Source organism: Coptis chinensis, chromosome 9, assembly GCF_015680905.1.
Source record: "Coptis chinensis isolate HL-2020 chromosome 9, ASM1568090v1, whole genome shotgun sequence".
In the NCBI taxonomy this organism is placed as follows: Eukaryota; Viridiplantae; Streptophyta; class Magnoliopsida; order Ranunculales; family Ranunculaceae; genus Coptis; species Coptis chinensis.
Genome location: NC_141464.1, coordinates 64,861,525 through 64,933,613, shown reverse-complemented (window position 1 = coordinate 64,933,613; position 72,089 = coordinate 64,861,525). Strand labels below are relative to the sequence as shown.

Below are 72,089 nucleotides of genomic sequence, written 5' to 3'. Positions count from 1 at the left end.
AAATTTGTGGACACTAAGAAGATTATGTTTTATATTATGAACATGTAAAATATCATTCATATGGAGGAGATGTGAGGTATTAGAATTAGAACCAGTGTGTAGAATTGATAGACCTTGCCCATTGCCGACCACCACTTTGTCAGTTCCCTTGTAATTTGAGTGGAGAGGATAAATTGGATAGATCAGATGTTAAATGGTTAATTGGAAGCACCCGTATTAGAGCACCAGTAAGAGCTCCTTGGATTAGAGGCAGATGAGGAAGCATATTGAGAACTATTTGAATAAGAGCTTGTATCATTCATATTAGCTAACAAGGCAAGTTTGTTTGGTGGGATTTTACCTATGAAAGAGTGGTTCATGCAGTTGTGACAGTCGATAGCCACATGACCATATTTGCTACATATTTGGCATTGAGGCTTGGAGTTGTAGTTGCTGACTTCATTTAACTAAAAGAATTGGTGTTGGAACTAGAAGTACCATTGTGGAACAAAGGCTTAGAACCATTATTGAAACCACCATTGTTATAGGAATTGCCTTTGCCTCTGCCATAGTTATTGTATCCATTGGAACCACCATTGTTGTTGTAGTAACCTCTGCCATTACCCCTTCCATTAGAATTATAATTGTTGCATCCATTACCTCGACCATAGGAGCCTCTTCTGGAACCAGTATGTTGATTATGACTGTGAGTTTGATTGTTAAAGGCATCAAAAGCTTGAATATGATTAGTGGGTAAAATACCTCAAGCTTGTTCATCAATATTTAATTTTTCACTAAGAATTAAACCATGTAGTTCATCAAGAGAGACAGGATCATGAATGAAACGAGTTCTTATAAAGGTGGAGAAAGGACCAAATTCGGTAGGTAAGCCTCTTAAAATATGAAATATAATATCTGACTCTTCAACAGGAGCACGAGCAGTTGCTAGTTTATCAACGACACATTTAACAGATTAAAGATATTCAGCGATTGTAGAATTACTTTTTACAAGGACTTGAAGTTGAGATTTCAACTGGATGACATGAGATCTAGAGATGGAAGAAAAACGTCTTTCCAATGTGTTCCAAAGCTGCCTAGAGTTAGATATACCAACCACGTAAGGAAGAACATCTATAGATAGAGTGGCGTTCATCCATATGAAAAGCATCTGATCCTTCTTCCTTATGTGGGTAAAGACTCCGTAAAGCCAAGCTACATATTCAGGATTGATTTGAGAGGTAGAGACTCCATTTCAGTAGCAATAAAATGTTGGTGGACATATATTTGTGCCAGCAATAAGTCCTTCTACATCAAAGGTTATGAAAATAGGAAGAAAGAGTTGTTTCCACATTAAATAGTTTTCACGGTTCGGTTTAAGAGGAACCATATATATGAGCTATATTCTGAAAGGAGTAAGAAGTAATTGATAGTGGAATCGCCATTGGAGGAAAGAGTGGATTTAAAAGATTGGTGTTTTGATTTTGGGTTGAGAACTCTTGATCTGGGTTAGTAACCTCATCAGAAGTGGGAGGAACTATTTGATTGAGAGTTGAGGGTTGAGTTATTTGAGGTGTTCTCGTCATTTTGTATTATTTTCAGAATAATAGTTAATGAACTCGGTGACAGTGTAGATCTATTACTGTAGAAGAACTCGATTACTATAGATGAACTCGAAACTGTAGATCTGTTAATAGATGAACTCGGTTATTGATAATAATATTAATGTGTTGATGCTGTTAAAATAGTAGATAAAAGTGCGTGAACAGTACTTATCAAAATATAAAACTCTCTAAATCATGTGATAGAGGGAAGAGTAGCCGTGTTCATACCACCCTAGTCGTACGTACACTACTTGAATGCAAGTTTAGATTAGAATAATGATTAAGAGTAAAAATAGTAGATTTTAGGGTGAAAAACAGTAGATAATATGATAAGAGAAGATATTAGAAGGGGTTTAATCCACCACGTGATTCGATTGAATATTAGTTAGTATCGAATCGCTTGTTTAAATCCCTAGTGAACACCAAGTCGTCTCAGATCAAGGTTTCACTAGCTTGAGAGTTTAGCTCTACCACAAATCTCTTTGGTGGTGGTTCTAAACTCTAGTTCTCCATTACAAGCTCTATCTCTAGACACTCACAACGAAGAAGTTGACGTTCTTTATGCAAAACAATAATAACTAATGGTTACTCATTCTCATATGGCTTCATAAACCTCCTTTAATGGAGGTTTAGCCACGATTCATTGGAATCATACTAACTAAATTTTGAATAAAAGACATAATTGAAAAGACAATAATTAAAATTAATAATAAAGCTTTTTATGTATGGGAATTAATGGTGGCTTACAAACTAAAATTATTCTAACCCTAAACTAAACTAAAATTAATTATAACTATGGGGTTGATAGAAAAGAAGAGGATTGGAGTGTTCAGCCTTAAACCTCTTTATTTAGGAGAGGGTTAGGGTTATATTTTCGTGCATGGCCAAAAAGGGGGATTTTGGGCCTCTAATGTGAGCCCAAAGTTTATTAGGTTAAGTCTAAGAAGGCCACAGCTACTGGAAATTACTTCTGTGCTCTTTTCATCTATTTTTACAAGTCTGATTAGAGCAAGGCTAGATCCATTGGAAAGCTCGTTCCGAGCTGGTCGGTTTGACATAAAGTAGGCCCATTTTCGAGGCCCGAGTCTAAAGATATGGCCTGTTGAATTTCTGTTGACTTTCTATTCTCTTTCTACGCGGATTGACTTTAACTAGGCTTGAAAAAGGCTTTTCTTCATGATTATTGGTCTTTAAATGTAAAACTTCCTCAGCAATCATCTTGACTTATTTTCCATGTAAAAGTGGTGATTTTAGTCACCTAATCAACTTTAAGTCCTAAAATACACAAAAACACGTAAACAGTACTAAATCTCATTTATTATAAACATAATTGGCATAAGTATAATACTATTAAGGGTTTAAACTACACTTTTGGGTGCTTATCACACCACCCCCAACCAGTATTTTGCTTGTCCTCAAGCAAAGATGAGAAATAAAAATAGATAAGCGACCAAAAATATGGTCCTAACTAATCTCGTTCCGCAGAGTGCGATTGCATTGACCATATGCAATAAGGCCTTAAACTACTAGGAATTCCCTAGTGGATGAGTTATAGTCTCGTGAGAGTTTTCCAAAGAAGATACTCACAAACTTCATTTATGCTACAACGACTAAGAAATAAAAGTAATTGTCCCCTAATTTATCTCAGATATCTATACATCTCAATAACAATATAATAAGAATAATGCTGTTGAAACCTAAGCTAATACATATAATAATCCAATCATCTAAAGATACACATGTATGTTATGAACTATGTTATGAAATGCAATGGCAGGTCCGTTTCTGAAACTTTTGGAATAGCGTCCTTAAGTAGGTCCTCACAATTTGTCAAGACAAAAATACTCCGATTTTTCCACTCAAGTTTCACTCACTCCAATGTGCAGTGGGTACATATTTCCTCACAATCTCAATGACGTCCAAGGAGCCGAGGTCGATCAATCACATCTACCACTTACTATCACACCAAATTAATCTTAATTGAGTTAGAGGTCTTTATTAGGTGATACAAGGTTGAGATGATAGTTTAAAAGAAACAGGATTGATATTCAAATAAACAAGTCTGAGAAAATAGGGTCTTCAATTACATGTAACTAAAGAAAACCTTGTTCTTACTTTGCTTCTAGTTTCCATCCTTAGCCTTTTTGTTTTACCTTTTTGACTTATTTTATTCTATTTTTTTGGAGTTTTTACTTTACTTTTTATTTACTTTTTCTTTTCTTTTCTTTTTCTTTTCTGATGCAACTAACTAATTTTGGTTTTCCATAGGTCTTTATCTTTATTTTCCTTACTCATCCTATTTCTCAGACTCATTCAAGATGGGTAGGTTTATTTTTATTTTTATTGGTTTAAAAGATAGGTAAAGGATTTATGGTTGTGAAAAGGCTAATGAATGGCTCAATGGAGAATAAAATAATATGTTTAAGACTATGCCATAAATAAATAAATAAATAAAAGATATGACCTAAAAGATATGTAAATAAATAAAATAAAATAAAATAAAATAATAAAATAAAAGATGGGTAAAGGATTTATTTTTATTTTTATCTTTATCTACTTCTATTCCATTTTTAGAAAAAATATGACCTAAAACTATGCCTTTAGTGACCATAAAATAACATTTTTCCCAGTTTAAGACTAAGTTCTTTTCCTGACACCGTGTCAAAACTTTAGAAATATTTGAAAGACAATCTTCAAAGGAATGACCATGAATGGAAAAATAATCCATAAACACTTCCATGAATTTCTCCACCATGTCACTAAAAATATGTAGCATACAACGCTGGAAAGTACTAGGTGCATTACAAACTCCAAAGGGCATTCTTTTATATGCATACGTACCAAAGGGACATGTGAATGTCTTCTCCTGGTCATCAGGGTTAATAATAATCTGGAAATAGCCAGAGTAGCCATCTAAAAAATAGTAGTAAGCATGGCTGGCTAGACGTTCAAGCATTTCGTCGACAAAGGATAAGGAAAGTGATCCTTACGTGTCATAGCATTAAGCTTCCTATAATCAATGCAAATCCGCCACATTATAGGAACTCAGGTGGAAACTAACTCTCCATCGGCATTACGAATGACTGTAACACTTGATTTTTTAGGGACTAGATGAACTGGGCTCACCCATTCACTATCTGAGATGGGGTATATAATGCCAGCATCGAGTAATCTCAAAATTTCCGCTCTAACTACCATTTTCATGGTAGGGTTCAAATGATATTGTGGTTCACGAGAGGTTTTCGCATTATCCTCCAAATGTATACGATGTCTGCATACATTAGGGTGAATACCCTTGATGTTGTCTAAAGACTAACCAATTGCAGAACAATGTTCACAAACAACCCTAATCAAATTTGCTTCTTCAATAGAAGATAACTTAGATGAAATAATAATCGGATGAGTGCCATCCGGATCAAGATGAATATACTTTAACTCAGCGGGAAGAGGTTTAAGCTCAGGGGTGGGAGGAGTGGGAATGAGGGATTCAGGGGTGGTGGGTGTAAGTGGTGGGTGTGTGGTGATTGGTGAATTTCTAGATAGGTGATTATTTTTGCTTCTACAATAAACTAATATGGCAGGTTTATGTGTACCAGATCTTAGTATCATGCAAGTTTTAAGTCTAATAGGCAATTCCTAATGAGCATGCAAAAATAGCCTGATTATTACTAAGAATAGAATCCTCTGACAGTGAATTCGAGGATGTATAGAGGTGTTACCTAGAGCGTCCTTGCTACGCGTATAAATAGCGTCTTTAATAGCCTTGAAGCACGTCTATGTTACTTGAACAATTATACGAGTACTGGTCCAGGTACACGATGTGGATTGCGAAGTCCTGTAAAAAGTTTAACCTTATTAGTCTGAGAGTTTGAAGATTTAGTTTAAGGCTTTTTACTATGGGCTTTGTGTTGGGCCTTGATGTTAGGCCTATGAAATGGGCTTTGGTAATGGGTGGGCTTACTAACTAATATTAATTAATTATTTTGTATTGTTGTATCAAACAACCGGCCAGGCCACTTAAGAATTGAGAGAGGTTGTCCGTGCGTGCACATTCCTTAATTAGAGAACCCCAATTCTATAGGACGAATCTATATGACTAAAATGCAGCATAAACAAAGATAGGAAATTGAAAGAACAAGGTGGGGGAATTACCCTCCCCCAAACAAAATTTTGGAATAGGATGAAAAAGTTTATTGTGGTGAAAAAGAAGTTATGTGCATTTATGGCTCCTTTACCGAAGAAATTACCTCCATTCATGATATCTAAAGTCTCTTTATAATGTTGGGATATGCCTTCGAAGAAGGCACGAACTAGTGTGTCTTTACCTAGATTATGAAGGGGACATTCTACTTGAAGATCAGTGAAATGATTCTAAGTCCTCGAAAAGGATTCTTGAGGCTTTTGGCGAAAGAAATGAATATATGATAGCATCTCATCAGTCTTCTGTGGTGGGTAAAATTGTTCCATAAATAATTCAACTAGTTTTTCGCATGTGTCGAATAGAGTTCGGCTTTTGTGTTGTTAGCCAAGCAGCCGCTTTGCCAGCTAGGGTGAAAGGAAACACCCTGAGCTTTATTTGTTCAGATCTTACGTTAGGATGATGAAATGTAGTAAAAACTTGTTGTATCCTACGTAAGTGTTGATAAGGCTTCTTCAAGTCTAACCCATGGAAAACAGGTAGTATATTAAATATATTGGGGGTTATAAAATCTCCCGTAGTATCTGCAAGAATTATGCAGGACTCAGGTCCATCGTTTAAAGCCTTATAGAAATCAGAGAGGGGTCTCTCTGCTATTTCTTTACCCATTGCTACAAATGTAGTGGTGGTGGGTATAGGTGGTGTGTGTGTGGTGATTGGTGAATTTCTAGATAGGTGATTATTTCTGCGTCTACGATAAACTAATATGGCAGGTTTATGCGAACAAGATCTTAATCTCATGCAAGTTTTAAGTCTAATAGGCAAATCCTAATGAGCATGCAAAAATAGCCTGATTATTACTAAGAATAGAATCCTCTAACGGTGAATTCGAGGATGTATAGAGGTGTTACCTAGAGCGTCCTTGCTATGCGTATAAATAGCGTCTTTAATAGCCTTGAAGCACGTCTATGTTAGTTGAACAATTATACAAGTACTGGTCCAGGTACACGATGTGGATTGCGAAGTCCTGTAAAAAGTTTAACCTTATTAGTCAAAGAGTTTTAAGATTTAGGTTAAGGCTTTTTACTATGGCCTTCGTGTTGGGCCTTGATGTTAGGCCTATGAAACGGGCTTTGGTAATGGGTGGGCTTACTAACTAATATTAATTAATTTTTTTGTATTGTTGTATCAAACCAACGGCCAGGCCACTTAAGAATTGAGGGTGGTTGTCCATGCGTGCACGTTCCTTAATTAGAGAACCGTTTAGAATGAAAAAAATATTTTTTTAAAATTTTGGAGTTGATAACATACGAGTACTGTATTGTACTCGTGAGATAATATTGCAAATAATATTAAAAAAAGTATTTTAAGCTAATTAACCTAGGGCACGTGCGCGCTTATAATTAAGGCAAATTGGGTGCAGGTTGCGCCTAAGAGTAGAATGCGGATCGCGCTCAGTGAAGGCAAAAATGAGGCTTGCGGCGACGCTAACAAGTGAATAACTAGGGTTGAAAATTTTAGGGTTAGGTCACGGAACGGCAGGGAGTTGGTTGAACAAGTCATATGCTCTCGAACAGTAGCAGAAAAATTTGAAGAAATTGCAAACAGTATTTTCAGTGTTGTGTTTGTGAATAGTAATTAAAAACAGTGTTTTCTAATCTAAATACACGTAATGTAAATGAACTCGATGGCAAGCGGCACTATTGATAATAATATTAATGTGTTGATGCTATGAAAATAGTAGATAAAAGTGCATGAACAATACTTATCAAAATATAAAACTCTCTAAATCATGTGATAGAGAGAAGAGTAGTCGTGTTCATACCACTCTAGTCGTACACTACTTGAATGCAAGTCTAGATTACCATAATGCTTTACTAGTGAGAGTAAAAATAGTAAATTTGAGGGTGAAAAACAATAGATAATATGATGAGAGAAGATATTAGAAGGGGTTTAATCTATCACGCGATTCGATTGACTATTAGTTAGTATCGAATCGCTTATTTTAATCCCTAGTGAACACCAAGTTGTCTCATATCAAGGTTTCACTAGCTTGAAAGTTTAGCTCCACCACAAATCTCTTTGGTGGTGGTTCTAAACTCCAGTTCTCCATTATGAGCTCTATATCTATAGACACTCACAACGAAGAACTTGACGTTCTTTATGCAAAACAATAATAACTAATGACTATTCATTCTCAAGTGGCTTCATAAATCTCATCTAATGGAGGTTTAGCCACAATTCATTAGAATCATACTAACTAAAGATTAAATAAAAGACATAATTGAAAAGACAATAATTGAAATTAATACTAAAGCTTTTTATTGATGGGAATTAATGGTGGCTACAAACTAAAATTATTCTAACCCTAAACTAAAATAAAACTAATTATAACTAAGAGGTTGAGGGAAAATAAGAGGATTGGAGTGTTTAACCTTAACCCTCTTTATATAGGAGAGGGTTAGGGTTACATTTTCGTGCATGGGCAAAAAGGAGGACTTTAGGCCTCTAATATGAGCCCAAAATCCATTAGGTTAAGTCTAAGGAGGCCACAGTTGTTAGAAATTACTTATGTGCCCTTTCGTCTACTTTTACAACTCTGATTGGGACAAGGCTAGATCCGGCCTGTTGAATTTTTGTTTTTGTTGACTTTTATGTTCTCTTTCTACCCGGGTTGACTTTGACTTCCCAGCTTTGACTGGGCTTGAAAAAAGCTTTTCTTCATGATTCTTGGGCTTTAAATGTAGGACTTCCTCAGCAATCATCTTGACTCGTTTCCCATACAAAAGTAATGTCTTTAGTCACCTAATCAACTTCAAGTCCTGAAATATGCAAAAACATGTAAACAATACTAAATCTCATTTATTATAAACATAATTGGCCTAAGTAGAATACTATTAAGGGGTTTAAACTACACTTTTGAGTGCTTATCAGTTATTTTAAATGAACTTGGCTATTGTAGATGAACTCGGTGATGAATAAGATTTGAATAAAAAGATTATCAAAGGATCGTTTAACGCTTTGAGTGTGTTAATGGCTGTTGATACCATGAAGAGGTTTTAGAAGAAGAACATTTCTATTCTATTAAAGCTTACTGTGAGAATTCACTCATTACATATTTATATCCCATTATTGCAGGATGCTTTCAATGCCTTTATAGTTCTATCTTCAGATAATTCTGTGGCACACAGAATGTAGAAATATGCCTTCACTCCAAATCGGCAAAACCCAAAACCCCAACAAAAAGTCCATCATACAACCAAAAATCTAAAATTATCAATATGACACAATTTCAAGAAATTCTCACGAACCACACATACAATTGGCAAATTTTGTTGTTTTATAGCTTTTTTTCAACATTTTCTAACTAGCTTCATAACTCATTTCCTATTTTCTACCGCCTTACTACTACTTAATTAGTTATTTATTCCTTGTACGACTTCTGAATAATTGAACTTGGCCAACGGAAGCACAAACAACACTAGTAGTCTATTACCAGTTTTCAAATGGCTCGATTTTTTCTCATCTGTTTAATTTGTGTTGAGTTGTTTTTTGTTCTAGGAGTTGCATATGGACATGAAGGTTTTGTACAAAACACAACAATAGTTGGGTCCAAGGTCGAGCCCCATATATAGGGGTGCCACTATTTCCAGTGGTGGAGCTAGGAAATTTAGTGAGGGTGAGCCAACCCCGATAGTTGAGAAAAAAAAATGGTTTATGACTACAAAGAAAAATGGGGATTCTAATATTGATCAATATGACTGGTCCTTTAAAAAAAAGAAATCAATACTTCTCAAGACCAAAGCTTGATTTGCTATACACGGATAAACAAAATCCTAATTTCAAAAGTTAAGTTTTTAATACAGTTCATTGCATCTAAGTATCTAACATGTTGCAGCAAAAAAAAGTATCTAACATGCTTTACATGCGTACACAAACAATAGTAATGAAATTCAGTTTTGCTTCCACTTAAATGAAAACTGTTTTAGTTTTCAAGCTATATAGTAAGTACTTCGGAGGAATCTAAGTATCTAACTGGAAAGAATAAACTCACAGTAAGTAAGCTGGGACTAATATAAGCTGATCGAAGTTATGCCAAATTTGAGATCACTTGAGAATAACAACATGCATATCAACATATATGGATTTAAAGTTTTTACATTTGAAATGCCACGACCAACATATCAAAAAAAGATAGATTCTCATTAAAACATACTTTAAAACCTGAATCCGTTTTCACAAACATAGTATAGATGCTAATAGATTATGACCCTATTAGTTACTACGTGTTGTAATGACCCCTTCAGTAAGAAAATAATTCACACCAGAAAAATCTTGACTGAGATGAAAGAAAACTAAAAATAAAATTGTCCCTAGCAATATATTACATGGATTAGCTTTAGCACAGTTGGTCAAAAAAAAAAAAAAAAAAAACATGTACAAACTTCAGAATTCATGCATACCACAGGAAACCAGAGTAAGGATGATCAATCCTTGAGAACGCAGAAAATCTATTTAGCATGCATAGGATGAACAACATTCGGGTATCAGCATTTGTATTGTTTATACTATGTGAATCTTTTTGGCTTAGCAACGAGAACATCAATAATCATTAGAGAACTTCAAGATAGCTAGGAACAGTCAAGATACAAATTTTTCATTCTAATGACCCTTGCCAATTTTTTACTGCATTCATTATTCGAAATTGATATATGTATTGGCCTAGGAGATCAATACAACCAATGGGTTTCTATTTTTGGTTTGGTTTAGGTTTCCCCCCCTTTTTTTTTCTTTCCAGCTTGGGTTTTTTGGCTTTCGAGTAAAATATTTATTTTTTTTACATAGAAAGTATTTTTTACATTGAATTCATATAATCGAATACATTATAATTAGTTTGAAGCACTAGCATACAATCAATTAGGAAATCATATAATCGAATAATTAGAATGTATCCAGGTTTTTGTGACAGAATTAGGAAATATCACACTAGGAAATCTTTCTTGAGCTACCAATTTATGTTTGAGCCTGAATCAATAATGTTATGCAAGAAATATTAATGCATATATGGGCTAATTAATTATACTGGTCACATAGTTGTTCAAGATGGCAAAATGCTATGAGCATATGAAGAATTGACTTTGATCGGGTCTGGTCATTACATGCACCTCTACATTTGTCAGTGGTAACTAAATAATAGGTTCAAAAGAATGAATGTGTAACACTTAATTGATGCACTGTAGGTGTAAGTATGTACCTTATATTACAACCATCTAGAGGGAAGGAAACTTCACGGCAGATTTGTTTGCCAAACAGAGTGTAACTTTGAATGAAAATGAGGATTGTTAGTAGGCCAATCTGGTTGCACAAATGGGAAGCTCCGTTCCAAATCTTTTTCAGATTTGTACGAGGTTGTAATAAAGTATCATACAACCATGACTTGTAGAGAAAGAAATAGAGGGGCAACATGTTGCCCACCCTATACATCACTCCTTTTGTACTTTTGTTAAAGTTTTAATGAATTCAAACTTACCGAGCAAAAAAAAATAAATAATAAGTAACTTATATTCACTAGCTAACTAGCACATGTCTACGCCACGTGTGCGGTTAGTTGGTTTGGGCCGGGCAACACAAAAATAAAACTTTCCGTTAGTGGCAATTTCATAATTATTTGTAAAATTGAGGGCATTATGATAAATCAAGGGAGAAGCGCCTAAATTTTATTATAAAAATGGACGGTTTTACCCCTCCCTCACATATGTTATTACAAACCTCAGTTCTAACATAACCGTAATAATCGAAACCGAAAAGGGGTATAATTGGAAACAACTACTGTTCACCAAATCATTCTCTTTAAAGTAGTTAGATGACCAATGAATACAAGACACATTTACAACACTCAAATAGTCCACAACGATCTACAATCAAATTAGCATGCCAAGTCAAGTGTAATCCATTATAGACACCTGGATAGATCGACCATCACAGGACACTCCAAACAAACTATGTGCATTTATTATAAGACAACCATTATAGAATGGTGGAATAAGAGCAAAACAAGGCAACATGTGTGCAATGATTAATTATGCACATTGATCGAGGACAATAAAAGCATTCAATTCAGCATTTAGAGTGGAAGACAAAGAGAAGAGAAGAGGTTAAAAAGATGATTATAAGAAGGACATAGGAACTACGATTGGCTTGATTCAATTGTTGGAATTCCATTGAGGTATTCAAACTACTTATGAGTGTGCAAAATGAAGAAGAAGAACATTGAGTGTTCTCTTCATTTTTGTGCTTTGGTAATAGTCCCACATTGGTAAGCCACCAATAACCTTGTATGTATATCAAGATTTTCTCTAGCATAAGGGCGTGCCCTTAGGGTACAAAGACTTTTGTGTTAGGAGGGAGGACGACGCACACAAAGTCACACGCACTCCCCCTAGCACCGAGCCGCGTTATGACGGGTCGGATTCGAGTTCAGGTTTGGGTTCAGGCTCGGGCTTGGGCTTCTACTGTGTGGTAGGTTAGTGGGCTTGGCTAATTCCCTAAAGTGTTTTTTGCTTCTCGACCACGTTTATGTTTCCTAATTACAATAGTATTCTAATATTGTTTTAGAAACCGAACTATTGTTACATCTATATAAACCAGGACTTGCGTCTAGATCTAAATACTCTTTAATCAAACCCTTAAGCTTTCCTTTCTATTCTCCCTTAAGCCGTGATATCCACTTTTACTACGTTAGAGATTGTCTCTTCTAATTTTGACAAAAGTACAATTTCAAAGTTTCCTTACTCACAAAATTTCGTGTTCATATAGTTGGAGTAAAGATTCGATCTAACCTAAAGTCTAGGACAACTACAACTTCGTTTTTACTCTTAGGGAACTAGTGAGTAAGTTTAAATACTAATACTAGGTTTCTTTTCTACACAAACATAAAAAAAATTAAGTTTCAAGTGAATGCAACTAAACACAATACGATTTACTAAAAGAAAATATGGAGAGTTAATCCTCCTCATGTGAAGTTAACTTTTGTTGTTGATTTTAATAAGTTTATTTTATTCTTCCTAGAACTCATAGACAAGTCTAATAGAAGAAAACTTGATCCCTAACATGTATGGCTCATCTCTAAGCTCATACATGCTAACAAGTGGAATCAAAGCAATGACTTATCTCTAAGCTCATCACTTTGATCCCTAACTAGACACTACACCAACTATCATTTTGGGATAGGGTGTAGGTCTAGTTGTTCTTCCTAAACAACCCACCAAACCAACAACAAAGATTTTTCCCTCACATGAGTTTGATTAACTCCCCAAGGGGAAGTTAGCTCATGATCCTTGGGATGAAGGATTACAAGTTAGAAAGTATAAAAAGAGAGAGAGAAAAAGGAAAAAAAGAAGACTAATTATCTAACTCACTTGCTTTTGATTTATTTTCAACTAGAAGAAAACCAAAGTTTCCTCCATTAAAACTATACAAGCTTTTCTTACAAAACTAAAAACTAAATAATAAAAATGGTTAAGGAACTAAAATAATACAAGGTAAGGAAAAGAAGTCAAGGGAGTAAATGGAGTGTCCCTCCCCCCCCCTTTGTTTTGTTTTCTTCTCCATTTGAAAGACATCTCATTTCCTCCCATGTGAAATATCAAACCACATTTACTTCATTTTTATCCACCACATTAAAACAAAGTGACACCTTGCCTTTTTTTTTTCACTATTAACACCTAATCTAATTAATTACATGCAATGTGTCAACTTTGCACCAATAATTTGTCATTTTTGTCTTGACATACTCCATGATTGATGACTCATCCAATCTTGTGGGCCCGATAGTGGGTCTATGTGCATCCATCGATGGCGGTCCGTCTTTGGGCAATTTTACAACTTCTACGCCTATCGCGTAGAGTTCATCGCCGATTATGCGAAAGGCTTGCCTTGTCGATTCGAGTCTGGTTCAAGAGGTAGGAGCTTTGGAAGTTTGATGCTTCTGTGCGGATTTGGAAAAATTCATATATATGTCGTTCCTCGTACTTTATCGCAGGTTTAAATAATATTTCCATGTTTACTGATAAGCACCCAAAAGTGTATTATGAAACCCCATTAAGACATATAAATTTGGTTAATTATGTGTTTAATATTCATGAAATAAATATGTTTTCATACTTTTGCAGGTATTTGCAGTAAACATGGAAATATTGGTTAAACCTGCGATAAAGCACGAGGAACGCAGATATATATGAATTCTTCCAAATCCGCACGTAAGCATCAAACTTCCAAAGCTCCTACCTCTCGAACCAGACTCGAATCGCGACAAGAGAGCCGCTCGGACAATCGTGACGATGAACTCTACGCGATAAAGGGAAGTTGTAAAACCGCCCAAAATACCGACCACCATCGACTGCACATGGACCCACTATATGGGGCCACAAGATTGGATGAGTCATCAATCATGGAGCATGTCAAGACAAAAATAACAAATTATTGGTGCAAAGTTGACACCTTGCATGTAATAAATTAGATTAGGTGTTAATAGTGAAAAAAGGCAAGGTGTCATTTGTTTAAATGTGGTGGATAAAAATGAATTAATGTGGTTTGATGATTCACGGGAGAGAAATGAGATTTCTCTCAAATGGAGAAGAAATTAGACAAGGGTGGGGACACTCCATTTACTCCCTTGACTTATTTTCCTTACATGGCATTATTTTAGTTCCTTAGTGAAAAAAATCATAAATTAGTTTTTAGTTTTTATAAGAAAAGCTTGTAATAGTTTTAATGGAGGAAACACTTGTTTTCTTCTAGAAAATAAATAGAAGTGAGTTTGATTGTTTAGCTTTCTCTCTCTCTCTCTTTTTGTTTTTTTAGTTTATAAATCCTTGTCCCAAGGATCATGAGCTAACTTCCTTTTTTGGAGTTAATCCAACTTATGTGAGGGTAAATCAATTTTTGTTGGTTTGGTAGGTTGTTAGGAAGAACAACTAGCTCTACACCCTATCCCAAAATGATAGTTGGTGTAGTGTCTAGTTAGGAATCAAAGCAATGAGCTTAGAGATAAGTCATTGCTTAGTTCCACTTGCTAGCATGTGTGAGCTCTTAAGTGAGCCATACATGCTAGGGATCAAATCTTTTCTTCCATTAGGGGCTTGTCTATGAGTCTAGGAAGGATCAAATAACTTTTTTCAAATCAACAACTAATGATAGTTTCACATGAGTAGGATTAACTCTCCACCTTTTCTTTCAAATCTCTATTTTGGTATTAAGTGCATGTTTTCAAACTTTAATGTCTTTCTTAATGTTTGTGTAGGAAGGAAAACCTAGCATCAATATTATAACCTTACTCCTTAGTTCCCTTTATTGTAACATCCAATTTGTAGTTGTTCTAAAACTTTAGGTTAGATCGAATCCTTATTCCAACTCTACGAAACGAAGATCGTGAGTAAGGAACTTTGAGTGCTTTTACATCAATTTAAAGAGTTCAAACCTCTAAGTAGTAGTAAACAAGCATATTTCAAATGGCGCCGCTGCTGTTCTAAAGCCATAGAACTTGTGCTACAGATCGGAAGTTGCATCAAGGGGGAACCCCCATTCTCTTCTTTCCTTTCCTTTTCGTTCGTTTACGTTTTTTTTATTCAAATTCGTATTTTTACCTCGCAATAGACCTGTAAGCTCAAGGATTTTTCGTTCCACTTCCAGGTACCAAAAGTTAGGATTGGGAATGATAAATACAGACGATTATAAGACTTCAGAGAAAATTTGAAAGTATTCTGAATTACTGGACAAGCGTCTTGGTGTTGAGTCGCTGTCGCTGGTGGAGTCAGCGTCTTGCGCTGAGTGGGACCAGCGTCCGCGGGTGAATTTCTTCAGTTGTTGCTCCTGTTCAACCACCAACATCTCCTGATCTACCTTGATCCATTTCCAGGCCTAAATATCTGGTCCTGTACCTGAAAAATTCGATAATCCTTTGGGATTAATCGTCGACGAATTGAAATATTTGTTTTGAGTTCCACGGTAAAGGAAAAGCGAGGAAGCTTCTGAGTTCCAAATTTTCATATTATTGTAATTTTTTATGTTTTTTTTTCTGCATGTATGCCATGTATATAGTATTATGAAAAATTTATGGATTATTATTTAAGTTTTAGCCTAGAATTATGCATGAATCAAGTTCGTACACCGGTAAATATTTATATCGACTACACGGACATGAATTGCATATTAATGTATATTTACATATTAATGGTACTGCTTTTTTGCATGGGTATATGTCTTTCTAATTATAAATGTTTCTTGTTACATGTTTAATATTTCTCTCGTTATCGCATTACGGTATTGTCTAATAAGTCGATTTTTTGTCAAGAAAGAGGAGAACATTCCAACGAGGGTTAAAATCTGAGTTGGGTAAGTTGTTTTCTAAACCTACGGGTAAAGTCGCTCTCTATATGACATTCAGTAATCTCAATGAGTATTGTCGAAATCGAATTATTATGCAATACAAGAGTCGATTTTTTAGTTTATGTATAATACCTTGCATGTTTAGTTTTGTCGTATTTATCTGCATTATGTATACTATATCCATGCTTATGTATTTAGATAATGCATGAGTGATTCAAATTTTCCTGTTACTATTGATATCGTTTACGTAATATCGATTTACAAATTAAGCGATATATATCGCGTGATATTAGCGATATATATTTGCCTCATCGTTATGGAAATATTTATCGATGACACAAAACTTGCCTATCATTATAGCTATAATTATGAGTAAAGTACCTTCACATGCTACTGCACCTAGTATTATATGAGTAGATTGTATTTGCATGTTTGTATTTTCACCCTTGCATAAATCTTAAATATATATATATATATATATATATATATATATATATAAATAAATTAATTAATTAAATTAAAATTAAAATAATACGCCTTTGCATAAATTTTAATTCTATAAATCTTAATCATATTCGATGGTGTCTAGGAAACTTGAAAGATTGAGGTTACTTAATTAGAACCGTGCTTGCGGAAAAAACTCCCTCATATCTCTCTTGTGACCTGGCTGTTGGTTTATGCACACTTATTCCTAGCTTCACTACTACGTTAGCAGCAGCTTAGGCATATGTTGTTAAACTCTAATGCTTAAGATAATAATAAAATTCGAGTCCTACTAAATTCCTTCTGTAAGTTAGATCTAATTTTATGCTTGCATGAGATTAAAGTCTGGTTCCACTAAAGAAATTGAACATACCTATCGTCAAAAAAAATACGATAAGCAATTGCGTAAGCTCTCACCTAAAAATTGTTCTTCTTCTGCTAATTACCTTCATCACAATCCTTCTTCGCCATCAACTTCTGTCATTATGGCCGACGATCCTCCACCAGCAGAGAAGCCCCTATCGGATTTCTATCTTGCATTCACAGAAGGACCTTCTTCCCCGCGCATCAAACTTGAGGACATTGTCGGTGATTTTCGTATCCTACCAAATGTTTTCAGTTTGTTACCTATATATCATGGTTTGGAGCACGAAAAACCTTACAATCATCTTCGTAGGCTTCAACAAGTGGCAACAACATTTCACCATCCAAAGAGATCTCTAAGGAACAACTTTTGCTTTTGCCCAATGTTTCCATTCACTTTAGCGGAAAAAGCGTCAATCTGGCTAGCAGGACAACAGCCACAGTCCATAGATACATGGAATAAACTAGTTCAAGCTTTCATGCTTCAATTTTACACTCAGAAGAAAACAACTGAAATGCTTCAGAAAATTCAATTCTTTTGTCAAAATCCTCATGAATCCTTTACAGAAGCATGGAGTTGTTTTACTGATCTTCTGTTAGAATGTCCTCATCACCAACTGGACAAAGCTATCCTTGTTCATTCATTCTTTAATGGTCTTTCTGATCATTAAAAAGAAACTCTTGATATAATGAGCGGTTGCTTCATGGACAAAGGAGCTACCAAAGCTTATACTTTTCTTTAAAAACAAGTGAAAAAAGGTACACACTGGGGTAACACTGAGTCATCTCGGTCATCAAAGGACAATGTTACAAAGGCCACATCTATTTTTGAGGTAAAACCCTATCCCGAAATAAAAAATTTGATAGAATCTCTAACTAAAAAAGTAGATGCCCTTGCAGTTCAAGTAAACGATCAACTACCAAAACCAGTCATGAACGTTGACACCGCCCTTGTGTCCTTTTGTCTTAGTCGACCATCCCGATGCATATTGTCCCTTGTTGTATGCTTCCCCTACTCAACAATCGGAGGAGGCATGTGCATTCAACATTCCCAATGCACCGTGGAGACAACATCCAAATTTAAGCGGCCAAAATAAACCAACAAATGGGGCTCCTCCGGGTTTCGGCTAATCCACTGTTCGACCTACCAACAATTTTATTCCATACCGCCAAGGAAATAATCAACAATACCAACAAGGTCAATTTCAAAATAATTCCAATGATAACTATCAAACCAACCGCAGCCTTGTTCCAACTAATCCAGATCCCAACTATAATCAACAACTTCTAAGCAATAATCGAGAACTACTACCTGTTGCACAACCTGCGCCAACCATTACGGATAGGACAAATGAGACTTTCTTGGCTTACATGAACCAACAGTCTCAAATTTTAACGTCTATCCAACAATCACTTCAGCAATTGGCGCAAGAAAAGAGTCAGAAAGGCGTGTTTCCTGCACAAGCAGTTCCAAATCCTAAACCAGCGAAACCACGACCTTTGAACTCACCAATGCCCACTGTACAAGCACCCCAACCAAGGTGAGGTGCATACAATCACTACTCTACGATCTGGAAAAACTGTAGACAATCGGATCGTTATGCGGATGATCAACCAAAGGAAAAAGAGGGTTCCAAGGAATCTATTTCTAATAATGAACCAACGGAAGATTCCCCAGATCCAACAAAGTCAACACCTCCGAATGTAGGAAACAATCAAGTATACCCCTTTTGCCAAATTCATACTAAGGCACCGTTTCTGCCGCGACAAAAAGAATAAACCCGATGAGAATTTTTGCTTTGAAATTCGAGAGACTTTTCAAAATTTAACAATCAACTTACCTTTTCTCGATGCCTTAAAACTATTACCAAAACATGCAAAATTTCTGAAAGATATGTGCACCACAAAAAGGAGAACTAATGTTCCTCAACAAGCGTTCCTCACTGAACAGTTTCCTTCCATCACCGAACACAATGGTATAGTAAAATACAAGGACCACGGTAGACCAATCGGTTCCATGCACCTTAGGTGACAAATACCGCGCCTCTTGCACTACTAGACCTAGGATCTAGTGTGAACTTACTTCCATATTATTTATTTAAACAACTAGGTCTTCATGAGCTCAAACCTACCACCATGACTCTACAGTTAGCCAATCGTTCCATAAAGTATCCAAAAGGAATTGTGGAAAACGTCCTTGTAAAAGTCCAAGATTTATTCTATCTTGTAGATTTTGTTATTTTGGATCTGAAGTTGCATGTGATTCCATTCCTATCATCTTAGGGCGTCCGTTCCTCGCCCTTTGCTAATGCTCTTATTAAGCTGTAGAGATGGTTCCATGACCATGTCCTTCGAAAATCTTCCGGTCGAGGTGAATGTGTTCAAGTTGATGAAACAACTTCGAGCGACATTGATGGTGAGGTCAGCGGGGGTGGACAACATTCCGCAAAGAGTATTTCACAAACTCTTTTCCTCAAGATGAAGTGTACCAATTTCTTTCCTTTAAGCGAATCTGAGTTTGAGGGGCGATGATTATACACAAGAAGTAAATGAGTTATTAGAGTCAGTACCATTATTTGACCCTACAACACTAATGTCAAGTAACTTGGATGATCATCAATCTGTTTACTACATGGATGATGACCTTCCTCAAGAATCTTTAATACCCACTCACGGCCCCCTGAATTAAAACCTCTTCCTTCGAATTAAAATCGTCTGACTTGATGCGATGGTCGCGTCACCCGCTTATTATTTCTTCACAATTCGACCGACGATCGGGAAGCACGCGTTTAATTAATGTCATTCAACAACATCGTTACGCTATTGGATGGTCCCTCGATGACATTAAAGGCATTGAACCTAATGTGTGCACCCAACGATACACCTCGAAGAAAATGCTAAGGCGTCGCGTGAACCCGCGTCGCTAAAAAACCTACCATGAAAGATGTGGTCCGAGAGGAAGTGTTAAAATTACTAGATCGCGGGTATTATTTACCCTATCTCGATAGTGTTTGGGTGAGTCCCGTACCGTAGTTCCAAAGAAATCGGCATTACGGTTGTGCGAAATGATAAAGATGAATGCATTTCGCTCGTATCGATAAAATGGCGAATATGCATTGACTATCGCAAACTTAATGTCGTCACTTGTAAGGATCACTTTCCACTTCCATTCATCGATCGGATGCTTTCGAGCGTTTAGCCGGGTCATGCCTATTACTTGTTTTCTTGATGGTTATTCGGGTTATTTTCGGATAGTCATAGACCTGGCGATCAAGAAAAGACAACGTTCACTGTCCATTTGGTACATTTGCATATAGGCGAATGCCTTTTTCGCCTTTGCAATGCACTGGTACTTTCAACGCTGCATGCTTCATATTTTTTCATGATATGGTTGAGCGGTTTATGTAAGTATTCATAGGCGACTTCTCAATTTATGGAGATTCTTTCGATAAATGTCTATCAAATCTTGAAAAGGTCTTTACGTTGTGAAGAAGAAAAAACCTTGTTCTTAATTGGGAAAAATGTCATTTCATGGTTACTAAAGGAATAGTTTTAGGACACATCTTTTCAAAGGACGGAATCGAAGTCGACAAAGCTAAGATAGAAAAAATTGCTTCACTTCCTATACCAAAAACAGTTCGAGACATTCGTGCATTCTTAGGACACGCGGGTTTTTATAGGAGATTTATTCAAGATTTCTCAAAGGTTGCTAGACCTTTAACCAATCTCCTACTTAAAGATGCCGTTTTTTATTTCAGTTTCAGTTGCAAACAAGCCTTTGAGATATTAAAAACCGCATTAACTACCGCTCCCATAATTCAACCACCTGATTGGTCTAAACCTTTTGAATTAATGTGTGGCGAAATTACTATGCCATAGGAGTCTGTACTAGAACAAACGCCGAGAAGATAAACCGGTTGTCATTTACTATCGCGAGTAAAACCCTTAATGAAGCTCAACGTAACTATACCACCACCGAGAAAGAGTTTCGCCGTTGTATATCGTTAGATAAGTTTCGTCCTTACCTAGTGGGTTCTCCAACTATTGTCTACACCGACCATCGCGCGCCGTTATCTATTAGCAAAAAAGATGCAAAACAAAGGTTGATCCGATGGATTCTCCTTTTGCAAGAGTTTACTCTCGAAATTAGAGATAAAAAAGGTAGCGAAAATGTGGTTGCAGACCATTTATCAAGACTTGTCAGTGATGTTGATACTGATACCGAATCTATCTGTGATTCCTTTCCGGATGAACACTTGTACTCTATTTTTTCGTCCCTTTGGTACGCAGACATAGTAAATTACTTAGTTACCGAGGAAGTCCCTTTATCTTGGTCTCATAATGACCGGAAAAAGTTTTTATCCACTATGAAATTCTATTTCTGGGATGATCCCTACCTATTCAAGTATTGTTCAGACCAACTAATCCGCCGTTGCATTCCCGACTGGGAGCACAACGATGTGTTATCCTTCTGCCATGAACAATCTTGTGGTGATCATTTTAGTGGTAAGAAAACTGCGGCCAAGGTTCTACAATGTGGTTTTTATTGGCCAACACTGTTTAGAGATGCACATGAGCATTGCAAAGCATGCAATCACTGCCAGCAGTTAGGTCGCATTACTCTACGCAATATGATGCCCTTAAATCCCATTCTAATTGTGGAAATCTTTGATGTATGGGGCATCGACTTCATGGGTCTATTTCCAAATTCTCATGGCTTCCTATACATACTTGTAGCAGTTGACTATGTGTCAAAATGGATTGAGGCATTGGCATGTCGTGCTAACGATCATAAAAACGGTCATTTTGTTAAGTAAAAAAAAAATATTTTCTCTCGATTTGGTGTTCCAAAAGCTATAATTAGTGACGGGGAAAACATTTTACGCAATAAAATTTTTGAATCATTAGTAAAGAAATATGGAGTCACGCACAAAGTGGCAACTCCGTATCATCCTCAAACCAGTGGTCAAGTAGAAGTCTCTAATCGAGAAATCAAATCCATTTTGGAAAAAACTTTCAATCCATCTAGGATAGACTGGTCTCTACGATTATCTGATGCCTTGTGGGCATACAGAACATCTTTTAAGACACCTATAGGGATGTCTCCGTATCGCCTTGTTTTTGGAAAAACTTGTCATCTGCCGGTTGAACTTGAGCACCGTGCTCTATGGGCCATCAAAAGCCTCAATTATAACACTAACGTGGCGGTGAAAAAGAAAAATTGCGGTTAAATGAGCTTGAGGAAATTCGGAGATGCCTATGATCTCTCGAAATCCTATAAAGCCAACATGAAAAGAGTGCATGACAAGCACATATTGAGAAAAGAATTCAAAGTCGGTCAAAAAGTTTTGATGTACAACTCAAGATTACACATTTTTCCAGGAAAATTAAAACTTCGATGGTGCGGTCCTTTCATTGTCTCTGCTTTGTCACCCCTTATGGGGCTATCTCGTGAAAAACGTAAATGATGGTAGCGAATTTCAAGTAAATGGCCGGTAGCTTAAACATTATCATGAGTTGCGCTCTCCAAATGTCGAAGAGACTCTTCTCCGATGATCCAAATCTACCGCGGACTAATAGATTCATTGGTGTACTTCTTTCCATGTATTTAAACAAGAAAAGTATGCCATTAGGGTAGCCGGGCCCTCTTCTATTTTCTTTTCTAAAAATCCCTAGAGTGTGTGGTTGCAAGCACCGAAACCTTAGTCTACAAAACTCTACTTCAGAACTGAGTATAAATGTCTTATGATAATCGAAAGCAAACGCGTGCATCACCCGAAAACAATGGGTACCAAAAATTTCAAATCCTTCTTTTTCTTCCCTTTTCTATTCTCTTCCTTGCGAACTCCAACTCATCATTTGGTGTAAATCTCACCCATCTCGAATTGGTAATGGTCGTAGTACTTTTGCTCGAAAGCGACGTGCGAAAAGGATGGGGTGGTGTATGAACTGTCAAACTCCTTTTCTGTCGGGTCTTGATCTTCTATCCGAGATGAGCGGTATAAGGTATATTATTGTCGACACCACATTTCAGCGGGATAAACTTCGTTGTTGGGATTATTATTCCCGTGAGGTTGGGAATCGCCTCTTGAGGATCGGCGTTAAAAGACTCACATTCGTCTTGAGGATCGGCGTAAAAAGACTCAACATGTATATACTTCGTTTTTTTATTAGCACCCGGCATGGTGCCCAAAGAGAGTCGATATGCACCATCGGACATTTCCTAGTTAAATGCGGGCAATGGATTCCACCGAGCCAACCCGATCGGTTTTCTATGTGACTTGTTTTAGGGCGGTTTGAGGCTATACCATATGTACTAAGGGTAATATTATTATTAGACCATTGCACATTGGTCAAGGATGGTACCGCCCACGAACCCTAGGCCCCAAAACATAAAGGATAAGCCACAATCTGGCTGGATTGGGTTCGCCCAGAGCTGACATGAAAGTTGCCTGAGTTAAGCTGTTTTGATGTGTTGTTTTATTTGGACTTCCGGTGTTGTTGACACGTTTTTCTCGACTTGTACATTTGTATATAAAAGTGTAAATAAATAAAAACCAAAGATGAAAAAAAAAAAAATTGTTTGAATGTGATTTTTTTTCATATTCTAGTGTATGGCATTTTTAATGCCGATCATTTTGATATCTCATCCGTTCAATTTGGAGTTGAAACGAATCGAATTTTCACGTTTGAAATTTCGGAACATTTCGGGACATAAAGGGAATTTCTGATATTCATTTGGGCTTGGGCCAAAATTTTGACCCGACCCAAAAATAAAAAATCCGGGTACAAAGCCCACGCGCGAGGCACCCACGCGTCCACCTCTCTCATTTCTTCTCCCACAAAAATCGGATCTTGGTCCCCCCCACACATCACCCGCGCGCGCGACTAGGCAGAGGTGAATTCGACCCGCGCACGCGGGCCAAAGTCCACCAAACTCAACCGCCTTCCTCCAGCACCATCTCCTCCACCTCCTCTTGCTATTTGCACCCTCAAAATATCCTCTACACCGCGCTATGGCAGCACGAAGGCGAATTACAGTTGAGAGGAATTTCGCAAATCTTTACAATTCCGGGATGTTTCACCCATTTTTCAATGAAGAAATTGCTAGTAGAGAGTGGGAATATCTATTGCACCGAATTCCAGCTCAGTACTCCGAAGATTTAGTGTTGAAATTTTACAACAATGGAGGTTTCCGGGGTGACGAATTTTGGATTACGGCGGATGGGTTGGAATATGAACTCACACTGGAGTTGATTTCGAATACCGCACAGATTCCGATAAACTCTGATAGTCCGACCCTATTATTGTCAGAGTATCCGACCACGAGGGATTTGATGTTTGACACGCTTCTCGAGGGAGAGTACAACACTGGCTCGAATGTGTACCAGCATTCGCTCAGATGAAACCAATTAGCCGTCACTCAATGGGTCTGGCGTCAACGCATTGGAACTTCAAAGACGTCGGCGTGAACAAGACTTTCTTGCACCTGCTTGTGGATCCTACGGGAGAGAGGAAGAACACTTTCGTATGGTCCATTTCACGGGCCATATTCTTCTTACGACCCGCGTCAAACGAATCAGCTCCTCTTCTTTGTACTTGTTACTTTCGGCTTATGCTTAACTTAGGGTTCGATCCGCTACTCCTTTCATTGAAACAAGGTCTTTCGAGAATTTTGGAATTTTTGAGACTTGTGTTTTAGACCACTTGGACCCGGTAGCTAGAGATGACATTGAGCATGATAACGCATACCTCCTCCTCCTCCTTCACCACCCGACCGTTTTAATGAAGATACCATCGCCCGAATCAATACTCCTATGGGCGCTTGAGGTACATGAATACTAGTATGCGTAGGATGTTTCTTTGCCAGGAAGAGATGCTTACTTCCCAGAATGACTTCCAGCAAGAAATGAGAAATCGCCAAGGCCGTTTCGAGAGAATGATGATGGCAACTCGGCGGCAATTCCAAGATCGGTTACTTTCTGATCTATAGGCCACATTCCGGACCGGTCATTTCGGCTGAAGTTAAAATTAGTGGCGAAGATGTAGAAACCGGGTTCATCTTCGCTAACCGGAAGATTCCCGATAGGCTGTTTATTTCCTTGGTTTAGAAATGACTATGTCATTTATTTCCCTTATGCATTGCATTTTTATTTTTTTAGTGCTAAATTATTATATATCGGTTGATTTCTCATAATTTTGTATCTCCAGACGGTTTGAATGAGAAATTATTTATGTTATGCGAATATAGTACTTTCAAAAATATGAGTTTGCTCCTTGATTCATTGGGCTTACTCTCAAAGCCCAACGGTCAGAACCCAACGGACTAATCCAAACGGTCAGATGCCCAACGGTCAGAAATCAAGTTATAAATACAACTCTCCTTTCCACTTTCACTCATTCCATTCTCTCACTCTTCACAAATTCTTCTTCACAAATTTTCAATTCCTTGAACATAATGAATCAAATAAACCGATGGGAAAAGGAGCAACGCAAATGGGCTATCACATTAATCGTGATAACAGTGTTTATCATTATTCTCTTGTCACTCATGCATAACATGATCCAGAACATCTAGATCTATGTAACCGTTTTTCTTTTTTCTTTTTTTTTTTCATTTTGTATATTAGTATGGTGTGTTAAATAATTCTCACACATTTGTACGGGTTACGTATTAAATGGAGAAGTTCCGTATTAAATATTTGTGTATATTAGTTGTCTTTTCCTCTTTTAAAAAAATAATAATAATAAATAATTAATAATAATAATAATAATAATAATAATAAAAAAAATATATAAAAAATAAAAATAATAACAAAAATAATAATAAGTAAATAAATAAACAAACCATAACAAAGAAAGGCCATCCAAAACTCACCAAAATAATTAATGGATACACATGGTGTTCAGAGAAAATCGCGCACGCTACAAGGTACACATAACACTTGTCACACATGCATTTCGATTATTCTATCCATATTCTATTACTGAGTTATGATCATCATTTCTGAAATTACGTGTAAGTCTAACTACCCTGTGAAAACTTTCCTCCGTATTTTCTAACATTAAACCATCTCATTAATTGTATTTGGATATCTGACATGACAAAGACTTACTGTGGATCCCCTATGATGTTGTTCATAATCACATGGGTCATTAACTACACTTGGACTCCAGATTGGTATAGACTCATAGATTGGCTATAAATCCCTTCTTTTTCAGCCATTCTTATTCAAACAATTTTCACTATCCTTCCCTCAATAATGGCTCAACCAAGAAAAATAACGGCAGAGAAAGACTACCTGAAAACTTTCGAAGAGGGCCGGTTTTCTCTTTATTTTGACACCGAAATCATCGTCAGCGGATGGGCGCTTCTATATCATTCAGCAGCTGGTTATTCCCGAGAATTGGTTTTGATGTTCTACCAATTTAGCGGATATGAAGATGGAAAATTCTACTTCAATGCCTATGGACAACAATTGGAATTGAATAAGGAAATGATCTCCGACATACTTCAAATCCCAATACATACCCAGGAGTCCCTTATTCAAGAGTCATCATTTGATTCCGCAAAAAACTTTCTTTGCGAGCTACCAGTATCTCATGGCGACGTCGAAAATACACATCACATTGTTCTTTAACGCTCTTTGAAACAGAATCAACGTGTTGTGTTCCACTGGTTAGGACATAATGTGGTAGGTATATCACACCAATCAGAAGTCACAAAGCCTCAACTTCACCTACTTTGGATTTTGCAAACTCAAAGAGATGATTTTTGTCTAATCCAACACCTCTGGAACGTAATCACCAAGAAAACAAGAAGGTCAGAACCCCTACCCACTTTAGTAACGCAGATTATGATGCGTTGGGGTTATCCAATAATTTCTCCAGCGACACCCCTTCAAAGAGCATATATAAAGGTACTCCAAACATACTACTCCGTTGGTTTTTAGACCCCTGATACTCTGATAGATGAGCAGAACAACCCAAGCTCAAATTCTGACCATTTATTTGATGAAAATGCCATCTTTGAATATTATTAATCCCATGGAAGGCATTAAACTTCTTCATCAAGGTTTGAGGGAACTACACGCTTCGTCGGATATCATCATCACAACTCTTGAGATTTCCAAGATCGTCAAACAACGCATGATGTTGAACGGGGAGGAGATCTTGGAAAATCATTCTCAATCCTTGCAAAATCACGCTCTCCTAATGGAAAATCAAAACGTACTCTCTCTGCCGACCAAGGGGACATTCGGATCGCACTTCGAACAAATAGAAGACCTAAACAGTCTGGTGCAAAATATGCATCTCCAAGATCAATATAAGAATCCATGATATTACTAAGTCAATAAGTATATAATCATATATGTTATTACGTTTTTCCGTCATACTATGTATTTTGTCTTCTTTTGTATGAAATGCTTAGTAGGATTGTCATCATTTCCGTTGTGACTAATATAATTTTAACATGTGCTACAGGAGGGTCTATTTTCTTACATACTCATTTTTCCATCCAGTTGCCGGTATCGTTACCCATTTCTTTACTTCATCCACCATGGCATCTTCATCAAACATTGCATCTTCATCATCCATGGTACCTCCCAAACTCATTCCTGAGCAATCCTTTCAGTCTATGATGGATTCCAATGCCTATGGCCATCTCTTCCATGATTACATCACAAACATTGGGTGGTCTTCCCTAATTCTTCAACCTGACCAAACTTATTCTCAGAGTTTGGCTGCATACTTTTATGCTAATATGGAAGACACACCAGCATTCAACCATGCGCATGGTTTCTACTTAGACGGGTTCACAATCCGAGTTGGTGACATACCTCATATCTTTTCTGAACAACAACTTGCCCTAACTTTGGACCTTCCATACCACGAACCTGCTGCATCTTGGCATTACATCTATCATAATTCTTACCGTTCCTTTCAGTGGCAAGCGTTTCGCGACTCTTATGGTGATGGTCTTGAGATCAAACGAGAAGGCAATGGCCATGTGCCATGGCGCAACATCACCATTACATTAGCAAGCATGACCATGAACATGGGGACTGCAATGTTATTTGTACTCCTGAACATTATGGGAGATTGGCATTTTTCTACTACCAATGAGGCTGCTTGCGTCGTATTCAATACACTAGCTCAGGGTCATGCATTATTTAACATTTTAGGTTGTGTTGTCTCCAACCTAAAACGAGCTCGCACTTTTCAGGATCAGTATATACTTTTACCAGTCACCGCTTGCCGGATCATGAAGACACATTTCCCACAGTTTGCAGCTACTTTTCATGACTGGGTCAAGGTGGATTTCATGTGCCCAGCAAACAGAATCATTCGCTCATTGAGGTTTCGTCAATGGAAGCGTCCCGCTCGATACTTGAGGCATGTTCGATGTTACCCAAAGGACGAAAATATGAAGACCAATTTGAAGGAATCCGGAGACAAAGAATGGGCAGAAATTTGGCAGACTATTATCTATTGGCGCGATGCTAAGGAAATGCATTTCCTTAAAGAGGACGTCAGACCTTCACATCCTACTGGATGGTAAACTAGAGTTTGCCATTGCACATATATCTAGCTAAACCTTATGCTTGGTGTGCTATTGTTTTTCATGTTTCGTATGATATTGTTTTTTATTTCGTGTGCTATGTTTAGTGTGCTATTGAACATTTCTTGTTCTTTCTGAATAATATATTATGCTCTCTAACCTTTCTGTTCCAGCAATCTAGCCCTAATTTTTGCTCCACGGTTCTCGGTACTTTCTCTCTTTAATTATTGATCCTTCGAGGACTAAGCATCATTCTGTTTGGGGGTGCTTTAAACCTGTAGCAAAAATTAGGCATCTTGTAGCCTGTATATAGTTTTTATTTTCATATTAATAATTGTACTTAGTGACAAAGTCTTGTTTCCTTTTCAATGATGAAAATTGTCTAGAAATCTCACATTAGTATCCGAATTAGGATTTGTTTTTAAGAAACTTTAGATAATACGTATGCAATAGTTTATACATCTTGTCATGAATATTCATGTACTGAGTATCATCAATTGTACATAGCAGTAAGTTTCTGGAACCAACGGTTAGTTACTTAAACTATAAATCCTGTGAGAATCTAACCAAAAGCCTTGACATGAGTGATTTGTGTGTGATGACACAGAGGAGTAGTTTTTCCGATTAGAGGAAATCACGCATCTACTTACTTGATCACCACCCGAACCCTAGGCGAGAATTTAGGCCTTCTTTGGATCGACATAGCTAAAAATTCTTACATGTTACAAATATTACCGCTAGTCACTCCACTGAACCTTTCATCAAACCTTTCACTTTCACCACAAAAATTCCTTACCCATCTATTAAATCAAATAAAAGAACCTACCTAAGTGATGAGTATGAGAAATAGGATGAAATGTGGAAAAATAAAGAGAAAGACTTGTCCTAAATATAAGTCAGTTACTTGCTTCAGGAAAGAAAAATAGAATCATGTTCTTAAGCCATATGTATATATATATATATAAATCATCAGTATCCAGAGGCTTAAGAACAAGGTTGGAAAAACTTAGTTAGAAGAAGGAAAGGAAACAAGGATTTCTCTAGTGTAAATATATGAAGACCCTAGTCTCTCATACTCGTAAATTTTGATTATCCATTTCCATTTTCTTGTACACTATCACCTAAGCCCCACAATACCTAATAAAGACCTCTAGCTCAATTAGGAGTAGGTTGGTGTGATAATAAGTAGTAGACGTGATTGATCGACATCGGCTCCTCAGACTGTCATTGAGATGTGAGGAAACGTGTGCCGCATTAACTTGAGTTAACAAAACCTAAGTGGTAAAATTTTGAGTGGAATTGTGTTTCGACACATACCTGTGAGAACCCATTTAGGTACGCTCTCCAAAGGATCCAGAAACAACCCTGCTAGTATATTTCAATGAAAAATTCACTGCATGAATAATCATATGTAGATGTTTTAATTATTGAATACATATTAACTTGAGTTTCAAAGAAATCAATCCTCGTTCCCTGCTAAGGAGATGTATGGATATCTGAGATTAATTTAGGAAACGAGTTTACATCCTTTTTGAGTGTTGTAGTATAAATGAAGTTTGTGAGTATCTTTTCTGGAAAACTCTCACGAGGCTATAACTATTCCACTAGGGAATTCCTAGTGGTTTAAGGCCTTGTTGCATATGGTCAATGCAACCGCACTCTGCGAAACGAGAATTAGTTTAGGACTACACATTTTTTGCCACTTATCTATTTTAGTGTCTCTTCTTTGCTTGAGGACAAGCAAAGTGCTGTTTGGGGGTAGTGTGATAAGCACCCAAAAGTGTATTATGAAACCTCATTGAGACATATAAATTTGGTTAATTATGTGTTTAATAATCATGAAATAAATATGTTTTCATACTTTTGCAGGTATTTGTAGTAAACATGGAAATATTGGTTAAACCTGCGATAAAGCACGAGGAACGGCGTATATATGAATTCTTCCAAATCCGCACAGAAGCATCAAACTTCCAAAGCTCCTACCTCTCGAACCCGGGACTCGAATGTGACAAGAGAGCTGCTCGCATAATCGGGACGATGAACTCTCTACGCATAGGCGGAAGTTGTAAAACTGCCCAAAATACCGGACCACCATGGATGCACATGGACCCACTATCTTGGGGCCACAAGATTGGATGAGTCATCAATCATGGAGCATGTCAAGACAAAAATAACAAATTATTGGTGCAAAGTTGACACCTTGCATGTAATAAATTAGATTAGGTGTTAATAGTGAAAAAAAGGCAATGTGTCACTTTGTTTAAATGTGGTGGATAAAAATGAATTAATGTGGTTTGATGATTCACGTGGGAGGAAATGAGATTTCTCTCAAATGGAGAAGAAATTAGACAAGGGTGGGGGACACTCCATTTACTCCCTTGACTTATTTTCCTTACATGGCATTATTTTAGTTCCTTAGTGAAAAAAATCATAAATTAGTTTTTAGTTTTTATAAGAAAAGCTTGTAATAGTTTTAATGGAGGAAACACTTGTTTTCTTCTAGAAAATAAATAGAAGTGAGTTTGATTGTTTAGCTTTCTCCTCTCTCTCTCTCTTTTGTTTTTTTTAGTTTATAAATCCTTGTCCCAAGGATCATGAGCTAACTTCCCTTTTGGGGAGTTAATCCAACTTATGTGAGGGTAAATCAATTTTTGTTGGTTTGGTAGGTTGTTAGGAAGAACAACTAGCTCTACACCCTATCCCAAAATGATAGTTGGTGTAGTGTCTAGTTAGGAATCAAAGCAATGAGCTTAGAGATAAGTCATTGCTTAGTTCCACTTGCTAGCATGTGTGAGCTCTTAAGTGAGCCATACATGCTAGGGATCAAATCTTTTCTTCCATTAGGGGCTTGTCTATGAGTCTAGGAAGGATCAAATAACCTTTTTCAAATCAACAACTAATGATATTTTCACATGAGTAGGATTAACTCTCCACCTTTTCTTTCAAATCTCTATTTTGGTATTAAGTGCATGTTTTCAAACTTTAATGTCTTTCTTAATGTTTGTGTAGGAAGGAAAACCTAGCATCAATATTATAACCTTACTCCTTAGTTCCCTTTATTGTAACATCCAATTTGTAGTTGTTCTAAAACTTTAGGTTAGATCGAATCCTTATTCCAACTCTACGAAACGAAGATCGTGAGTAAGGAACTTTGAGTGCTTTTGCATCAATTTAGAGAGTTCGACCTCTAAGTAGTAATAAACAAGCATATATCATTTACTGCGAATACCTGCAAAAGTATGAAAACATATTTATTTCACGATTATTAAACACATAATTAACCAAATTTATATGTCTCAATGGGGTTTCATAATACACTTTTGAGTGCTTATCAAGCCGCCAAAGAGAGTTTTCTGTGCATATCAATCTTTTGTGCACCATTGTATCCTATGAAGAAGACGCCTGTTGTAGCCTTTCTATACCATATGAATTGAAAGGGCGAAATCTTTCCTTAAGGCTCTGTTTGGCCATCTAAAATTCTGTAATATTTGACCATGTTTAGGGTATGCAAAATTAGTGGTGGATACTCCAAAAATAATTACTCTAGAAATTGTTTGGTTAGATTGTTTGTCTCATACTGTACTTCATCTTCTTCGTTTTTTTACCAACTCTCAATAAAATTGCCATCAAAATTTCAAAAAAAAAAAAAAAAAAACATACAAACAAACAAACTCAAATCTAACTGAAATAAAACCTGAATCAATAACTTCAGCATGAAAACTCCGAACTTCAAATTCAACATAAAACACTGCCCATTACTTGAAGTTCAACAAAAAAAATATGCTTCTATGAAAATCCAAATTACTTGAAGCACTACCCATTACTTTCAATACCCAAATTACATGAAGTTCTACTCATTGTGAAGATGGTTCTTCTTTGAATCCCCAAATTCTACATATTTTATGTGGTGGAAATGGTGGATTGTGCTTGTGTATAATGCTGTCAGAAGAGAGAAAATGGTGGGGGTTAGGACTTTCAGAAGAGAGAAATTGCTATTTTCGGTGGTCGACCCTCGAAGGGAAGGAATGAAGGAAGAAACCATATTCTCTCTCTCTCTCTCTCTCTCTCTCTCTCTCTCTCTCTCTCTCGATCGATCGATCGATCGATATTTCCTTGGTGATAATCCAGTAGAACGAATCGTAGCTCTCCGAATGGATACTACAAACTCAATTAAGGCCCATCCCCATTTTCCAGTTTCGTTATACATTAAGTTTAGCTAGCTATCCACTCAAAATGATGGACCAAACAAGAAACCCACTATCAATGCTCTTATTCATTATACAGGCTACCCAAACCATACTACCAAACAGGCCCTAAAGGACAGTGTCTAACACGCCTTGGTAGCTGTTGTTTCTTCTGTCCTCGTCTTCTTCTTGTTTCCAAACACCGGTGATAACATCAAGTTTGCCCAAAAACGAGCTTGATACGTAAGCAACTCAATTGAACTGAGTGCTGCCATTACCAAATTTCCCTTTAATCTTAGTTTAATTAACATAGTAAAGTTTTCACCATTTACAGTAGGTCTACATTTTGTTAAGAAAAAAAAATTGCGGCTTGTTTCTAGCATTTAACTCCTTTGTGGTGTATATCTCATACGAGTATTCATCTCATATATACAATTGAATATTTGTAAATTGTATTCAGCCATTTAGGAAGACAACTATTCATTATTCAATCAAATAATTCGACCAGTTGTCTACCTCAGTTCTTATCACTTTATAATTCCAACATCTTCCTATGCTCAAAACTCTTATTTGTCTAATTAGTTAATTGGATTCTCCAAAAAAAAAATCTTTTTTTTTTCACACCAATAGGAATTATATTAAAATAATAATAAAAAATACAAGGGTTTGGGTGCTGAGAGCGACCATTACAAACTAGGTATGTAGTCTCCCATTAGACAAAGCCTAACGGGTTACAACACTAGAAAACATATAAATTACCAAGCCAAGCTAAAAGACCAATAGAGGCCTAATGGATCAGCTATTGTTACAAACCAGGATGGATTAGTCCGACCGAACTCCATCATTTCTACCCACAGTTATTGTTGAATTCTGTGTTAGTGGTGATGTTAGAAGAGTTGTGACATTGATATATTAGAGAACCCAAGAATAAGAACTGAGAAGACTAAAGATTGATTAGGGTTGGAATATCGAGTCTTAGAGATAGTGTTCTCTACCCATAGTTACATACTTATACTAAACTAAAACATGATAATATAAAGGGTTAACTAGTATTAATGAGCCAATTAGGTTCCCTAGATGGGAAATTAGGGTCTCCCCCCCTAAATACACACAAAAAAAAAAGTCAAAGTGGGTTGACCAAAAAAAATTTGTGTGTATTTAGGGGGGAGACCCTAATTTCCCATCTAGTGGGGGGGAAATCCTAATTGGCTCATCTAGTAGGGGGGTAACACTAGTTCACCCTAATATAAACTACTAGATATGGATGTCCACACTTATAGAAACATGGGATTTTCCATATTGGACATATTCTAATACTCTCCCTCAAGCTGTAATTACACAAACTATGCAAATTACAACTTGGATTACAAAAATAAAAGATAAGAATGTTGCTCCCTCTTTCGCATAGAACTGTCTTTAGTTTAAGAACTCGAGCAACTATTGAGACGTTATGGAGTTGAAACTGTCGGTGTAGGCAATGGCCTAACCTGAATACTGAAGGTGTATCACAGTCACAAACTGAAATCATAACACCAGTTTAGTGGCGCGCTGCTTAGCTACTACTCACTCCATTCGCTGTTATGGCTATCATAATATAAATTGAAAACAATAACACTGACTTGATATGCACTTCTTGGCTGCTACTATCAATATCACTGTTAATGTTAACAAAATACTATTATGGGTACTCTTGAATATTGAATACTAGTGAATACTGAATACTGGTGCAGTTTAGACTTGACTGCTACCTGAATCCTGATGAGTGCAGTTTAGGCTTGATTGCTACCTAAAACATACTTGCAGTTTAGGCTTGACTGCTACCTGAAACATACTTGTAGTTTAGGCTTGATTGCTACCTGAAACATACTAGCAGTTTAGGCATGACTACTACCTGAAACATACTTGCAGTTAAGGCCTGACTGCTACCTGAAACATACTGAAGACTAAATAGTGGATATGCCTTGTCATGAAGAGTTCGTCAAGGCTTGCTAGAATATGGAGACATGAGTACTCTTTCTCATACGTCTCCATATTCTCCTTCCCTTATATACTACTGAATGTCTTCATATCTCCCTATTCCCCCTCTCAAGTTGGAATATACAAGGCTGAGTAGGAACATACAAAGACTTGTCTATTATGACTTGAACTTGAAACTGAGAAAACCAAATACCAACTTACACAACCAACCAATGCCCACTTCAAAAAACAATACTTCATACTCCAATACACAAAAAAAATTATAACAGAACATGCATCAAACAATACTCACTATAGAGGGTGGAGGGTCGGCCGCACTTTTTTATGACTGCGAACTTCTGGAATAGTGGAAGATGGAAAGAATAATTCCTCGTGAGATAGAGGTCATGTGCCCCTATAATACTTCAAACAAACAACTTGATCATGTTCTAGAAACTGAGACAGAAGACGTCATCAATACCACTGCGTGGAAGCTAGAAACCCAAACATCCATAACGGCATACAAACAATACTACCCCTCCAATCCTGGATGCGAGTGCAAACTACCTTCCAAAAGCTTGATACTTCAAAAATCTCGAAGATTGAATAGTGGAAGCTAGAGCGCGGGCGAGCCTTCGTCAAGGCATATTAGAGCCGCCCAACCCGGCACGGAAGTCGAAGTCAAGCAAGCAAGCCCATCTCGGGGCAGTTATCTGCAGCCAGCCCTCTTCTCTGAATATAAAACGAACAATACTGAAAACAACTTTTGGCGTGTAGACTGAGCGCGAGCGTGCCTATCCAATACTAACTTCAAAGACTCCAAGATACAAAGAAGTTGTGCCCCTCTTATCAATACTAAGACAGAGTGATTGCGGAAGCGAAACAATACTAAGAAACTAATACTGAGAAACTTCAGATCTCTCTCCTAGCATTCTTCAAACAAACTTTAAACACTAGCGGAATCTCGAAAACTTACTTTAACATGACGATGAACAGTGTCGGTGAATAGTAACCGTGAACAGTAAACCCGCCAAAAAAAAATTGAAACTTGAATTGAGATATAAGAACTTCTTCTTGTGAGAAATCCTTCTTCTTTTTGAAACTTGACTTGAATACTATACTGAAAATTAAAACAAATTGATTTTGATTTTTTCTTGGTGAGGGTTTCCTCTCCTAGCATACCACTAAACCTCGCTCTGATACCATGTTGAGTTCTGTGTTAGTGGTGATGCTAGGAGAGTTGTGACATTGATATATTAAAGAAACCAAGAATAAGAACTAGGAAGACTAGAGATTGATTAGGGTTGGAATATCGAGTCTTAGAGATAGTGTTCTCTACCCAGAGTTACATATTTATACTAAACTAAAACATGATAATAAAAACTACTAGATATGGATGTCCACACTTATAGAAACATAAGACTTTCCATATTGAACATATTCTAATACTGACATATTCTATTAGTTATCTCTGTAGATATCATATCCAACTCTTATGATTTCATATATGCAACATATCAAGCTTTTATATTCCTGATTCAAAAAGCTAATAAAAATTTCAAGCTCAATCGAGTATCCCTTTATTGCTTCAGCCAAATTTAATGATCTGATGAGCCTATGTCAAATTTAAACTGTTCAAAGCTCTAAAAGACAACTCAAGAATTCGAGACTTCATAGCAACTCGTCTCCGAATTTTTTTCTTCTTCTTTAAAGGAATCACGGAACCATTTTTTTTTTCAGCGCGGGACGTACTTGATGTGTTCCTACTAGGTCCGTGCCTAAAATGTGAACATAATCGGTAAACTTTTAGGTTTTTTTTTTGTATGCACGTACCAAATGTAAAGAATTAGGCAAGCACTAAGATCGTTATAAAGTGAGGACAATATCGACATGTGGTGAGTGATGAAATGGGGTGTTACATAGATTTTAGGACTTAATGATCAATTGAGATTTGCTATTCAGAAACCAACACATTTATGTTTGCAACTATGTTTACCGGGGAAAAAAAACAGATTTATATGTTTGCTGTTTTGAGGTCTCCCGCATCACTTGGCGGCAATTCAAGGCAAAGCTTGCGGCTGACTTTGTAAAGTGACTGTAGATTTGCTATCTCCTCTGGATGTCGGTTGGCATGGTTTGCGTGAAAGCCTCCCTCACTCACTCATTTCCTTCTGCTTTGTATAGGCAAATTAGGCATACGATAAATTTGCAGTCTCCAGTATGTTTTTACCTATGAAGTCTTGTTCACCCTAAAAAAAAATTGTTTGTCCAAGTTGTATTCTGTGTTGCAAGCAGCTCTACTAGAGCTTCATTTTTGGTAAGGACTTCTATTAGAGCTGAAGGTCAGATGTGGCAGCAATTTAATTAAGCTGGACGTTCATTATTTTGATTATCAGTTTGTTAGAATGTTGGTTCAATGTAACTAACAAATGTGTAAATGTAGCAGCAACAATGTAACTATATGGAAGCCTTCTAACTAGCTGGGTGATTTTTCTAAACTTCCCTGAATGTGTAAATATAGGAGGAAGGTTAAGAGTAAGAGGCTTAACTAAGAGCGCTTCTCCATTACCTTGTCATCTTAATTATTGCTCAAGTGGTTTCACTCAAACCACTCTTTGCAGAATAAAGAACTTGAGCCTGCGGTGTTAGAATGCAAAACCGAGGTACATTTTTTATTTAGTTTTGACTTAAAGTCTAAATTATGAACAGAAAAATGTGAACTTCAATATATGTGAAGAAAATCGTAGAAGCACTAACTGACTTTGAGATACCAGTGCCAAAATTTGTGCCATTGACATTTACATTTGCGCCAAGTGCCTAAGCCGCTAACACAACACTTTACATTATGGGGATTTTCACAGGCAGCAATAACCTCAATTCTTAAAGGGCCACTTTAAATAAACAAAATGCTAAGTTCATTTAAAGACCAGCCAGATATGGCTATCCAAAACATTGGACCTTGGGTGATTTGGTCTTAACTCTGTAATTGACAAGAGAATTTCGAACAGAGAGTAACTCTCAAGGACAAAAATGCCGAAAAAGTAACTCTCAAGGACACATTTTTATTTTTGTAACTCTCAAGGTCCGGGTAGATGAAAGGTCAAGTATATCCTTGACACGAAATAAAAAACAGATCGGGTAGATGAAATATCAAGTATACCCCTGACGCGAAATAATTAACGGCCCGACCCAAACGAAACGACCTGGTGTATTTAGTATGAATATTGAATGTTCATAGTCATTAGGTATGAATATTGATTGGGTATGAACATTCAATGTTCATAGTCTTTTGGGTATGAACATTCGATGTTCATAGTCCTTGGATAGTGAACATTCAATGTTTATAGTCGTTTGGGTATGAACATTCAATGTTCACAGTCCTTGGGTATGAATATTGATTGGGTATAAACATTCAATGTTCATAGTCTTTTGGGTATGAACATTCAATGTTCACAGTCCTTGGGTATGAATATTGATTGGGTATGAACATTCAATGTTCATAGTCTTTTAGGTATGAACATTCGATGTTCATAATCCTTTGGGTATGAACATTCGATGTTCATAGTCTTTGGTCCTTTGGGTATGAATATTCAATGTTCATAGTCTTTGGGTATGAACATTGATTGGGTATGAACATTGAATATTCATAGTCTTTTTGATATGAACATTCAATGTTCACTATGAACATGCAATGTTCATAGTCTTTTGGGTATGAACATTCAATGTTCATACATCAATATATTGTGTAAGGTACATTCACCTATTTGGATATGAACAATCATTGTTCATACACCAACAGAAAGTATGAACACTCATTGTTCATAGTAAAATGACAGAAAGGTAAAATTGGAAAATATTTATTTTAAATCCGGGTCATTTGTCCTTAAGGGTTATTTTTACGAAAGGGTATAACTGGCATTAAAAAAAAGTAAAATGGCCGGGCCAACTTATTTTGTCCTTAAGAGTTACAAAATTTGAAATCGTGGGTGAGTTACTAATTGGTAGAATTTGTCCTTGTGAGTTACTCACCAAAAACCGTGTTCTCTAGACTTCATTTTCTCCAAAATTGGTTGTTAGGCCCAATTTCTTGTTTGAAGAAAAGATCTTCTCCAAAACTCCCAATTCTAAAACCCTACAGACCCCAGAACCCACTAACAACTCCAGCGTCCAGCTAAACTTAACAATATGACACACAATTCAACAGACTCAGAACTTCTCACAAACCACACAAACATCATACATTGGTCAAATTTTGTTGTTTTAGGCACAGCTGTTTTTCAGCTTTCCAAAACCAATCCACCCAGCTCATTTCCTCTTTATATGTATGCGTACACTTTTTTCCCCCTTGTACCATTTTCAATTTAACTTGTCAAAGAGAAGTATAAACAAAACTAATACCATTCTACAAATGGCTCGTTTTGTTCTCGTCTGCGTAATCTGTGTTGAGTTGTTTTTGGTTCTTGGGATTGGATATGGACTTGAAGGTTCTGAAGCGAATGCACCAAGAGTTGGGTCCAAGGTTGAGCCCCATAGCGGTATTGTATTTTCACATTCACCTTCACCTTCACCTTCACCTGCACCTGCAACTGCACCATCATCGTCACCGAGGGCATTTCCAGCTGAGAGTCCAGATTCCTTAAGAAATTATGCTAAAGGATTTAATGTAATTTATCGGCTAACTACACTTGGTATAATTGTTTTTGTAACCATAGGTGTATTGCTGATCGCAGCAATTGCCAGTATTGTGTGTTGCTACAAGCGGTGCGCCAGAAAACGGAGATCACCAAGCGGCGTTTAAAATTCTCTGTGTAAGAAGTTAATAATGTACTAACGTTGTAGGAAAAACTAGATAGAGTTATCTTTCATCTCTTTTTGTACGTTGATATATGCTATATGATATTGACTGAAGCTGTATGTGTTACAATGGAGTTAATGAGTTAAATAAAAAACAAATGAGATAGAACTGCTAATTACTGGTTTCTCATCATTTATTTATTTAGATTAGATTATTGATGATAATATATAGGCGATGAACCAATCAAAGAGCGAGCTGCACTAGAGCAACCCGGGCTAAACAGAGTTGATCTCAATGTATATGCGTTACAATGTTACATTGTTGATCTCAACTTTTCAATGTTTTGGGAAACAAGTTGTGTGTGACATGCATAATGCTACTTCAGTTCCCCGATTCCAAAAAAGTAATCAATCTTTGCTCCTCTATCTATTTAACCTTGACTCTTATCTTAGTCCAATATAGTACATGGATGCCTTTATAGGGCAGAGGAATGTAGCAGGCTTATACATATTCTGCAGTAAAATATACACATTTCAACTTGGTTCACATCTAGGTCGATCGTTGAAGTTGTATTTTGTGATAACAAGCACCTCCAGTAATAAAGTTTTGATCCTCAAAATATACATGTGATTCCAGCTGCTACATTTGTAGTTACAACTACCAGCTATTCAACTATAGCAATCCATTACAAAGATATTTATATGATAATAACTTAATTCTGTTGCTGTGCTGGTGATGATATGTCATGCTGTTGATGCTGATCATTTTGCTGACCACTACCAAATGGAGAAAGGCTAAGAGGCTAAGAGCGATCCTTAAATGGTTGCAAAGTGCAAGGCCTCTCCATTACTTTGGCCTGTAAGCTTAACTGCTCAAGTGGTTTCACAGAAACTGTTCTTTGCACGAAAAAATTTAACACATGCAAACAATTGGTAATGAAATTTTCCAGCATGGGGGTATTTTAAAATCTTTCAGAAAAAAAGCAAGTGGAAGATGGACCTGCATGTCAATATAATCGGCAATCATTCAATCAATAATTTTTCATGATTTTCTGCATAAATAGTGCAAAAATATGTCACCAATGACAGCAGTGGTGTTGTGGACTGGAATACAGAATTACAAGCCGTGGTACATTATTAATTTTTGGTGAGACTCTAAAAGCATGAACAAATGTGAATCAGATTGTGTGCAGAAAATCGTAGAAACACTAATTTGACTAGGAGATCCAGGTGCTCATAATCCTGGATTGAGAAAAATAAATGAGAAGCACTATCACACGGATGCGCAATGCTTGAATGAAGGGGCCATTCACATGCAACAATATCCTATTACTTCTTTAAGTATTCCAATTTTCACACACTGGAACATTGGGAATGAATTCAATTTTTTCCCCTTCTATAATTAAGTTATGCAACAATTGGTGAGAGAGATGGAGTGTTTACGTAGCTTATATTCTTCAGATCTCCAAGCTGCTTGTGCTCCATTCGCGTTGACTCCAGATTTGTTTACAGACTTCATTATGATTTCCTTCTGGTAAGAGATAGATAGAGGATAACATTTTCCATTTTAAAAATGAGAATATGAAGCCTTCTTCCATTTCTGAAATGTATAAATTCCACCCAAGAATCCCACCTTGAGCACTAACTCTCTTTTCTCTTTCAAGTCTCATACCAGAACACAATGGCTTTCCTCAATGCTGTTGTATTCACGAAGTGACAATCTTCATCTCATTCAATTTTGAGAAGCAAGGCAGAAAATTATGCCCATGCAGGGCAGGTAGTGAGACTGTGAGAGTATCATCACCTCTTAGAAAAAAAAGGCAATAATCTAAGAAGATGTGAAGCTATGCTTGTTCCTTCAATTAGTGAAGGAGTTCCAGCTGCGTCCATATTTCCTGCAAAATACCCTGACATTAGAAGAAGTGACTTTCCTACAGATTTCAAGTTTGGAGCTTCTACGTCAGCACTGCAGGTCTACGATTTGTTCAAAAACATTGGCTAATTTAATTTCTTAGTCATTTCTGGCAGACTGGCAGTCGACTTCTTTGTAGTGTGTATAAAACATATGAACAATTGTAACTTGTAAACAGACAGAAGGACCGCCGGATATTGGAGGTAGAGGATCTAGCACCTGGGATTCCATGATAGGAACAGGCATGAATAACGATTCTGATTATTCGTTACTTTTTCTGATCCTGTTTTTGTAAGACGTCGAGACAGTCCTAACAAGTTTTCAGTTCCAATTTCGTAGGGTCAGAATCCTCACCGGGCAACTTGGGTGATGCTACTCTTTCCTATATCTACTACAAAGTAAGTATAATTAGGTCCATTACATGCTAATAAGAACACATGTCAAAAATATTTTTGTTGATATTCTTATTGTAAAATAAGTTGGGTCGCATATTTTTTCCCAGCTTGAGCTATCAAGTTGGTCATCCATGTTGATTATAAATTGCTCCAGTCCAATCTTATCTAAGCAATAACTATGGAGAATTGTTTTAGTTTTGAGGCTAAGTGGTTACACTGTCACAGTTTTTTTTTGGCTGGGTAAGTTAAAATGTATTAAAACAGGAAAAGCACAAAGGGTGTTTAAAGAGGCAACATACTGCACTCTCTAAGGTCATTCTGAATCAAAACTCTATTACGACCATTTACACATGTCACAGGAAGATGTGCAGTTATTGAAGAACATGGGTGTGGACGTTTACAGATTCTCGATCTCTTGGAGCAGGATACTTCCTAGTACACTTCTCATCCTCTAGTATACAATTATATGTCTTGCACTTACGAACCTCTTGGACTTCAATTACGCATGAGCATAGTGATTACTGACTATAGTAGATCCCAAACACACCATTAATGCAATATTCTGTAGTTGATCAACTTGGTACTGTACATATAAATTCTAGATATGACACATGTTCTGCTAATCCTGGAAATATTACAGATGGTAAGGGTGAAATAAACCAAAAGGGGATTGATTTCTACCACAATCTCATCGACGAGTTAGTCAAAAATGGTACGAGCAAGATCATTTCGTCTATTATAAGTGCCTCAGAATTTCTTTTTTCTTTTTCTTTTTCGTAGTAATGTTAATTTTCTTCTAATAGGTATTGAACCTTTTGTGACGCTATTCCATTTTGATTTACCTGATGCTCTTCAAAAAGAGTATAATGGCTTCTTGGATAGCAAAATTGTGTAAGCTACTTTAATGTTAGTTTCTCAGTTAGGGCATCTCCAATGGGGGGTGTAAACCGTATAAAGTGGAAATTTTACACTCCAAATATCAAAAAACTCTCTCCAATGGGGGTGTTATACCGTAGGTAATAGTGTATAAAATAGAACCGGTGGAAATTTCCTTCGCCATGTATTAGCTAATAGAGAGGGGATTGGGAAATTCTCGGTTAATAAAAATTAATTTAAAATCCGACGCCCTGAAATAATTTTTTGACGCCACTTGGAGAACGCTCTTTCTAATTCTAAAGTAATTTTTTTACCCTTTCCGACATCCCAGTTTAAATTAAATAGGGACGTCACTCCACCTTGGAGTGAGGGACGTCAAACACACCATTAATGTAATATTCTGTAGTTGATCAACTTGGTACTGTACATATAAATTCTACATATGACACATGTTCTGCTAATCCTGGAAATATTACAGATGGTAAGGGTGAAATAAACCAAAAGGGGATTGATTTCTACCACAATCTCATCGACGAGTTAGTCAAAAATGGTACGAGCAAGATCATTTCGTCTATTATAAGTGCCTCAGAATTTCTTTTTTCTTTTTCTTTTTCGTAGTAATGTTAATTTTCTTCTAATAGGTATTGAACCTTTTGTGACGCTATTCCATTTTGATTTACCCGATGCTCTTCAAAAAGAGTATAATGGCTTCTTGGATAGCAAAATTGTGTAAGCTACTTTAATGTTAGTTTCTCAGTTAGGGCATCTCCAATGGGGGTGTAAACTGTATAAAGTGGAAATTTTACACTCCAAATATCAAAAAACTCTTTCCAATGGGGGTGCTAATAATATAGTGTATTAGCTAATATCAGGGTGGGGGGTTAATTCCCCTCTCGCTTTTCTAAAATAATTTTTTTGAAATAATCGGGGTTGTCGGCTCAATTGTGTCCATTAAAAAAATAAGGACGCCAATTCCAATAGAAGAGTATAAATATGTGGATATTTATAAAAGGTATACAATTAGAGGTGTAAAATCCTAATGGCACCTACGTGGAGCCTAGGTGGAGGTGTAATTTTACACCCCCCATTGGAGATGCCCTTATACTTGTAAAATGTTACCTATATTATTGCAATCAAACTCAAAGAATCCCACTTAAATATTTTCTCTGCTTCAATTCTCAGGGAAGATTTCAAAAACTATTGTGACATCTGTTTCAAAAATTTGGAGCTAAAGTGAAGCGATGGACAACAATCAATGAGCCATCAGTTTTCGCTCAATATGGCTACAAATTGGGACTACCTATACCCGATGATCCGACCAAAAATCCTTACATCGCTGCCCATAACATCATATTGGCTCATTCTGCTGCAGCTAGGCTCTACAGAGAAAATTATAAGGTGACAATCAGAAATCAATTTTGTCTAATTCCAACTAATTATATACTTCAAGTTCAATAGTTTCCTTTGTTACTAGAAGAATTTTGTCTGGTTATTATTTCAGGGCTACCAAGGTGGAGAAATTGGTATTTCTGTGAGCATTGAATGGTTCGAACCATATTCTGCTTCAATTGCAGATAAAGAAGCAACTACTAGAGCCTTTTCTTTTCTAGTTGGCTGGTCTGTGAATCTCAAACCAACTTCCTATATAACTTGTACAATGTGGCTTAACCTTAGAAAAAAAAAAAAAAAAAAAAAAAAAAAAACTTGTACAATGTTATATAATGTTTCATCGTTTTACCAAAATATAAAACGAGGTTATAATCGCCTAGAATTATACGAATGTCATTTGAATGGCTTAAGAGACAAGAAAAAGAAATGTGATTTGATCAATGTGGGGAAAATAATGTAACGTGATGTTATTCAGGTTCTTGGAGCCATTGGTGTATGGAGATTATCCTTTCATGATGAAGGCTTTGGTTAGGGACAGACTCCCAACTTTCAAAGATGAGGAGAAAGAAGTGGTAAAAGGAGGAATTGATTTTATTGGTATAAATTACTATACTTCAAGATATGCAAGAAGCCTTCCACTTAATACAAATGTTTCACCTGTTGGTGGCTACATAGAAGACCAGTATGTGAAACAAGAAGGTAAAAACTTAGTGGACTTAGCGATCATCCTGTGCATTCAAAGTTAAATGAAAACACAAGCATAGTGCAATAATCTATCACTAAAATTGTACTCTGATTTTGAAATAATCGTCGTTGTTTTGATAACAATTTTCCCTTTGGTGACATTAATATGTGTAATGTAATTCTTGCAGTGGACACAGATGGAAGGCCTATAGGAGATCCTGTAAGACTACAATTTTTTTTATAAATATTTTTAATTTTGAGCTCGATACTCCTTTTGGATGTACAATATTAAGAGAAAAACTTGTGGCTTGTGTTTATATTTGTAACTGTACTCTCTATTTCTGTCTTTTGTAGGTCAACGGAAATCCAAACATTTACAGTGTCCCAGATGGACTTAGAGATGCTTTGATATATATGAAGAACCACTACAATAACCCGACATTCTACATCACTGAGAATGGTTAGCTATTGACTGAAATTGTATGGATCTTGTGATTATAATTGACCGTGTACTTTTACATCATATGACCCTGAAAATGATGTCACATGCTTCTTAACACACGCTCTACAATTCTACAAGTTCAGCATTCTCAAAATAATAAAGTTAACTGCTAACATAAGTATCAAACAGGTATCAGTGAGCCACGGGATGACACAATACCACTCGAGCAAGCGCTAGTTGATTACCACCGAATTATGTTTATTCTGCGACATCTAAATGCAGTAAAAGAAGCAATCAGGTAAGCACTGAACTCTCAGAGTACAAAAGTGCTGTAGGCAGATGCGAGTTACAACCCATACTAAATGATATCTAATAATTCAATCACAACACTCGAAACCATAGGATTCGACCATAACCATTGCTGTTATGTATAGAGTGACTTTACCAGGGGCGACATTTTGATGGAAATGTATTGAGTCACTAACTCTCAAGTTGAGGATATACTTGGTGGACCTTTCTCGCATATGGAACAGTACTCTTTGTAAAGAACCCTTCACTTGTAGGCAGAGTCGCGGTTAATCAGATGAGTTGTGTTAGTAATCCTACTTCCACTATATTTTGCAGGGAGGGTGTGAATGTGAAAAGCCACTTTGTATGGGCTCTGATCGACTGCATGGAAGTTGGATCAGGCTATTCTGCCAGATTCGGGCTTAATTACACGGACTATAGCGATAACAAACTCAGACGATATCCAAAAAGATCTGCACAGGGACTATCACAGTTCTTGAAGGACTAGGCGATGTTTCTCTCACGGAGTCACGATTTTATACGTTGTTGAATTCATTACATATGATTTATTAAGAAGCAAACAACAAGCTATTGTCATTGCTTTGTTTGAAAAAACGTGCAGGATTACAACTTCTAAGAAATTTTAAGACGGGGAAGGAAAGAATAACTAAACAAGGAAAGTGTAAAATTTGTAGTAAGGACTATAGTACAAAATATCAATATATGGATATTTATCGATATTCAATTTCTGATATGTATCGTAGATATATCTCTCTCTTTGGAGATATTTGACATTGTTTCACATGCAAATATGGTAGATATATCTAAAATATCGACAAATATCGTAGATATTGTGGATATTTCTTAATATATCATGATACATTATTTATATTTATTTGAAATATAATAATAAATATTAAATAAAATTGTTATATATACAAAATATCACCAAAATATCGCAAAATATCACAAAATATCCCTAAATATTACAAATATCGCAAATATTATCGAAATATTACTGATATTTGCAGTCGTATATATTTCTAAACATATAGTAATATTTATATATCTTTTTCTGAAATATAGATAGATATTCCCAAATATCACGATATATCAGGATATTTTGTACTCTGGTAATGACTCGACTTATGACAGAAGTGTAAATGCCAAAGCCCAACCTGAAAATTTCTTCGGTTGATGCTTATTGAGTTAATGCTGAGCCCAAGTTACAATCTCTATTGAGTATTGATGAAGTCACTTGGCTAAATTGCTATTTCATTTTTTGGGAGTTTTAGCAGCTCATGCTTATTCCATTGTAATAACAGAGTCCAACAGATGATGCCTAAAATAGTAAAATGACAAATTGAGTTTTCTAGTATACACTATACACATTCACAAAAGGCCGACCTTACAAATGTATCCAGCTATACATGTTCTGATCGCCTTGAATTGTATTTTGTTGAAAGTTGAAACAAACCAAGTAACCAACCAATAGGAAATGAGTTAAGTTCTCTTCTTTGATAATCCAAATAACATTAAGGTAGACTTGAAACATTCATCAACTACCTAACTGCTCTCCAATACTTTCGACAAACATAAACGGCTTAAGGTTACTTTTCATTAACTTAATCCAATCTTAAAGGGATAACAGATAAGCATAAAAACAACAACCTCCCTTAGATCAAGTGATTTCTTGTTAGCCTAAAAGATTCTGCATGCTAAAGTGTACTCAAACAAAGGTTGTAAATCTAATCCACTCCATGTCTCCACCTGAAGTCCTCATTTGTATGGATCACTATCTACAATCTACCATTTAAATTTATATGTATCGAATCGTTATCGCAATGGGACACCACTGTATATTGCATTATTGCCACATTTTGAATAATAGTGTGAAATCTAAAACAAAAGTTGTGAATTTGTGATAATAACAAGATATGTACCCACATTTATATGTGATATATATATATTTTTTTAGCCATAAAGAAGAAACAGCAAAAAGTCACACTCACACCACCAAACCAAACCTCATTCATTCATTTCCATTGTCCCAAATCTTATACAACCCTAAGCCTTTTCCTAATTCATCCTTTAACAAAACCCTTCTAATTAATTAACAAAAAAAAAATAATAATAAAAAACAAACAAACCCATCTTTATATCTTCTTTACTTGACACCAAATCCTTTCCTCTTCCTTGAAACGCCTGAAATTCCTACCAAAAAAAAAAAAAAAAAAAAAAAAACTACACATTAATATCAAACCTTAATTATATATTAATTAATACATTAATTCCAAATTCAAGAAAAGGGGTTAATCAATATTGAATGTAGAACAAAACGCACAATTAAAAATCAAAACTTGATGAATAGAAATGCATACAAACCTGAATTCAAACTGATTTTTCCATTGCTTTGAGGTTTACAATCAGGTGGATCTTCAAAAAGAGATAAAGAAAATTGTTTATGAACAACACCAACATCAAATAAGATCAAACCAGATGAAGGGTCATCAACAATGATGTCTTTAATAGGTAACCAAAGAAACAATTCTTCTTGTGAAAGACCCTCAAGTCCTCTAAGCTCACCATAACTAAGATTCCCCTTAACAACAGTATCAAAATAAACTCTGTTTTCAAACTTTGTTAAACATGGACCAAATAGAGTTACTTCAAGAAGACCATTTGTATCAAGTTTGAAGGATTTTACTTCTTTTGGTAATAGACCAGGTGGTAAACCTTTGCTTTTTAGAAGATCATGGATTGAATCACAGTGGGAAAGTGGGAAAATGAGGAATAGGAAAATGGGTAGAAGAAATGAAGAGTGTGAAGAAGTAGCCATGGTTGAGAGGTTTAAGGAGTCAGGGGAGGGGGTTTTAGGAATTTTAAGTTTTGAGTGAGAAATGAAGAATGAGAAGAAGTTGGAAATGAACGACTGTTTTAAAAGGAATGGACTTTGGGTAATTACTTTATTACCCCTGTTTGGTGGAAATCATCATTTGAATATGGTTTAAGCGAGAGGATTTGGTGGAAAATGCAATTTTCATGGTCTTGTGACTAAAATAGCCTAATGGCATTTTGTGCATCATTTTGTTAGGTTTAAGAGGGTAGATGTGTATATTTACTTACTTTAAATCCAGAAGATATTCGATGAGTAATTGTTAAAAAGGGCTTAAATACTGTAGATACAATCGTAAGACAATAAATCTAGTGATCCAGCTCTTGGATTGGTTCGTATTAATAAAGTGAATATTGACTAAAATACTATTGCACATTTAGCTTTTGTACCAAAGTTGTTTTTGTTTTCTCTCGTAGAATAATTCATTTATCAATACATGCTACATCTCCACCAGTAAAACACTGAAGATTCTCTTAGCAGTTTGATAGTAGATACAAATGATTATATAAATACATAAATAAATTTTATGGTAAATGTATCCTAAATCCAAGCAAATTCATGATTTTTTTTTTAAATAATTCTACAGAGACAAGCATTTTGACTCGGTTTAGTGACTGGCTGACGTGTCTAGCAATTTTCTATTACTCTCTCAAATCCACTACTCAAACAAATAAAACAAAATTACTCTACTACCCTTCTTATTCCCAAATTTCTCATCTAACAATGTTTTAGAGTTTCTAGAGTACGCGGAATATATGTGTGCACAGTCATCTCGTACCTTGATTACAGTACATTTTAGAGCAATACACACGCACTCTTACCTGATAAGTGGCCCATATGTGAAAGTGCACATGTTAGATTTTGCAATAATGTTTTATACTTTTAGACCCTGTAAATTGAAATTCTTCATCACTAAAGAACATAAAATTAGAATAAAATTTTATTTAAGAATTAAATTTGCTGGAAAAGATGATTTCAAAATTTTATTAATGAAAAAAGGTTTTCACAAGTTTTGCACTTGTAAAGAGATTTTGTCTCCAATCAAAACATAAATATACCATCCTCTCTCTTTTTTTAAAAAAAAATTAAAAATTGGTCTTGTTCAGTGTTCACCAGTGGAAGAGAGAAAGAGAGTTGGGAGTCAATGTTAGGAAGGGATTGAGGGCTACTTTCGGCTTTTAAATTTTTTTGTTATGTGAGAAAAAAATTAAAGAATCATAAATAACTTGCCACATCATCCATGTCACTAAACCAGGCTAAATATAATGTCACTCTAGAATTATTGTTTTTTTTTTTTGTAAAAGCAAAATTTTATGATTATACTAGATAGAAGAGTAATCTTTTAAGTAACAAGTTTAGTCATAAATCACCAGAACACCCAAGATATTTCAAAGCTTGTGAGCTAAATTTAAGGTCCTTTAATATCTGTGATTGATATGAGTACATAACCACCAGCACTCTCACTGCTAACAGGTCATGTGGTTAAAGCTAAAACTAACTTTCCAACTACAGCAAAATATAGGAATTAGAAATTCCAACAATCAATACATTGCAATTATTGGAAAGGATATTATGATGTGATATTTCTTAACATTCAATACAAATGCAATGAAAGTTATGATCAAAGATACTTTTCTGCTTATGGCAATTGGCAAGTAATCTATTCAAGTGGAATTGAATTGTATTCCATTGAGAGCTAAGATTACTTAGTAACAAAAATTAGTTTATATATTTAAGGGTATTGCAGTATTTTCAATATATTACCAATTGTGAAATGGTAATGGCTAAAATAAGGATTAAGGAATGCAAACAAAAAATTATTCAAAAGTTGGAAAACATTTCAGAGAGGTCAATTTAGTCAATTTTGTGGGAACAAAATGATTCTCTGATATGCACGAGAAGAGCAAGGAAGAGAGAATCTAGGTTTGAAATTCTCATCCAACCATAACAACTATACTCTACTTGCTTGATTGACGGAGAAAATTAAGTTTTTTTGTTTGCTAAATAAAAATTAAGTTTATCTTATAGTTAATTGAGCATGTCCGAGAAAATGTACAATGAGCTATAGTAGTGTAGCATTGTAGCATTGTAGCCTATATATAGGTGTTAACAAGCCCTAACATTTTATGAATTTGGACATCCCATCATACACTAGCTCAATAATACTAAACGAGAGAAGAGTAAAAGACTGCCTAAATTGCACCATGGTACTGGATATGGATGGCAGAACGTTGGATTGCATGCATATACCGCTACTTAAGAGAGTTCTGTCTTTTTTAGATTTGATTCTCTGGAGTAGATTCCTGCTCTACAAAGTACAGACTGTATCTTTTTGTAACATATTCCAGGCTTCCGAATTCCAACTACCCTTTTCTTTTCCTGTTAAATCCAACTATTGTATTAGAAAAAAGAAGAAAAAAAGTATTGATCGGCGCTTCGGCAGTACCTAATCTTGAATTGTTTTTACATTGAACTGCTACCGGACTTTTGTGAACACCTAAATATAATGAAATATATAAGACTCATTTTTTACTCATTGTGCTCAAATCATTACAAAACTTCAGTTAAAAATAAAAGGTACCTAAAATGCTATCGTTTATATAGCTAGACAAAGACGACCAAATGATTCAAGGAGATACGAATCTAGTACACTATTGTGCGGCGTAAAAGGATAAAATGAAGCTGAATTAACTAATCCCTTCAATTGTAAAATAGGATTGGATACAGTGTGGGTTATATGCTTCGTTAAGGATATAACAGATTAGCAGCTAACAAGCTTTAGGATTTCAATTTAGGATTTTTATCTATGTATATTAACATCAAACAAAGTGAGCTCACTGTAAATGCTATAATCTCATCAGTTGAGAACAAAAAGTTTTGGTTCATTTCTTGACAAAAGTTCTCAGGCAGTAGCCTTGTCTTAATAACAATTTGGACTGCGGTTATGATACATTAAAACTAAGGTATCTCGACATATATTAGTACTCAAATTAAGTATTACTTAACTATCATTAAGCTTATTATATTGCCAATTTGCTTTTGATACTTATAAAGAAAAGCTTAGCAAATAAGAATATGTTTAATTCTTTATTAACGAATTACCTTTCTCTTTCTTAAGACTTTTTTTTGGGTCTGTCTAATGATCTTTTACTACATGAATGATTGGAATGTCTTGTGCTTGTCTTTACTAATTCTCTTTCTTTACATGTTAAAGGAGTTGTTTTCTTCTTACCTAGGAGCTTTCAATATGCTTTTTTTTTTTTTTTTTTTTTTTTTTTGAATTCAATATGCTTTGTTAGTTACTTTGTTAATTACTATTTCGTATTTCATCAACTGGAAAATAATTTACCAAAAAAAAAAAAAAAATCAAGTGGAAAATACATCATCAACTAAATTGAAGGGTCTCATAAAAAAAAAAACTAAATTGAAGGCAACACAGCTTGCTGTTTAACAGTCGCCAATTTACATTATGGGAAGCGAAGAGTAGATTTGATAATAGACTCAGAAGAAACCTTAGTAGGTCACCAACCACTTAACTACACATACGAATCATTTCTTATTTTGACTAGCAATGCAAAATGGGGCTTACAATAATACACATCTTCATGATAACATAACACATAAGACATAAGGATGTTTGCACATTACTAAGACAGCTTCACAGATCCATGCACAAAAATAAGCTATGTTCCAATGCCATGTAAGCATTTACTTAGTTTATTAGCTTCATGGATAGGCACGAGTGGTTGGAGACTATGACTAAATGGACAAGTTGGCAAATCAGGCTGGCTGTCCAGCACATGTTAGTGTGATAACTCAACCAATGGGCTTCGAAACAGCCACACAATCACAAAGATGTTAATAAATGAAAGATAATGTAAGCATGACATGGATATCACATGAAAGCTGCAAAATGCTCACTTGGAAAGTTTCTCTCAAGAATTTCATGAACGGAAAATATCTGTAAAAGTATTAGGGAACAAAGAGAGTATGGTTTTCACTTCTTATACTCTCAGGAAACTATGTAACTACTAACTTTTTTTTTCGATGCAAAACTACTAACTACAACAGACAATTACAGTGCTTCCAAAGGCCAAGGCCAACCAGAAAATTTAAGAACCCTTTTACTTTTGTATTTTACCACCAAATGTATGCTTGAAGAATCGATCTTGTTCTTAACAGGTATCAAGTTGTCCACTGGGAATCCTTATCCATACATTTGCCAAGATGGAATACTTAGATAGTCAAACGTTTCAGTATTATTATCTTTCCCACTCAGAATACATAGATATACTTGAGGACACTTGCCCCACCTCATAAATACAATCATAAAGAGTATTTTCCAATCAAAAATTGGTATACAAAAGCACAATGACAAAACACTAATTTGTAACTAATTATTATGTTTAAACTTTTTTTTTAATATTCTGCATGTTTAACAAATACGAGTTTTCATTCCATTAATGGCTGGAGGCCGTACAGTCTTTTTCTGTTCCTAGTCAACATACGCTGTCAGGTGTTTGATATTCTTCAAAAGACATGAATATTTTGTTGGGTTAACTAGTATTATCCCCCAGTAGATGAGCCAATTAGGATTTCCCCCCACGGGGAAATTTGGGTCTCCCCCCAGTACACACACAAAAAAGTCAACTTAGATTGACCGTGTTTTTTTGTGTGTATTGGGGGGGTAATGTTCGTTAACCCTTTCTGAAAAATGGTTTTAATATTTTTCACGGAGAACAAAATACATAGTTTCTCAAGTCATGGAAAGTCCTATAATTCATACTCAAACCTTTCTAAAACATAGTGTGCTACAAAAAGCATAAATCTTACAGGCACTGTTTTACAAAGTAACACCAGCCTTTTGGATCAATTACCTGAGATAAACAATGAAAAGTCTTTAATACAGGCACAATACTGGTTATAAAGATATTTAAATAATCTATGGTTAAGGGAATAGATCTGATTATTTACCTTGTCCAGAGGCCTATGCTTCTGTAGATTTCTCTTCTTTCGGTTTTCTTTGAGCTGGAGGTCCATCCCTTCGTCTTTCATATCTTTTACGCTCATACTTTGAACCACTCTGCGTTTTAGGTTGATAAGTGGGATAATTGCCAGGAATAATCTCCCCATTGATATATTTATCTCCTAAAAGTGAAATAAGGGATTTTTTTTTTAAAAAGGAACCCATTATAAGAGTACTAAAGGCACTTCTCTATGTTATCAGTAAGAAACAAACCTCCATAGTCCTTATTTTTCACATCTATGCAAGAGTCTGGCAATACCCAGAACTCCAGGCAATCCTAGAAAAGAGAGAACGCAATGAAAACTTGATAATAACAAATCTATGATAACAAAAACATTTCCAAATGGATATAGGCATATAGCACTAGAATCACTCCTTACCCTTGAATTTTTCAGATGTTTCTTCAGATACTGTGCATTGGAATCCTGTGTAGGTAGTAGTACTAAATGCATACATGTTCTTCTTCGCTTCTTCCATACTGCAACAGAATTGTTAATGAGTCACTGACTAATAATCACCCCCATCAATTTCCACATAGAGAAACTTAGGACATGCTAGTTTTGTACATTATAGTCTAATACAGTACAGAAAGTAACAAAATGTAGACTCAACATAACTATTATCAATCTTGTGTTACGCTATTAGCAGTGAGTATACACAAAATTTTATTCTTTCCACAGTCCACGCACACAGAGACTAGTAGCATGATGAAAATTACCTTCGTCAAAGTATCCTCAAAACTCTCCGTTGGGTTATAAGCAACTAATTGAAATGCCGTCTTCCAACAAACTTACAAACAGAGACTAGTAGCATGATGACAATTACCTTTCTCAAAGTATCCTCAAAACTCTCTGTTAGAGTTCTAGGAGGACATCTCCCAAGAGTTATAATCAATTTCTATTATTGTAAATGCTGATTTTCATATATATATAGAAGTGATACATCATACAAGGCCAAATCTAATAAGGCCGTATCCATTTTCTCTCCAAACTTCTTCTCCATTAACGTAGATACAATTTTACCTTCTCTTTGGGTTTAAAGTAATTAACTGAAATGCAGCCCCCCAACACACTGACACATACACACACACAAACACCAACTAGTAGCCTGTACCTACAATTACCTTAAATCAAGCTCAAACCTCTTGTTTTGTGCCGAAAGAAATGAGCTGAAGCCCCCACACACACACACACTTCTCTCTCTCTCTCTTCAACTCTCTGTCCAAGAAAACACAACATCCTAAATGTAAAGTTGAAGAACATAGTCTTCTTCTTTCTCTTTTTCGTCTTCTTTATTTATGATACTTCAAAAAATCTCGAGCATTTTGAAATACTTCATAGATATGTAGGCCAAAAGATTTACCTTCACAGAAACAAAGTCCAATTACTTCAAGACGCACAACAAATTGTTGTAACTCAAACAATAGCCGTTTACTTTTGGTATTCAACTAATATAGCACTAACCACTCCAAGCGATTTCGTACTGGATAGAAATATGGAACAACATGCGTTGACATGAAACTATAATGGTTGGTGCACATTCCCATAAAATGAAGTTAAACAGCCATAATGACCAAAAACAAGGATGTTGCCAAGGTGGCAGGGCTCAGGGCATATAAAGAACCATGTCTAAGAAAATGGACAAGTAAGTTTTACGGCTCATATAGGTTATGTTGGGTTGAAACTAACTAGTCAAAGCAGCTTTGAAGGAGGTACGTGGGAATTTCTGTCAATGGTCAATGGTCATGGGTTAGTTAACTATCCTTTGAGTTAATATCCCCTCACGTCATCAGATTATCAAGAACTGAGATGCACCAAGTGCCGCCAACAATGAGCAGACTTGATGACATCTTCTCAAACATGGAATGAATTTTCCTTTTTACGGTGCCAGAGAATCTTCTTTACCTCAAAAATGCCTTCGACCACACATCTCTTAGATTGCACTACTATGGAGACAGGATTGAGATTTCACTTATGTGGGTGGAACTGTGGAAGATATTTAAGAAGCTTAAAAACAACTAGATTCATTTACAGCCTTTCATCCTTCAACTCCTTCTCTTTCCTTATAAATCAATAAATTTTACTTATCAAAAAAATAGTAGATTGTGATGGAATTGGTCCATAATCCATTTTGTCATGGAAATTGGAGGATAACCTAGTAATCAAGGTAAGTGAAAGTTTTCGAAAGAATGTGGAGTTACTGAGTTATATATTTGGTTTAGGAAAAAATAAATCACTCGAAGGTGCAAAAATAAAGTTAACCACAAAAAAGCACCAAACACACAATATAGCAACAAAAAGGTCAGCAAACTAAAGCAAGACACCAATAACAGTTTTTTATATATAAACCACTTAAGGTCAAAGGAAAGACAAGGGCCTTGCTATTCCACTGAAACAACCATTAGAAACCAGTTTCATCCTCTCTAGAACTAAGAGGCTACGGTACAAATAGAGATAAACTAGATGATCTTAGGTACAAGATTCACTACTAACATGAGGTAGACTCCAATTCAAAAGATAAAATCTCTCAACAATGGTTTTGGAAAAACCTCAAAATAAAACTACAAGATGAATTTCAGTATTGAAATTAGTGAAAGTACAGAAAGAAGGAACCCAAATACCCAAGGATGAAAGGAATCACTTAAAACCCATAAAACTTGGTCTCCAACTCATTTTTTGAAAACATCTCCTTTTCCTCAAGCTCAAAAGTCCTTAAAAATGTTGAACTCTAAACTTCTGGTGGACGTGGATCAATGGGCATTTTTGGGAATGTACCACCATTAAACTCAAGCTAAAAGTCACTCTTTCTTAGTCTTTCTTAAGTCTCAAACACAACAAATGTCTGAAACACTAGTGGTCAACCCAGTATCCAATAGTATGGGTCAGCCCCGCTTTTTTATTCCGGTGAACAAAGTACAAACCTACAAATGACTCAGCGACGTACAAGTTCTATGTACATGTTTTGGTCTGTAGTAATTACGTTACTCAATTTTCCATGGTGATTAGCACATATTGTCATTTTTTTCCATGCATTCCAACTTAGTTGCTGATTGGACCATCTCAACGCCACAAAATTCTTCAGTTTCCTTTATATCAAGAGAGCTAGGACGCAATCACCAAAATTCCTGCTCTATGGGGGCCGCTTAAGTTGGGTTTAGTTCAAGATAAGGGACATATTCAATCTCCATATCCCCGATCATACAGAACGATGTAATCAAAAGTGACTAAGTTTATACAAAGCTCACGATTACCCTAAAGTTAGACCTTTTCCATCATATCCAAGCAATTCTTCTCAGTATCGTTCTTAATAAGTTGCACCAAATCTCTTCAAGAACATCAGAAATCCAGTAATACCTACAGTGACATGCTTCGACTCAGAATGGAAGCTTGTATTTGTCAGGAATGGTGCATAGCATAGTAAGCATAAAAAAGGTTTTGTAAAGATTGAGAAAAAAAAGAGAGGTAAAGTAAGTCGGAAAAAGGTCTTCGAGATTGAATTCTACCTTCCTACAGAGTAAAATCAACAGCAGCATACATACCTGTTGCAGAAAGAAATGTACCTTTCTATAGTTCATAACTCTTGCACCCAATACTAACTATTTACTTGCTTGATATATGCTATCCTCCAGACCATATAGAGGTTTTCAAAACATTCATATAGCAAACGTTTAACCAGACCAACAACGTCTTCAAAGGGGTATCAGTTTTTATGAAAATGTACACATATATGCATTCAAACACAACATTACAAATAATAAACCAAAATTCCCAAAAGCATAAATATTCAGAAAAATCGACTAAATGTTACCTGCCCACAACAGTAGAAAGAGTATTAAGATAAGTATCAATCATTTGTTCTCTAGTAGGAGCAGGGTCTTTAGGAAACTCCATAACAATAAGCCAATGATTGTAATCACAACCAGGTAACAAAATAGTCTCTCTTGGTTCACTACTGTTACTACTTCTCTTTGAAGAGTAGTTTGAATCAATAGCTGCTGCTGCTGTTCTGACACATGTTCTAGTAGAAGAAACAGAATGACAAGCTGAGAAGATTGGGTTTGAGTTAAACCAGAAAGAAGATGGTTTTGATGAGTGAGTAGGGTTTTGACGGGGTTTAGAGAAGAGATGTTCAAGGTCGCCATTTTGAGGTTCTAGATAAAGTGTTTGGCTGCTCAAAATCATTTTTTATATTTTTTCAAGAAGATTTATCTTATTTATTTATATATTTTCTCAAAATCATTTTTTTTTATTATTATTTATGTTTCAATTTTATATTTTTAATTTTTAGTTTACTGCCAAAGCGGGTTAATTATGAGACTTAAACATATTTACGACTTAATTGTACTTTCTTCCTCGGTCTCGGTAGTTGTAGTTGATATTGATTCTGTTTAATTCGTTGTTATGATGTTCCAGTTTCTGTTTGTACATCTTTATTTGTGTAACCCAAAATTTCCGAATTCGATAAAAAAAAATTTACACATCCGAAAATAATTGGAAAGGGCGATAGGAAGTCACCCCTTAGATAGATTGATAGGATTCAATTTTATAGACTCCAAAAACCTTCAAGCGCAGGCAACTAAGATGATACAGTTCAGCCAGGCAGGATTAGCTATTGTCGATACTGGGACTCCAGACTGCGGGATTAAACACAACTTCAGTTAAAGGCATTACACCGATACTAACGCAAATATTTTTACTTCACAGGTAGACACTTTGCTGAAGATGGAATATTTGGCTTGAATGTGACTGGCAGTGCTTGCTTTCAATGGAGAGAAAGTTCTATGAAAGCCAGTTGGTACAGGATCAATTCAAGGACACAATTCAGAAGTTGCGGGTCAGGCATACTTAGAAGAAAGCCAACTTTGGAGAGTTTTTTTTGAGTGATCACATACTTACTATAAATTTGACTTTTGAGTAAGGCGTTCAACTAGCTCAACTCAAACTCTGTAACATTCTTTTCAATTCTTCTAATAAATTTCTTTACTCGCAAGCAAAAAAAGTAGACACTTCTCTTTCCTTCATTATCATCATAGTTAAACTGTTGGTGCCAATTAGAAGATGAAGCTTCATTATGAGCTTAAATGTAAGGGTTTTTCACAACATCTTCATCTTGCGCTTTCTTCTAAGCTCAACACATACTGATTTACTGAACCCGTTACCCGTGGTTGCATAAATTATTGAGAAATTCAAAACTTATATTATTAGCAGTTTGCCCCACCTATATAAAAGTATAGAAACTCAACTATATAAAAGTATAGAAACTCAACTAGCTAAAATGAGGAAAGAGAAAAACGTAGGACATCCCAGGCCTTTATTCTGGCTAGCCACATCTACCAGTCCAGTTGACACAACTAACCTGGTTCGGATTTTGGGGTATTGGGCTCCAAATTTAGAGGCCCATCTTTGTAGTATGGTGATAAGGTCTTCTGAATGAAACTTCTTTATTAGCGTACATATATAAGGAATCCTGCGTTGAGAAAATTCCTTTTAGGCTAAGTCCAATGGTGCGGCAAAATACCAAATATCACGGAAATTTTGATCCAATGGTGCGTCAAAACGCTAACCCGCCAACGCTATCGGTATAAATTTACTTATATATAGCGTCAGTTTTAACGGGATAGCGTCAAGTCTACACGCCACTCAAAGTGGCGGGTAAAAGAAATCTAAACCACACGCATTTGGGAATGGCGGCAAAAGAGTCAAAAAAATCTTTTTAATTTTTTTCCCCACACTTGTGAGAATGGCGGATGGAGAGTCTCAAAAAAAAAAAAAAATACCCGCCATAGGCACCGGGCGGTTGAGAGTCTTAATTTAAAAAAAAAAAAAAAACCCGCCATTTGACACCGGCGGTTGAGAGTCCTAAAAAATCTTTTTTTTTTTTTTTTCCACACTGTGGAATGGCGGTTGAAGAGTCCCAAAAAAACCATTGGATTGGGAAACGCTTAAGTCGCTAACTCAGATACACTATGCTATTGTGGTTTGGCGGGATGGCGCACCAAACCATTGGACTTAGCCTTAAAGAGTTCCGCAGAACGAAACTTTCTTATTGACATTGTCTTCCAGAGTTTTTATTTCTTTCCATAGCATGAAAAAAATTCGTACTCTAAAAACCGGTATAAAGGATTTACATCTCCTTGGGCCTTGGCAGATGAGCTAGGGAAGAGTGACCAGCATTAAAAGTTTGAAACTACTACTACGAAGAAAACATGAAGAGGAAAAAACGAGGAAAGAGTAAGAAGAATATTGACAGGATAAGCAATTTGCCAGAAACAGTTCTAAGCAAAATAGTTTCGTTACTTCCAACAGACGAATCTTTCAGGACAAGCATTCTTTCGAGAAAATGGAGATACGTATGCACTTCTGTTTCTAATTTTGATTTTGATTACATAAAATTTAGGGTGTGTTTGTTATGATGGAAACACTATGAAAAGGAAAGGAAAATAAGAGTGGTCCACCTTTTCCATAGTTTTTAAGGCGTTTGTTTATCTATGGAAAGGAAATGGGCTTTTCCATATGGAAACAAAATCATAAAAATGGAAAATGTTTTGTGTCCTTAACTAACCCCTAAAAATTTTGTGGAAAGGAAAGGAAATGAAATAGATAGATAGGACTTACTACTAATACACCCATGACCCAACAATACAATTATTCTTTTCCATAGCTTTTGCAAACAAACATGATTATTCCTTTCCCCAATTTTTACTTTCCTTTCTCCAGTTTACCAAACACATACCATTTAAAATTATTTCCTTTCCATTCCATTCCATAGTGGACCACCCATTTTATTTCCTTTCCTTTCCATGAGTTAAAATTTAACAAACACACCCTTAGTGATAAAAGTTTCAAGAAAGTAGATGTTAAGGATATCATTGATAACACACTTGCTCGTCATGACGGATCAGCGTTACGAAGGTTTTGGCTATATATCCCGGTCGATTTTACACCAATATCTACCAATCATGTTCATTCATGGATCATATATTTTTGCTGTAACCCACTGTGTCCAGGAGTTTTGTCTTTTGGTGCCGCAACCTCGACTAGAAAATCCTCCATGTCTATTTGCTTGTAGTACTCTGACGGCAATGGAATTGACGTGTATTAATTTCCATTTGCCCCCATCAGTTGGTTTCCCAACGTTGAAGACATTGGCTCTTTCTAATGTCATTTTTTTTTATGACAACCGAACAAAGATGTTCTTCTCCTGCAGTAACTGCCCTGTGCTTAAGAGTTTGGTCATCGATGATTTCTTCATGGGCAACTTGGTGCACCTACCATTTCTTCTTCCACTGTCAAGGATCTGACCATATGTCATTGTAATCATTTTAACCCTATAATCAATCTATCTATGCCACATCTTCAACAAATTGATTATGAGAGTGAATTTGTGGACAGACTTGTCTACAAACAGCAGCTTCTCATTGGTCCAAACACTTTGTGGGCCAAATAAACGGTTTTTTTGGCAGGTAAACAATTTTCCTGGGCAGCCTCTCCACCAATCAGGACACGAGCTCTTGGGGACAGCAAATAGTAATATGTCCACAAACTTATTCTGATTGATTACTCGGCTAGTAGACTACCAACTGTTAACTCAGAGACACTTTCCTCTTTGGTTCATACAACTTTTGATGTTCATAAAGACTATAATTGTTCGATTGATACACGTCATAGTACCTTTGCAAGTGACATGCTCAAGGGGTTGAGTGATGCCGAAACTCTTACTTTAGGTGGTCTTTTTATTGAGGTATGTGTAGGGGAGTAATATCCTCATTAAAGAATATTGCATACGCGCGAAGCATAAGCGAACTCAGGACATCGACCTCCAAGACCGATCTGTGAGCAGCTCCCTTCATGTAGGTGGTACGCTTAAGCTCGTTCAAGGATAACTCAGGACGAATAAACGACTGGAGACAGAACGCCTCAGATAAAAACACCACCAGGTGTAATCATTACCAAAATCTTACTTGTACTTCCCATCACTGGGAAATAGGGACTACCGCGCTAACTTCCAATCAGCACACAACTCCTACTAAAACCAACCTAACACACTTTCATAATCTTCACCCTACATATGTACAAGAGGGTACACGTGTCTCAAGGATCAACACTCCGCTTAGGCCTATAAATACCACCTACTTGAACTACGTGAGACCGATTATTCTCTCCCCTAAAAATCAAGAGAAGATATTGTGGGCATTTCATTTCGGGGAGCCGAACTTCGGTCTCCAAAACCCAAACCCATCCTCCTCTCTTCCATTGTATGTAAAGAAAACCAAAACACACCTTTACATTGGCGCCGTCGTGGTCTCGACATTTGAGAATCCACTCTTACACAACTCAAAACCAACAATTCTCAAGCCCACGGCATGGCAAGCCTCGAAGCTCAAGTTCAAAACCTCACAAACCAAATTGGGATTAACAAGCGAGCATTTCCTTGCTCGGACAAGAAAATGCTGCTTTACGAGCACAAGTAGATGCTTACCAACAACAACCCGATTCGGTAACGCGTCGAAACGGCATCAACGGTTAATCAACGATTAATGAATTATCGCAAAGGATCGGCCAGAGTGCAGTAAGAAAGGATGCGACCCAGATTATTCAAAAAATGCTCAAGACATACCGCACGTCTCCGTTCAGTGCCGAGGTCCTCAATAAACCCTCTCCTCAAGACTTTATCCAGCCACGTTTCCCAATGTACGATGGCAGCACGTGCCCCGGTCAGCATGTGGCTCGCTACATTCAAAGTTTGGCGCTTTACAGTTCCCCCGAGTTCGATCACCTTCACTGTCGATTATTTCCAGCCAGTCTCAAGGATGGCGCACTTGATTAGTTCTTCTCACTTGAGTCTGATTCTATCAAAACCTTTGAACAAACTTTTGCGGTTGTTTTGCCCGGTCCAATACGCGCACAACAGACGAAAGAAAGGATCTTGACTCAATTATTCCAAATATCATTTAAGGAAGATGAAACCATTCGCCAATTCTTAGGATTCGGTTCAAGGTTCGAAATTTATGTATGGAAAGCGGCCCGAAAGAGTCTTTTGCCACACTGGCATTTTCTAATGCCTGTCGAGTGCGTAATACCGACCTCTCCAGATCATTGATGAAAGAACGCCCAGAAATGCTGTCCGAACTGTACGCTCGGGTAGACAAGTATATTAAGTTGCAAGAAAGTTTGTAGTTCCATGGCTTAGCAGAGGACCAGGAGGTGGCAGCGATCTCTGATCACACCCCACGTGCCAAAAAGCGATCTAGGTCGCTTGCACCAAAGGCAGGTACCCGACCGGACAACAGCAGAGAGTTCCCTGTCTTGACACGCTCCCCCAGTCACATACTAGACAAGATCCAGCGAGCCTCATATTTCCGACCCGATGTGAGGCAACCAATAGATCGACCCGACAAGCCCTACTGCGCATTCCACAAAGCAAAATGCCATGAAACCAATGCGTGCTGGGGGCTTAAGCACTATCTCCAGGACCTCGTGGAAGCTGATCATATTAAATAGTACACCAATATTCCTGATGGAGACTTGTGCCATAAACTTATGGCTCGCCGAGTATGCAGTCGATCTCCGCCTCGCCGTAACCACCAATAGGTTCAAGCTCGCCCTCAAAGCAGAGGATGTCCCAGAGACCGTTCTCGCCACGAGCGAAGACAGCACTCGTCAGATTGTGACAATGCTAGAAACATTCATATGATTACTTTCCCCGATGATTCTGTAACCTCCTCCAGAGAGAAAAGACGTCATGTCGGTGCTCTTCAGGAAGTGTATCATTTCACTTCACAGGCAGCACATGCTCCAAAGCTCAGGTCGCAACTCAGGAGATATCATTTTCACAGAGGCCGACCTCAACAAGGTATGCCTCCCTCACAACGACGCACTTGTTGTCCACGTCAAGATTAGCGACTGGACAGTCAAGCGCGTCCTGATCGACCCTGGGAGCTCGTGTGACATTTTTTTCTACCACACCGTTCAAGAGATGAGCTTACCCAAATCAATCCTCATAGATCCGATCGCCCCCCTTTACGGGTTCAATGACTCCAGGGCTAACCCCGTCGGTGACATCATACTCCCAGTATCGGTAGGGTCTAGAGAAGACAAAGTCAGCTGCAATACACGCTTCAGCGTTCTAGACATCAAGTCATCCTACAATGCCATACTAGGTCGGCGTTGGATCCATCAAATGCAAGCTGTACCGTCAACATTGCATCAAGTTCTCCATTTTCCAGGCCCTAGAGGAATGATGGAACTTCGCAGCAATCAACTCGAAGTGTATCATTGTAATCAAATCTTATCAGCAAGTAAGACTGATAGTGTACCAATCCACACAAAGCACGAGCCCACCAGTTATACAATGGCAAACGACCTAGTTGCCGGAGTCAAAGTCCAAATCAGACAGTAGAGCGGGGGGCCAAAGAAGAAGACCTTCTCTCTGTTCGGGCGCCAATCGCTCCAGTAGTCGTTACTTCACCAGCCAAGACCTCAGACGTCAATCCAGTATCCGTCGTTCCATCGATCAAAGCCCCAGAGGTCGCATCAGATGTTGTCGTGCCACCATTTTCCACCATCAAGTATCATGCGACCGGCCCCGGTTCCAGAGATCACACCTACCCTGCATGCCGCCCGAGGTCGCTCCAAACCTCGGTATCAATCACACCGTCTCTCAGAGCGATAAAGCAATCCCAGAGATCGAATCGCCAAAAGACACATCGCCATCAGACGCACCACCCCAGCTGCAGAAAAAGAGCGTGTGAATCTAGGAACAGAAGACGACCCCAAGTTCGTCTATGTAGGGGCTAATCTTGACCCCACAGTCAAGGCCCATCTTGTAAACTTCTTATCCATGAATAAAGATGTTTTTGCTTGGTCGTATATAGATGTGCCCGGAATATATCCTAATGTAGCATGTCATAGATTAAATATAAATCCCAATGCTAGACCAGTTCGCCAATGGCCTCGCCGATTATCCCTGCAATTTCAGAAAGCCATCAATGACGAGGTCGACAAACTCAAGCAAGTCGGTTTCATCAGAAAGGTAGACTATCCAGACTAGATCGACCAACATCATCACGGTCCCCAAAAAGAATGGAATAGTTCGCCTATGCGTCGATTTCATGAATGTAAATCAAGAAACACCAAAAAATAGTTTTCTCCTACCTCGCATTGATCGCCTTGTCGACCAAACCTGTGGTCATGAACTTCTCTCCTTCATGGACGCGTACATCGGATACAACCAAATCCCACTCGCTGAGGAAGATCAAGAGAAAACCTCGTTCATTACAGAGCAAGGAATTTATTGCTACAACGTCCTCCCGTTCGGCCTTAAGAACGCTGGAGCGACGTATCAACGTCTGATAACTGACATGTTCCAGGACATGTTAGGAGATACCATGGAGGTTTACATCGACGACATGGTCATCAAAAGCAAGAAAGCAGGCGACCACCTCACTCACCTTGAGCAAGCGTTCTCCAGGTTACGCCGAACTCGAATGAAGCTGAACCCAGAGAAATGCCTCTTTGGAGCGTCCTCCGGAAAGTTTCTAGGATATCAGGTGTAACAACGAGGGATCGAAGCAAATCCAGACCAAATCCGAGCGTTCTTAGACATGCCCGATCCACAGACAAAGAAACAGATACAGAAGCTGTTAGGCATGGTTGCTGCACTAAACCGATTCATATCCAGGGCGTCAGACAAGTGCCGACCGTTCCTATAACTCCTCAAAAAAGGCGAGCAGTTCTCATGGAACGATCAATGCCACCAAGCATTCACCACTCTCAAAGAGTACCTCACCACGCCTCCCGTCTTAGCCAAATCAACAGACGGAGAAACACTGGGGCTCTATCCGCAATATCGGACTTAGCCATCGCCTTCGTTCTCTCTTCAAAGAGGAGAACAACTCAGAAAAACCGATCTACTTTACAAGTAAGACTCTCACGCCAGTTGAAAAGAATTATTCTTTCATTGAAAGAGCCGTACTTGCTTTGTTGTATTCGGCAAGAAAATTTAGGTCGTAGTTTCAAGCGCATCCGATCAAAGTACTTATCGACCTCCCCTTGAAGAAAATCTTCCACAAAGAAAACAAGACAACTCGTATGGCAGTATGGGCCGAAGAGCTCGGTGAACACCACATGGAGTTCGTACCTCGAACTTCTCAGAAAGGTCAAGTCGTAGCAGATTTCCTAGCAGATTTCTCTGTCGATGACCCAAATTGAGAACCAGAAACGGAGCTCGTAGACACAAAGGAACGTATCAAATTAGTCTGGTCTTTCTTTGTAGATGGCTCTAGCAACCCCGGCGGGAGTGGCATCGGGGTCGTCTTAGTGTCACCCGATGGAACTATGGTAGAGAAATCCGTTCAAATCGACTTCGCCACTTCCAACAACGAGGCGGAGTACGAAGCATTGATCATGGGACTTCGTATGGCGCTACAGCTCGGTGTAAAGGAACTCCAAGTCTTTAGTGACTCGTAACTGGTTGTTCGTGAGATTGCAAAAGAGTACACTACCCATAAAGGTAACCTTTCGAAATATCTTCAAGTCGTTCATCATTTATTGCCTTCTTTTAAGAAAGCTACCATACATCATTTTTTGCGTGATGAGAACCGTCATACGGACAGTTTAGCTTACTTAGCCACTCAAACACCGAGCTGCGTCCCAAGACAACTACTCATTGAAGTAGTCGACCGACTTGCGTATCAAATCGAGCATGCCCTAGCAATAAGCGATCTATTCCCTCTCTCTGCCAATCAGTTGAGTCAAACATGGATGCATCCCATCATAGACTACATCCAGCATGGTGCGCTCCCTGTAGAGCGTACCAAGACCAGGCAAATCCCATATCAGGCACGTCGTTATTGCTTACTTCATAACAAGTTATTCAAGAAATCTGCTGGTGGACCACACTTGCGGTGTATTACTCCAGAATAGGGTCAATTGATTTTTGCGGAAATCCATGAAGAAGAATGCGGAAATCATGCCGGAGGTCGCTTTTTAGCCCACAAAGCAATTTCCCAAGGATACTTTTGGCCCCGTATGTAGATCGATGCGAAAGCATACGTCCTCAAGTGTATAAAATGCCAAACATTTGGCCACAACATCATCCAACCCACTCGCGAGCTGATCAGTATAGCGAGCCTATGGCCATTTCACATGTGGGGCATGGACATCATGGGACCATTCATCCCACAGAAAAGCACTGGTTTCCGCTTTGTTTTAGCTGCAACCGACTATTTCACTAAGTGGGTCGAAGCCATGCCTTTAGCGCATGTCAAAGAATCACATGTCAGAAACTTCATCTGGACTCACATCATCACCAGATTTGGTTTGCCACATACACTAGTGATGGACAATGGCCCCCAATTCAAAGGCAGAACAATTAAAGAATTTCTAGCCAAGTGGAAGATCGTTCATGCATTTTCTACTCCACAATACGCTTAGAGTAATGGTCAAAGGTGCCGGCCCGTAACAAAAGGCAATCTTAGAAAATTTGAAGAAAAAGATTGAAAAGAACAAGAGCCAATGGCCAAATCAGTTGGAGAACATTTTGTGGGCTCATCGCACCGCTGACTTCGGTCGATCTGGTGAATCTCCATTCTCCTTGTGTTATAGCGGCGAAGCCATCATTCCCACCGGCCCGACGATCCCTCTACGACTTCGGTCGAGCTTCGTAGAGACGGGACCTGAATGGCTCCATTTTAGCACGAGAGGTCGACTTACTAGAAGAACGGCGTGACTTAGCCGCCATCAGAATCGCATTTTATCAACAAACTCTGAAGAACTCCTACAATAAACGAGTGCATCTTAGATATTTCCAGCCTGGCGATCTAGTGCTAAAAAGGCGCCAAAGCGACTCCAAATTAGCACCTACGTGGGAAGGCATATACATCGTTGAACGCGTTGTAGGCAATGGAGCATACTGGATAAAAACCCAAGAGGGGAAATTGTTGCCTCGCCCTTGGAATACTTATCTGCTGAAAAAATTTTATCAGTAAAACCACTGATGTTGTATATTCCGTTTTTCATTTAGTGTAAACTCAAGGTTAAATTTCTTATGTTGCCTATTACAATCTACTCCATTTACTTGCATCAAAAAGTCATACAATTTGCACCAGAAGAACGACCAGTACACTTACCTGGTCCAACACTCTCAGCGAGCAATACGCTGTCATAAGCTAATACGCTCTCCGTGAGCAGACAGCTCTCTGGGAGCTTATAGGCTCCACAACCTCTCCAACTCTTGTCAAGTCGAGGACCTATATTTCTAGGATCGACCAAACGAGAACGCTCTCCGTGAGCAGACAGCTCTCTGGAGCTTACAGACTCCACATCCTCTCCAACTCTTGTCAAGTCGAGGACCTATATTTCTAGGATCGACCAATCGAGAACGCTCTCCGTGAGCAAACAGCTCTCTAGAGCTTATAGGCTCCACAGCCTCTCCAACTCTTGTCAAGTCGAGGACCTATATTTCTAGGATCGACCAAATGAGAACGCTCTCCGTGAGCAAACAGCTCTCTAGAGCTTACAGGCTCCACAGCCTCTCCAACTCTTGTCAAGTCGAGGACCTATATTTCTAGGATCGACCAAACGACAATGCTCTTTCGTGGAGCGGGGCGGCTCCACTGGAGCCTCTGAGCTCCTCAGCCTCTCCAAGTCTTGTCAAGTCGAGGACCTATATTTCTAGGGTCGACCATACGAGAACGTTCTCCATGAGCATTAAACTTCTATAAAGCCAACACGCTGCTGCTGAGCAAAACACTCTCTTGAGTATTACTTCTAAGCTCAGATCAATCCACCTAGCGGAGAACTCTTAACTCTAGACTCAGATCATCTAGAATGCTCCCAGCGTTTCTTTTCTTATAACATGATGACCAAAGAAGAAAGCGATAATCACAGGCAAAACGTTTCTCTAATCTAAGTCTCAAGCTCCTCAGTTATTTCAAGTCACATGCATAATAAGCAGGATGCTAACTACAAGCAATTAAGCAGAAACATGCATTCCAAACACAAGCAGTAGCAATACTTGGCCAATGCCACAACAACTAGATCCACCGATCTGCTGGGACTACCCAAGAAATCCAGATTGGTGTCTATTACAAATTTAACAAAACATCGAACTGCCACTTCCATGGAAACCAGTTCTCTATACCAAAGTGATGAACTGCTCAGGCAAGCCTGAAGACACAACTCTATTGTTAACTCTCATATAAAAGAGGAGAACGTAAAGAACACTCACGATTTTTAGTTGAAATCGACAAGGATAGTTTGCACCATCAAACATCAGTCAAGACATGCTTATCTTTTGGGGCTGCACTAGTAGAAGCGATTATTGCCACCGCGATCTTAGCATCAGCGCGCGCCTTGCCTCGCTCCTCGCCCCGGCCGCTTTCTTGGGGCGTGATACTTCTCGTCTAGAGCGGCATATTCGGCACAGGCCATGGTATCGCTATCCGCGGCTTTCTACTACCCCTTGACATTTTTTGGCATATGCAGTCACCTTAGCTAACTCCCCCTCTAGATCAGGCATAGCCGTAACCAACGCAACGTTCTCGGCAGCAACATTCTGATACTTGTTGATCATCACCTCTAGCTTCCTCTCACCCCCACGCGCTTCGCGCGTACATCCCAACCGGCGTCGCGGGTTATCATCGATCTCAATGTTTTGCACAACATCTTTCGTTTTATCATACCACGCAAGAAAAATGCGTCTGTCTGAGTTAAAGATCAAAATTGCCCTGGAAACAGACACAACAACTTAGCGCATAAAGAACTCACCAAACAAGCGGCCATATCCATCGTCCCCAACAGCGTCTCCATATCTTCATCTTTCACCTCCGCCTTGTCACCATCCAACACGATCCCCTTCAGAAGGCTAGTCGCTATGGGTGCCGAGGGGAAGCTATAGTCCGAGCGTTTCACCATACGTTTCTTCCCCGTCTTCCCCAGGTAGTAGAATTCGCTCCCCACATCTCTGAGTCGCGGGGACGAATTCTCACCAGCGACTTGGTGACCTTGCCTCAGGTAACTACGCTCCGCAGCATGACGATCGGTGTCGCCTACCCGCTGTGGCGACCTAAATACAATGCCACCAGCCGGACGACCAGATCTCCTAGGTCGCTTGTTGCCTTTGGCCCCTACAGAAACATCCTTCCTTTTACCACGATCACCATGCACATGAGGGTGGAACTCCATCTCCTCCATTACCAGAGGCGAAGTCTCTCTCAAACTCCCCTCTCCTCTCACATAGGCGCGACACCTTGCCAAAATCAAACCTACGAATAGAGATAATACCGCATGAGTTAAAGAACTATCCACCAACTCCTTCTCAAAAAGATACATCCAAAAATGAAAACAAACATACCTGTAGAAGCAGCGATGAAGATAGTGCACAGCGTTAAGGCAAAGAGAAGCTAAGACCAGAAGACAAGCAAATACCTTTGGTATTCTACGAACAGTTTTACTTATTAGGTAACGTCTTTTCCCTAAGCACATCATAATTACCTTGAGGCGTAAGCGTCGGGCCACCTGCCATTATCATTATGCTCCTTGAACCGCTCATTTTCCTACACGTGTCACACACGTGAGGAAATACTCCCATTCTCAGCAATGAACAGAACACCATACGTCCTACTCTATGTGCAGGTTACATCGATCTAGTAACCTCATTACAGGCGACACCTAAAATTAAAGACAATTTAACGACAAGACGCTCATTCAAGCCTACAGGTCACTTGAAGGGAAACAAGCAACAAGCATAGCATATAAGCAAAAAACGACCTATTCAGACAGTCCACAACCACAGTTCGTTCCTTAGCCGAGTTGCTGAGCTTACTCAGGAAATCCAACCCAGCTAAGCAATACTCATCATCACATGGTTACCCTAAACCAGTACGGGATACCAGATCATTCAGAGTGGTAGCACATAAAAACAAGAAAAGCGAACTGCCCAGGTTACCCCAGGAAACCAGCTCTATTGTATCACAGCTTACAAGCAAACAGATTAACAAGACGAAGTTACAACTCACCATCTCTAGGCGCAACAACTAGCTCTCCGGCCACAAGTGACTCGTCAATTTCAGCATCCCTCCCTTCAACCACAACAGACACTCCATCCAAATCCAAACTCATAAGCACATCAGACGCAGCAGCTTCGATCAGCTAGCGGTACCACGGCTTCTGGAACGACCATTGAAGAAGCAAGAACACTACCGACATCTCTCTGCACCTGTTCCACTGCGGTACGAGACATCCCGCGTGCATGCTCCTCCTTCAAAGCTTTATAGTCCGCTTCCAGCTCAACAAAGTCAGCATCCAGGTCGTTATAGGCCTTCGTAGCGTCCTGAGCAACCTTCTTGCAGTGCAAGGCATACTCATTCAGCCTACCAATTTCCACAGTCGCTACAATGACGTTCTCTTGACACCACAGTTTTAGCCTCGGATCTTACGCCTCGGTATCCCAAAGATCTTTGCGGACTTCGAGCTTGGTGTTCTTTCTTCAGGTCTTCAAGCTCCTCACGTTCCATCTTAGCGGCGTCTTGAACGTTTTTTAGCTCGTCTGATAGCTTCACCACAGCTTCTCTATCTGCCTCCGTGAACTGAGCAATCTCCTTCAACTTCTGAAACCCACTTATAAGATGCAATTGCACACATATGTTAATAGCCAGGTCACAGTAGCGTACATAAGCAAACAGATACATCAAAGGGGGACAAATCCACGAACCAGACATTGCGTGATTTCCATCCACTTCAGGTTATCAGCTAGCCCTCTGTCATCCAGCTCCTTACGGTTGCCGTCTAGAGCTATCTGTTCTAGCAGACAAGCCGATACCTTACTCGACCTGAAGCTACAATCAGTTCGCTTCATAGTTCGTTGAATCCCGTTGTCGTCTAAATACACAAACTACGACTCTAAGTCATCCGCAACCATAACTGACTTTCTACTAGCTTTACGGGGACCCTTTGCTTTCGCCAGCAGACTAGGTTCTCGCACCGCAGGAGACAGACTAGACCCCGCCCCAAAGCTGGCCAAGTCCATGACTGTTCCGGTCGCACGCGACTCTGGCGAGCAACCGTAGCACTAGTCTGACCATCACCAGAACCGCCCCCCACATTGGAGCTTTCCCCAAGAGCATGCCGCGCAACTTTGGCAACTCGGGCAGGATCTTGCTCGGAGGCGTCATTTCTTCTCTTCTCCGACCTGCTCCGTACACGAGGATTGAAGACCACCGTCTCTAGCTCTACCGGGAGCATCAATCGACCCCCGCCAGTCGGGAGCTCGACCCACCAGCCCCTGAAGCACCACCTCCAGAGGGTCGTCTCTGGCCGCCACGAGCCCGATTCCTATCTTCCCGTGTTACCAAGTCACTCGCACGCATCTCCATCACCCCTCTCCTAGTCTGACCTCGAGCTCGGTCCTTTTGAGCCTTTCTTTTTTCCCGAATCGCAGGCCCACCTTTTTCCACAAAGAAATGAGCAAATTGGGCGGCCGGCTTTTTTTACGCTTTCGAGTCGGTCGTGTCGCGAACCTCTCTATCTCCCCACGATCAGTTCGCGTTTGCACAGAAAAATCTACAAACAAAGCAAAGACATGGGCCAGTTAGAAGAACAGTAAATCACCAAGTAAAGTGACAAAAGAAAGACATTCCTACCTATCGGATATGTTACAAATCCTAGTTTGCAACCTACATCCGCTAGCACAGTAGTTGCCAACTAAGCAACGGCCTTTTTGTCCAAGCCTTGTTG

General features: G+C 37.8%; 3 protein-coding genes across 4 annotated transcripts; 1 reads left to right on the top strand and 2 right to left on the bottom strand.

Annotated features, from left to right (window-relative positions):
- Positions 1-41,758: 41,758 nt before the first annotated feature.
- On the top strand, positions 41,759-45,941 carry LOC147477355 (furostanol glycoside 26-O-beta-glucosidase-like). Its single transcript, XM_086585989.1, has 10 exons — positions 41,759-42,189; positions 42,395-42,466; positions 42,558-42,645; positions 43,851-44,028; positions 44,132-44,289; positions 44,495-44,718; positions 44,892-44,923; positions 45,058-45,163; positions 45,335-45,443; positions 45,770-45,941. The coding sequence occupies exons 1-10, from the start codon at positions 42,105-42,107 to the stop codon at positions 45,939-45,941; spliced, it is 1,224 nt and encodes a 407-aa protein (XP_086442115.1). The 5' UTR covers positions 41,759-42,104.
- Positions 45,942-47,444: 1,503 nt separating this feature from the next.
- On the bottom strand, positions 47,445-48,367 carry LOC147477354 (uncharacterized). 2 transcript variants are annotated; one of them, XM_086583857.1, is made up of 2 exons: positions 47,819-48,367; positions 47,445-47,647 (listed from the first exon to the last, which is right to left on the bottom strand). In XM_086583857.1, the coding sequence occupies exons 1-2, from the start codon at positions 48,270-48,272 to the stop codon at positions 47,601-47,603; spliced, it is 501 nt and encodes a 166-aa protein (XP_086439983.1). In that variant the 5' UTR covers positions 48,273-48,367; the 3' UTR covers positions 47,445-47,600. The 2 variants fall into 2 exon arrangements, with proteins under 2 accessions (XP_086439983.1, XP_086439984.1); XM_086583858.1 differs by having other exon boundaries at positions 47,445-47,638; positions 47,819-48,346.
- Positions 48,368-52,573: 4,206 nt separating this feature from the next.
- LOC147477353 (multiple organellar RNA editing factor 9, chloroplastic-like) lies at positions 52,574-57,624 on the bottom strand. Its single transcript, XM_086584344.1, is given in 6 exon segments — positions 52,574-53,206; positions 53,304-53,477; positions 53,569-53,618; positions 53,620-53,632; positions 53,736-53,833; positions 57,163-57,624. Coding segments are annotated over 5 exon segments (696 nt in total). The 5' UTR covers positions 57,537-57,624; the 3' UTR covers positions 52,574-53,206; positions 53,304-53,316.
- Positions 57,625-72,089: the final 14,465 nt, after the last annotated feature.

Excerpts from the sequence above, each read along its gene's own strand:
- LOC147477355 (XM_086585989.1), top strand. The coding sequence starts at position 42,105 with ATGTCACAGGAAGATGTGCAGTTATTGAAGAACATGGGTGTGGACGTT. Across the intron at positions 42,190-42,394 it reads TTGGAGCAGGATACTTCCTA|ATGGTAAGGGTGAAATAAAC; the intron begins GTACACTTCTCA and ends GAAATATTACAG. Across the intron at positions 42,467-42,557 it reads CGACGAGTTAGTCAAAAATG|GTATTGAACCTTTTGTGACG; the intron begins GTACGAGCAAGA and ends TTCTTCTAATAG.
- LOC147477354 (XM_086583857.1), bottom strand. The coding sequence starts at position 48,272 with ATGGCTACTTCTTCACACTCTTCATTTCTTCTACCCATTTTCCTATTC. Across the intron at positions 47,648-47,818 it reads AAAAATCAGTTTGAATTCAG|GAATTTCAGGCGTTTCAAGG; the intron begins GTTTGTATGCAT and ends TTTTTTTGGTAG.